The sequence below is a fragment of the Macrosteles quadrilineatus genome, unplaced genomic scaffold (genome assembly GCF_028750875.1).
Source record: "Macrosteles quadrilineatus isolate MER2022 unplaced genomic scaffold, UCM_ALF_1.0 Scaffold_2__2_contigs__length_208266976, whole genome shotgun sequence".
NCBI classification, from domain to species: domain Eukaryota; kingdom Metazoa; phylum Arthropoda; class Insecta; order Hemiptera; family Cicadellidae; genus Macrosteles; species Macrosteles quadrilineatus.
This window is the reverse complement of record NW_026542595.1, coordinates 201,890,711-201,962,799: the sequence shown is the minus strand read 5'-3', so window position 1 is coordinate 201,962,799 and position 72,089 is coordinate 201,890,711. Positions and strand designations below refer to the sequence as shown.

The 72,089-nt window shown below is 32.1% G+C and overlaps 1 protein-coding gene across 4 annotated transcripts; it reads right to left on the bottom strand.

Annotated features, from left to right (window-relative positions):
- Positions 1–15,199: 15,199 nt before the first annotated feature.
- Positions 15,200–53,458, bottom strand: LOC128987630 (kinesin-like protein KIF26B). 4 transcript variants are annotated; one of them, XM_054408581.1, is made up of 18 exons: positions 53,342–53,458; positions 43,956–44,124; positions 34,267–34,476; positions 32,067–32,160; positions 31,198–31,386; positions 30,193–30,384; positions 28,837–28,975; positions 25,588–25,750; positions 24,565–25,459; positions 23,966–24,093; positions 23,195–23,321; positions 22,564–22,674; positions 21,682–21,884; positions 20,988–21,079; positions 20,012–20,197; positions 19,284–19,387; positions 18,191–18,353; positions 15,200–17,382 (listed from the first exon to the last, which is right to left on the bottom strand). In XM_054408581.1, the coding sequence occupies exons 1-18, from the start codon at positions 53,347–53,349 to the stop codon at positions 17,289–17,291; spliced, it is 3,267 nt and encodes a 1,088-aa protein (XP_054264556.1). In that variant the 5' UTR covers positions 53,350–53,458; the 3' UTR covers positions 15,200–17,288. The 4 variants fall into 4 exon arrangements, with proteins under 4 accessions (XP_054264556.1, XP_054264553.1, XP_054264555.1 ...); XM_054408578.1 differs by having other exon boundaries at positions 18,195–18,353; XM_054408580.1 differs by having other exon boundaries at positions 18,195–18,353; positions 20,012–20,188.
- Between the last annotated feature and the right edge of the window lie 18,631 nt (positions 53,459–72,089).

Below are 72,089 nucleotides of genomic sequence, written 5' to 3'. Positions count from 1 at the left end.
AAATCTTATACGAGTGTAGAAGTAAAATGTCGTAGGTAAATTAGTGAACCCAACTCGCGTAAAAAGTGTTACCGGCACTCGTAGAAGTTGTTAAGTACGAGCCTTGGCGAGTGCCTTGTAATTTTCTACTCGTGTCGTTTACATTATCTTTACGCAATCGGTGCGTAAACTACTACAAGAACTGAAATTAAACGGCTACTTAAATAAACGGTCACAGATAAAATAAATTTCCCAGTTTTAAAACAGCTGTTATGTTGGACAGATTAAAGTTATTGAATTGATGTATGGGTTATTTTATTATGTAATTCATTGAGGCTAATCCTCTTAACCTTATGGTTTGATTCAATGACTTGTGAAATATAGTAGTAATATATTTAATTGTGTTTGTCTTTATGTTTCCGTTATCTATCAAATCCTCCTACCAAAACATATCGTTATAGTGTAATATAACAAGCACATGTAAGCAAGTGTGTGTAAATTATTTTTTTCTCAATTCTGATACATTCAGATGCGGTGAAAACTAACAAGTGTATTCCACGTGTACTAAAAATGTATATTATATATATTACTTATATATAGAGGCTAAGCCTAACTCGTACTAACTCGTCATTTATTTAAGTATTTAAAATTTGAAAGCTTTCTAATTCACTACCGAAAATTCTGTTGAACATAAATCAACTAAGGATTTCAATCAGTTATTCATAAATGACCAGTCAATCAAGGAATGCTGCTAATCGCTCAGTAGTGTATGAAGCCGATTACTGTCTCTAATCAGGTAATCTATTAGTTAATGTCTCATTAGCACTGGCTTTCAGAGGCCTCATGTGTATGACGTATTGTGGCGTTGATCGTGTTGCATTGCAACAATTAATTATTGTTTGTAACAAATACTATTTTGTGATGATTATTTAGTTCCTATCAAAATATAGCTTTAAATTAGGTAGGTATATCAAACTAAAGAAAAATATTGTTTTAAAACGATTTTTTGATTACTTTGCAATAAGATACAGTTTGAAAACGATTTTTTTACTGATTTAAACACAGTATTTGTTAAAATTAGAATGTAGTTTTCACAGAAGTACTATACAAACATGTTCCATACATTTTGTAAAAGTACAAATATAGAATACTGAGTAATCCATAAAACACCCTGGATTAAAATCATTGTCAATGAAACATAAAGGAGGTAAGTATATACTTTAACTCTTGTGTACATCTAATTCTACATTATTGCCGTTTGCATTTAGTTTACTTTGGTATTTCGGGAATTCAGCATTAAAAGCTCATTTTCAGTAATAAATTATGTTGTATGAATTAGACGAGACATCAATATGCATATGCACTTATTATTAACAATTATTTTTAAAGATATAAATTAAAACTGAAACTTAACTTTTATTAGACCTATTAAATTTACTTTATGTCATTGAAATGTCTTTGGTAATCTTTAAAACTGACATAGCAAGGCAAAAGCATATTAACAGCTATTGGAGGTCTTAATAGAACCAATCCAATTCTGTCGATGCTGCAAATGATAGGATATTTACATTAAGCAAAAGTACCTTTGACAATACAACTAGACATTTTATCCCCATGTTAGCGTTTTTGCCAGTTTTTTTTAAATCAAAATCGACGTAGTTGATGTGAGCCACCTACAGATTGTGCTGATCTAAATTAATAATTTCTGTAGAATACACGTAAGTCTTTTACAATTCAAGTTAATGGAATGACCTATTGCAGGCTATAGCAACTGTTATGACCCATCAACTTGGTTAGCAACAAAGGTATAAATAAAAAGAATGTTAGACACTAGCGCATTCTGTGACCTACACAATTATGATCAGACAACAAAATAAAGTTAACAGTTTTAAAAGTACCAAAAAGCTTATTTTTAATCCATTTTCCAGATCCAACGGCCACAATTCATCATTCCTTAACCCATTAGATAAAATGAGAAGGTTGAGGCTCAGTCTGTAGTTATAACATTTCACCTGTCTATTTAGCATCCCCTGGAGACGCACCCCTGACACACGTCTTACCTGCCTACTGTCTTACTGAGTGTAGATAAAGTATTTTAGTTTGTTTTTAGTTAAATTCGCAAAACAAAACTTTAAAAACAAAACTTTTCTAAGAGAGTGAGTTGAATTTAAAGCCTGAACAAAACAACTACTTTATAGAGTTAAATACTACTGTATACTTTTTTCAATCATATGTGATTACTCAAATAATAAATCTACAGTTGTATTTCAACATCCTTAACCAGTAAATAATTTAGATAATTCTAAGCATTCTCGTGAAATGCGAGGAAGGCAATAATGGCTCCAGTACCAGAGGCTGAATAGCTGTAATCGCTTACCGATACTGCCTTTCTAGAATCATGACTAGACAATGAAATTAATCATTTTGAAATGGGAATTACATAGGAGATTTTTTCAATGTGTTTAATGAATGTTAATTGATCATGTATTTGCAATAGGTATATGCTAAAGTAGTAAATATTTGAAAACTTATATTGATCATCTTTTGTTTAATCTTTGTATTATAACTAATAGATAACAATATTTCAAACATACAATCTATATATATAAAGCCAAAAGTACCCATGAACTTTTGAGAAAACTACAAGTCACACTCCCATAAACAATATACTTAAAATGTTCGTCATGACGAGAAACCTTGCGCAAAACTATCCATTATTTCATAAATTGCCCTTTAAGGTCGAAATTCCTTTCTAAAGGGAACTTTCCATATACCTGATGTTAAAAATACCTCAGCTGTACTTATTTGTTTGCATAAATGTATTCTGTCTTTTGTTTATTTCAGCTTAACTTAGACAATCAATAATTTTATTAATACTTATGAAGTGAAACGGGGTGAAGCTGGGTAAAAGCTAGTTTATTTAAAAATCAAATATATGTAAAATAACTGTTTTCAAAACATACATCTCAAATACTTATTCACCTTTATCTTGCTCTCAGAAAAAAATTCATAAAATGTTATTGCATGATTAAACACATAATATCTACTATTGAAAATTTAAATTTCACTTTCCACTCTCTCATAACTGTGTCTTTTATTACTGTATTTAATTTATAATAATATAAGCGAGTATTATAATCAAATATCTATACCTTCCCCAGTTATAGCTCTGTTTTGTTCTCAAAAGAACTAATTAAATTATACCTTACAACTGCGAGAAAAAGCTTCTTTTCTGATGGAGTTTTAATGTAATTTGCGAAACTTAGTAATTGTATCTTGACCCAGTTCTTTAGAGAGAGAAACAATTTGTGACGATGCTCACTAACCTTAGGTCTTACTCTAACACTGTACTCAATTATTAAAACTACTTTTTGAAATCTCCTGTAAAATTTCTTTCAGACTATTTTATTAAGTCCGATCTTTCTAATTTTCCCTTAATTTATTAAATGTGATAAAAATAAACATACTTGATAAACTTGTCGTAATGATCAATATTTTATGTAATAATTGCAATATTTTATAATAATATACAATACATTTTGCAACATATAATAAGTTTTTTATATCTTTTGAACTTGCTCAGCAAAATCGAAAATTTTTTCATCTGTATTTTTCAATCCGATTAAATATAGGAATAGACTATAAAATACTAAAACTCATATGGTAAAAAAGGAAGAATATTACTATGCAGCCGTAGGATGATAATTATTTCTTCAATTTTGTTCTTGAATTACAAGTGGTGTCCAATAATGATAGACTATTTTATAGAAAATGATAACAAAACTACTATTGTGAAAGCAAGCACTTTAAATATATTACCTGATTCACATACTAAGCTAAACAAAAAAATTGCTTTCCAATATCATTATATATCGGGATACGCGATAGAGCGGGTTGACTAGCCTTGTTGACTATAATGCCGCCATTATGTAGCCTCTGTCATGTCGCGTTAATCCGAATTAGACCTCATCTGTCCGGATAACCAAGGTATCAACTCGTCAAACAGAATTTGAGTAGGATTATGAGTGATGTTTCCATAAATCCAACTCAATTCTACGATAATTATGATTGCTTTGTAATTCTTTATTATAAATACTTTGACAATGGTTTTATAATGTAATATATAGACAAATCAATATGATTAAGCAGTAGAAAGTTGTTATTAAATATGTAATAACTTAATATACTATTACGTGAATGTATACAATTATAAGCACCTGTATTACACCATACTAGACTCCCTTTTAAGTAGATGTAAATTATTTTTAACAAGTACAGTACATGAGTTCTTCGCTCTTATTTGAATTTTTACAGTTTACAGTTTACAGCTTTCACGCTTTTAAAATAAAACTTTTCAATTTATGTCATTGATTACTCTATGGTAACTACAGTGCATATAGCGTTAAATCATTACACTCAGCTCTCAAAGTATACGCACTTTAGTAAATTTAAATTTTACTGACAATAAACAAATAAATTAGAAATAAAAGTAAAAACGGGTGTAAAATTAAATACGATATTATATATTTGTTAATTAATTTTTTCTGTTATTAGGGAATGATATTTCTTAAATATCAACAGATTATTTTTTTAGACAATCTGTTAAAATGTTAAGACAGAGAGAGATTTTCTAATTTCACGCATTCTAAGCACCGTAAACTATAAAGCACCTAAAGACAAAGCAATCATTCTTTAGTAAAATATACCTCGGAAATACTTTTTAACTTACATTTGTGTAACTTCGTTTATTTTTGTATAGGTTATTACTATCTATATTTTCAAATAATTAACTTAATAGAAATTAATAATTAGGTGTTCAGCACTATTAACCTGTTTGTAATCCTAGATGGGACTATTTACCGGAGTGTTTCATTCCAATGATATTTCGTTGCAAAATATACCGAAACGACGAAAAGAGTGTATTTATGAGTTAGTTTGAGCATAGCTATGTCGTATACTGATAAAACTCAGACAGGTGAGTACAAAAAATAAATGTATATTATTATTTACCTCCAAATTGTATGTTTCTATACCTCAGTTCACCATTCATGGACTTAATTATCAAAGAGGACAAAAACAATACACACTTTCACTTATAAAAGTGTACATGGTATGGATAAATCATATTTTGTTATGTATAAGCCTATTAATATTAGTTGAAAGAATGGGTAGTTTACAAAAATTCAGTCAGCAAAGATAAAAGTTTCTAAAATTAAGTTAAAAAACTTTCAACCAGATGCAGATGTACAGTTTACTTTTGTGATGATTATTATTAGCAGATACCACCCGCGGATGAATTCTAAACCAACACACAAACTGTATTGCCACTGAACAGTGCAAACCATAGTGCACCATAGTGCAAACGGGTTGAATCTATCATTAAATAAACGGTATCAGCATTCTGACACATACTTTCTCCCATAAGTTTGTCAACAACCTTTATCATGTGTAAGCGGTGAGAGTTATTATACGGAAATGGGATTTGTAAAATTTTGTTCAGAATTTAAAGGACTATAAAATATTAAATTTTTATCAAAATCGTTCGGGCCATTTTTGGGAAAACCCGATTTTTCCGTTATTTTATGGGGTTTTTATGGGAAAATAACATAATTAAATTATGTTACAATTTTACAATAACGTTTGAACAGTAATTTTTACAGAAATGGGATGTGTACCATTTTGTTTAGAATATAAAGGACTATAACATACTAAATTTTTATCAAAATCGTTCGGGCCATTTCGGGAAAATCCCATTTTTCCGTTATCTTATGGGGTTTTATGGGAAAATCCCCATTAAAAATAAAAATTTCTAAAAAATGAAAAAAACTATCGAAATTGTAAGGGCCGTAACATATTATGTTAAATCAAAACCGGATTTTTTTCAAAAATCCTATTTTTCGTAGTTTTATGGGGTTTTATGGGGAAAATAACATAATTATTTACGATAACTTTTGAACCGTAATTTTTACAGAAATTACCATTTTGTTCAGAATTTAAAGGGCTACAACATACTACATTTTTATCAAAATCGTTCAGAACATTTTTTTGAAAATCCTATTTTCCGGTTTTTTATGGGTTTTTATGGGAAAATCCCCATAAAAAATAAAAATTTCAAAAAAATGAAAAAATTGCCTGGAGATGCCATGGATTAGAACCTACATACCAAATTTCATCGAAATCGGACCAAAGGTGTAGTCCCTAGCTCTGTACACATCCAGACACACAGACACACACAAACACACAGGGATCACTTCGAAAACCACTTTTTTGGGTCCAGGGGACCCAAAACGAATATATCCACTCAAAACTCAAACTCGAAAATTTTGACGAAAACAATACTTTCTCCATATAGGGGGAGAAAGTAAAAAAAATCATATAAGCACGATTGCAGAACAGGCATTATTGGTAAGCGTTAATAGTTATTAAGCTCTCTGTTGTTGGATCCATTAATGGCTCGCGTTTCCCTCCTTTAAGTCCTGCAGAATGGTTCCGAATAACTTATACAATTTTGATAATCAATTATGTTTAAATAATATCGTCAATTAAAATAAGTAAATGAAAGAGGAAAGTCAAAGTTATAACAAACTTGAGGATAGTTGAAAAGGACAAATAATACTAATAGCTAAAAGTTTAAGGATAATTTTTTTGTGTACCGACAAAGTTTTTTTTATGATCAGTAACATAAATTATTTTATCAATCACACAATTGGTGGATGGGCCCGTAGTAATGATTGATGTAAAAGAGTTTGTTCGTTTGTATTAAAATCGACGCTTGTTTAATTTTATAATCCAATATCAAGAAGGTAGGTAGTATTGTGGCAACAACATTATTTAAATCTCAGAATTATACATTCTTTACTTGGAGCACCTTAATTATCAGGTGATGTTGTGAGCAAACGTAATTAAAAAAGTATATTGACAGAAGAGTAAGTGTTGACTCTTAGCTATTTTACGAGGAGATTGCATGATTTCTTCTGCTAGACTTTAGAACATACTAAAGCCAAATTCCAATAAAAACCTAATCGCTATAAAGTATTGATTAGAAATAATAAAGACAAAACTATTATGAATGTTCAAGTTAACAACCAGGCACAATCAATTATTGTATTGTGTTAGGTTAGAAAACGCATTTACATTAAAAACGCAAATGTCAAACGCATTAAAAAAGTGACATAATGTCGTCACAGTATCTGTAGTACAGATATAATATTTAGTTTCAGTTTCCAGTTTGGGTTGCAGACAAAACACGACCTAAAATAATCGACAAAGTGTATATTACTGTCTGGCAGCAAGTTTGGAGGGAGGACATCACGTGACCGGAAATACAACTACTCTCTTTGGCGGGAAACGTCTTCAGCGTATATCGATTCATTTATAATGTTAAGTACATTGTTTTGCTATTTACCAAGTAATGTAATATAAAGTACTTGGGGACCAAGCTTTGCTCGGGAAAAGCATGAACATACTATTAAAACAGTCCTTTGTCAATAGGTTTCGTCAAAAACAGATTTTGTAGTCTATCTGTCATCTACTAACATGGTATACTGGAGTTGACTTTACTTATGTAGGCAGCAGTTGTGATTGTTATATATTGTATATATTTAGTTGTAATTTTTGTTAACAAACATACATCCACTTAATATCTAATCATAAAAAAAAATAGTTAATAATAATAGTGCTTATTACATACACATGCCGTAAAACTCCTTTAGAAATTATTATTTAGGCTAAGGTTAGAGACTTTTCAAAGGTTTTTTTTAAGGTTAGAGTATTATGATTTTATCGCATACTAAGGTTATTGAAAGCCCTTTATGTCTACAAGTTGTACATTTCAGTGGTGAGTTTGAAGTTAGTAAAGTTTGATAAGTTTACAATGTAGGTTCACAAAATATGGCGAACAGTTCAAGTTGCAGGGGTTTATAGAGTATTTCACTTTGGTTATACAAAGTATTTTTTCCGTGGATCCACCGTAGGTTCCCAAGCACGAGGTCACAATACTATAACTTACTATGCGCATTAGTTATCAATACATGTTTACTGTGAGGGTTTGAACACAACGTTGTTTGAGCCAGAACATAGGTCGCTACAACCACAGCTACAACGGAGGACTGCACCCTATAACTAGACCAGTTGAGTCCCTTGCTGTGTAATGCATAAATTAACTACTTAATATTATTGATTTTATTTGGTTATACTCTAATGTTATATGAATTGCTAAGCACCTTTTGATATAATAAACACTGAAATAAATGTTATCTCATGGTAGGCCTAATTAATATTACTCCGGGTTTACAGGTTATTTTATACTTTAAACTATTCTCTACATCAAGAAAAATGTCAATAACTTGCAATACCAGGGCTGCAAAAGTGATTGTTAGTAACGTAAATTTATTTGCAGCCATTGTGCATCAAATAGCATCAACAGTGAAATCACAACACATGTCTTATAGTCGATTAACCATGAGAATCGATAAACGTTCAGTACTAATAAAAATTTCACGGACTATCTACAGAATAAATTCGCAAATACCTCATTATTGGTTGAAAACAAATAGCACGATATCAATGAGTCTAATTTTATAGTACAGTAATTAAATGAATGTTACGTGCAGACTTCAAAATCTTTTCGTCGAAAACATATAACGTTTTACATTTAATTTTTTTCTTTGTTGTGTGTGGATGTTGGTAGTGCGTGTTAAATGCTAACGAATGTTATTATACACTGACAGCAAGGGTTCGGACCCTAGAAGGGTGTATAAACGCACAACATCATGCATTGTTTGTTTGATTTGTCAAGTTATTAGAAAACACGTAAACAGGTTTTGTAAGTGCCTGAGTTATATGACAAATACTTTGTTTTGTCCATATTTAAAGTATTGCAAAATATTCTTTATAATCTGGGGCATAATAATTTACGACGTAAACTTAAAACTCCTTTGAGCTTAACTGCTTCAACTCATAACACAATTACAAATTTAAAAAGAAAATTTATAATTTCGTATATTTCGTATATTTCAATTGTAATCTTTTTTGTATTCAAAACAAATATTTTGAGATGGTAAATGGCTCTTCAATTACGGTTCGATATCAACCCTAGATATTTAATACAATCACTTTAGTAGGCCAATTCAAAAACATATTTTATATAGTAATGAACTCTTCAGCGGCTGTTTGAAATTAATCTAAGATGGCCACCATCCTCCTAGGGCTCCTATTCATACTATACTATAACAAATACTATACAAATAATGCCATAATCTGGGCCAGGAACACAGCAAGAAGATATTTTCGTCGTGTAACTGCCACGTGGTCAGCCGCCATATTGATTTACGAGTTCCCGCCATTTGACGTGCGACTCACGTTTCTTCCCGCGGTAGCGCGACATGATATCTTCAACCCTCTCCCTTGAACGTCAAGTATTTTTTTAAAGATCTTAAAACCTTGAATAGAGATGTTTGGTATTTTTATAATGCTATTGCGTTCAACAAACAACAAAACTCACTATGACTATTGTGTGATTTAAGCTAATAAATCTTATAATTATAATTTGTATAAGTTTATATAAGTAATTCAATGCATATTTACGTACTATATAGCCTATGGTCACCAATGCAGAACAGTATACAACGAACAACAGGTACGAACAATTATAGGTAAGTGATTCACTGGTTTCTTATACTGCATTACGATTGTGTTAATGTACATTATACTATCGATAAGTAGAACTATTTACAATAAGTCAACAATAAGGTACACTCGATTAATCAATCGATACATAGTTTCGATACTTGCAATTGTTTATAATCAAAATTTACAACTAAATAAACTTTTACTCCATAGGGGCTTAAAACGCTTTTTACTATCTAGACTCTATGGAGTAAAATCCTATTTGTGACCCGCAACGCATGCGTTAAAAACTGCTGTTTTTGCCGCAGTATGACGAAAAGTTACCTTTTTAGACCCAGTGTAAACCGAGACATATGGTAAAAAAACTTTAGTTGTAAAACAATACTTTTGTCAATTCATTAACCAACGTACAAAGACCGTAATCAATAATGTATACATTATAAATAAAACTATAAACAAAACTACTCCAAAAATAGTCATCTAATTATTTTACTTCGCTGATCTCTATGTAGGATTTCAGCCCGACTCCTAATTTGAAGTTAGTCAAGTAAGACCTGGTCATTTAACAGCCCTGTCCGGGTGGTTTCAGCTTCCAGGACTAAATATCACGATATTTGTGTTTTGTACAGAGTTAACTAATCATGACTTAATTAAGAAACGAAATGTTACAAATTGTAATATGCATACATAACATTACACAATGTAATATAGATCCTCAGTTTATACAAATCACTCTCTAAACACTCCAAGCCACAACCAGCGCGTGATGCGTGATGCGATGTTATTGAACTACTTGTCACTCAGGATATGTTGATTATAGGGTAGAAGACGAACTCGTGCTAAACGTGACGCGGTTCAACTGCCGGTCACGTGGTTCCCCCTTGACATCCGGTGCTGAACACTAATGACGTATTGCCTTACGTTAATTCAGTTGAAATTGCTGAGCGAGATACAAAGTAGCTTAAGTGTAACATTTGTAGCATATATTGTAAAATTATATATTTACGAAAAGTTGTCAAGGATTCCGTTTGTTTGCGTTCTTTTAACTACTTTTAATTTAATAGGAAAAATTACAAGTACGTAAAATGCACTAGTGAATAAGTATAGATTTGTAATTACGATTTGAAATTACTTCTTTTTCAAGTTTGAATCGTAATATTTTTCTACTCCTAAAATGGTCATTGCATATGTTCCATCAAGCTGCACTAGTATGGTGTTTCGTAAACAGTGCAACAACACAATACAGTAGTTATTTGTGTAATTAGTGGGCGAAGTGGCGCTTTGCTGCACACGAGAGAAATGTTTACGCACGAGCCGTGTGAAAAGTTTTTCGAGTGCAGCAAAGGCAGTTTGCACTCGCTTTACACATTTCATTTTTCCTACATATTCTATAACACTTATAAATTATTAGTCTTGTAAACAACACGTTTTTAGGTTAGGTTAAAATCCAACATTGAACGATACGGTAAACGCTGCGCACCAGCTGATCGTGGTCCTAATATCTTTAAGTGTTGACAACTTATTTTCATGCGTACACGTATTACGTACCTATTGAAAGAACGTGTTGTCGTGTTTTGTGATGTTTGGTTAAAATACTAGTGTGCGACAAAGTAAAAACTGTACGAAAAAGTAAAAAATGTGCGGCAAATTAAGTAAATGCTGCTATCAGCAGCTTTCTGTACTATAAACAGTGCAAGGAAGCCCACTTTGTCGGGTGACTGTAGGGAAAAAATTAAACTTTTCTTATTTAATTATTGTCAATAAATACTTGAAATATAAAATGTTTATCATAAAATGTTTATCTGTTTAATAACTTAGATGTTCCCAGGGATTTTTCAAGTCTGCCAAACTTTGCCAAACCCCATTTTTGTGTAAGTGAAAACTAATTGAAAAAAATTTAATTAATTAGGTTACAAATAATATTTTTTCCTACAGTCACCCGACAAAGTTGGCTTCCTTGTACTGTTTATAGTACAGAAAGCTGCTAATTGCTGCATATTTATACTTTGCCGTACGGTTTATACTTTGCCGTACGGTTTATACTTTGCCGCACATCAGGATTCCAACGAAACAACACAAAACAGCGTGGTTCCATTATGCACGTAATCCGTGTACTCTTGGAAATAGGTTGGCAACACTTAAAGATAATTATACTATGAGCAGCTGATTGACTATTATAACTACGATTTAACCTGTCATTTCGTGTTAATAGTTTCGGTATTTCTGAACTTTCTGAACTTTTCTTTTAAACGTTTTTAAAACCTTCCTACGATCTTAATAAACAAGTAAATACCTTTTGAGCATTTTTTTAGGCGCGGAAACCACTTCAAATTACAAAAACATACGGAACTATATTCTCAAAACGCGGAGCACATTTCTTGCCGAGGAAAAATAGCGGAGTGATATGGACCGCGGGTACTACTTTCTCTAGGGCACCATTTGTGTTGCCAGCTGAACCTAAAAACGTGTTGCATAGTGTTTGAAAGACTAATTATTTATATGCTTTATAGGGACTGTAGGAAAAATATAATGTGTAACACGAGTGAAAAAGGCCTTTGCTGCACTCGAGATCATTCCACACTCGCCTGCGGCTCGTGCGTAAACATTGCTCTCGTGTGCAGCAAAGTGCCACTTTCACCACTAGTTACACAAATAACTATTCTTACTGCTTAACCTCACATCTGCCAATCATTGTTGTTACGTCTTGATCACGTCGTCATTAGCTTGACGTGGCCACGTGGCCAGAGCCGCCATATTGATTTACGAGCTACCGTCAATTGACGTGCTGATCACGTTCACCCCCACCACAACGTCAAAGAAGTAAAGACGTCTTGAATTCCCTTTATTGATTCGCAATTATTTAAATAATAGATGTTAAGAACATTATTTTCTTATCCTTTCTTAGGCTGGTATAAAACAATATCTTCTGTGTTATTGTTTGTTTCTTAAAAGTAAAAAAAAATAAAGGTAAAATCGGTCAGAATTGAGTTGTTGTACGTTACAGCTGCATCAACAAATGTATCATGAAAATTAGTCTTACTTTTACTGGTCATTATTTACCGAACTATTTATTATTGATGTAGGGAACACAGATATTAAAATCTAAGTTTTTTTCAGGTTTGAAATAGCACTTATATAGGTCTGTACGAGTATTGTAATTGAAACATGATCAAATATAACTACATAGACCTCATCTTACACTATTTCAGACCACTCACTAACTATGTATAAATTAAAGGATTTTACTATATCCAGGAATAACTTCTTGATCAGCATTGCACGTGTTATAAAATTTACGGAAAGTAAATAAAAGACTTATCATACACTTTCATTTTTTTGTCGTCTTGTGAGTAACACTATATGCGTAAATATATGTTTTAAGTGTTATAAGACGTCTCTTTTATTTACTTTCCGTGTATCCAGGAATAACTCGGGGATCCAGCATAAGTAAATGAAATATTAGGCTCAAACATTGGCTGATCATTAGATGTAGAGTCAATTGCTAAACTGAATTTTGTGAGTAGTAAAAACCAAACGGTAAATTGAATTACGATTTAGCTTAGTTAAGAGATCTATTAAAAGCATACGTAATAATCAAGCTCAAAAAGGATTATTATCTTTATTGTAGACTATTGGCAGATCCTTGTGGCAATTAAGAGATTTTTATCAACTAGGGATGAAAATATTTATTTACTTAACCGAGGTTTTTTGACATTATAACCCTTAAATGGTTCCAAGAGAATCCCAGTGTCTTTGAAGTAGCATTTTGAAATTGTAGGATTGATGAAAAGGCTATCCTGCCTGAATTTAATGTAATGAAAACCAGGACAATTATGTTAAAACTAAAAACCTAATAAAGAAACCAACATACTTTTAATGGATATTCGTCTTCAGACAGAAATAAAGTCATTAATAAGCGAATACGGATTTTAAAAGTTATTGTAATACAAATAAAAATATTGTATATTTTTTCATCTAAGAGGATCAGTGTACAACAACTTGTTACAAAACTTTTTGATTTTAGAATATTTGTTTCAATAAATGAATGGGCGCTCAACATGATATTAACTTCAATAGATCATGCAGAATAATCCATTGGCAAACAACTCATCAAAACCAACTGTCAGTGAAAATATTCGTAAGCCTAAACACATCAATCTCAATAAATCACTTGATTATTTGCTTTATAAATCCCTCCATATATCAATCATGATAGAATTACAATGCAAACACATTTAGCATGTATTAGTACTGCCATCATCTTGTCAGTTATTGTTCAATACCCTTTAACGACTTGTTTTATTTATGGTAATCCAGTTTATGTATTGGTGAGGAAACACATTGTAAAGAGAAAATGTTAACATTCATATGATAGGGTTTATTATTCATTGTCCTACAAATACTTTATTTCCAACATATGGGTTGTTATAATAAAAACACTCTAGAATATTTACGCGACAGGTGTTCATTGCACAAATTATACAAATTTACAAAATGAAGAATCTGATATAGAGAAGTATTTCAGTCCATACTCTTTTTCGCATGACACCAAAGTGGAAACGTCTTCCAGGGACACATAAAAAATATACCTAATGCCAAAATGCACATCAAATCTTGGATTTGTCTAAGACTATCTAACATTCGTCTAAATTTGTCTTAGAATAAAACTAAATCTGCTATAAACAGATATTTCAATTTCATTTCTGTGGAAAATTGAAGTATTTTGTCCTTTCTTTATTTACCGAAAATATACATGATATGAAATAATTAATGTTTATCACGAAGAATTTTGAAGGATGTAATAAAACCAAAAAGACAGTATCATAGTTTTTATGATAAACTCAATCCTAATGTTAATAATAAACGAGTTGGTGAAAATACAGTCAAAGAAAGTCAGTCTGGTATCTAAGATCAGTTTAAACCTCAATTAAGAACTTCTTGTGGTTTTGAATGGCTTTGATTGCCCTCCATCCAAACTTTTAGTCTCTAAAATATGCTAAGTTAATCCTGTCATCAGATATCTTTGCAAAGTTTAAGTTGAGTTGACTTCTAATGGACTCCAAACTGGTAATATTTAAAAACTAAAATTAAATAAAGCTGTACAACTACTATCATTAGACATCTGCAAAATAATTCATGAGCAGTTGGAACCAACACTAGCTGCTGAAATTGGGCGTTTTATGATATGTAACTTACTGTGTATTATTGTTTTGTTGATGTTTCAAAACATTTTTTCAAGAAAAAAAAAATATAAATTATAACAAAATTATATACTGTATTTTTTACTTTGAGTTGTCTTCATAAGTATGTAATAAAGTTTTTATCTTTTTATCAAGTCAAAATTAAAATGACATATCATTTAGATTGGTTATTAGTTAGTTTTATACTCTTGGAGTACCAGCATACTTTGACTATGCCTGGTTCAAATGCTATTTAGAAATTCCTGTGTAACGGGTATACAAGCTTCTTACTAGCAATTAAATGTGCTAGGAAATACTTGGTATTTATATATTTATTAATAGAGGGTAGGTTTTGCTGGTAAGGAAAACACCACACCACTAGACAATATACACAAACTTTATTATTACACATTTTGAGATAGCGGGAGACAAAGGCTTGGAAGAACAGTTTAATAGACTTAGTGTAATTGGTCTTGACTTATAAATACTCATTATACAATTCGGATGGTTTTAATTATTTATAAAATTCATTGCTTAGTAAACTTCGGCACTATATTGATTGTAACCGTGAATATGTATAAAATTCAGTTTATAAAATCTCGTTGCATGATTTAAATATATACGAAATACAATTCCTCATTTTGATTAGACATCAGGTAACTTTATTAAAACTTATCTAATAAAAATATTAAATATAAATATCATAATGAAACTTTACTAATTTCTTAATACCTTTTCCATTTATTTTACATTGATGAAGTAATTTAACAGTTATTTTTTACTTTTAAGTAAGTGACTAATATGAAATCCATTATGTAACTCATCTATAGTGTTTAATTCACGAACTTATTTTTTTCCCTGAATTGGGTCAAATATGTGCTAGTAATTTTAATTTGAAAGACACCATTTAACTACTTACATTATAAAATAAAGTATAGAAAAGTAGGCCTATAACTATATACTTTTGAAAACTTTCGTTTTTGTTTCTTTGTTCCAAGTGAAAAAGAACTAGTAGTCTATGGGCATATACAAAGATAAAAGTAATATTCAAAATATAAACAGTACACTCAATATGTTGTAAAATAGTGATTTATCATAAGTTACTACTCGTCTAACATATATTAACAGAATTTTTGGCAATAATAACAAAGCAGAATGTTTTAGGCATTCTGAAACAAACGCTTTAAGCTCAAAATAACAACACTGTATAAAAGCTTATTCTTTACAAGTTTAAACAATAATAAATAGAGTTTTACACCTTAATCTAATTTATATTATATTTATACCTTCTACCAACCCTGTATCATTGTTCTTCGGTTTATTTTATCGTACACTTTCTTTCCTCTATAAAGCATAGTTTAATTTTGATTTAATTTCAAGATGCTGTCAAACTGAAATTGTTTGATCGATTCCTAAACTCAAAGAGAAATTTTCAATGATTGATTAATGCCTCTAAAATGTTTCTGATTACATTTTATTAGATTTAAGATAATTTACAATTATGTCTGTAGTAACTTCTAAATTTTAAAATGTGTAAATAGGTTCTTTTGAAACTGTTGAAATTATATAACTATTATTTATTTACACAGTTAGCAAAATTGAGCTTAGCCATTTATTCATTTTCCCATTTATCACACTTCGACATATCCAAAATTACTTACCTGACAATGGTAAAAAAGCTAAAGAATAACACTGTACAGTAGTAGGTAGTAGACACACAATAATCCAACACTTTCAACAAGACTGGAGGAATTTTGCATTACCCTTAATAAAGGATTGCCAAAAGCAATATTATGATTGACCTATAAGCCATTGAAAGTTAACATAAAACACATTATTTTTTATCTTTTAATTTTATCAAAAGAAACTGTCTTAATCCTGGACTTTTTATACAGTTTATATAGCCTTTTTTAAGTGCATCATTAGTTATCCAATACAGTTTTAATTGGTTGTATTTTTTAGCCTAGTGGGTATCGTCTCGACTTAGGTGCGGGAGGGACGGGTTCAATTCCCTGCTCATCCATAAAACTTTAATGGGTTTAGACCGCTTTCATAAGCACATTTAAGCCACGTTGATGTTAATCAAAATGCTACTGGCATAGACAAAAATGTATTACACAATGAAAGATTGGAAGTTGATGGTTGATCCAGAATTGTCTATGCTTGGAAACTAACCATTCTAATAGCCGTGGAAATAATTCAGTTTGGGCAGAATTTCTCCGAATGCTATGTTTATAGGGTAAACAAAAAAATCTGAAAGTGCACAGGTTACTTATTACTGAGTGTGCCAAACAGTGTTGAATTATCCAGTGCCAACTGGACTACTGTACTAGGATTTCAGGGAGTGTTTGAATGCTTAGTAGAAAACTAGAAAACTAGTTGAGGAAAATTCAAATTTTAACGTCAAAACAAGACCACAGGGTTGATAGAAAGCTTGGTCATGACTGGGCTGGAGGCTTGTGGTCGAAACATGTGACTACCAGAACGTGAGACTTGCAGGCATCAACTCTCTTGCGCAGGATGACAGTTTCTTGATGTAGAGCTTCCAGAAAACTGTGTGGGTCGTCCCAGTTCTGCCAGCTGTCCTCCACGTGCACTACCAACATAAGGAAAATATAATTTACTGAACAATCTGTTACTGTTGTGATTATTGATAAGTATGCAACCCTAGTGTTCACATTCTACCACTTGAGAAAAATATTTAAAACATTCTCGAAGTTACTCATTTGATCTAACCTTCATTATTTCTAATTTTCTTCCTTTATACTTTTCTGCTTAAAATTAATTAAAAGTTAATTAATTTTTTTTAATTTTCTTCTTGTTTTTTGCTTGATAAAGTTCAGAAAAATAATATGTAATATCAGTATATTATAAAAATTGATTTAACTATTAAAAAGATTAACAAGAGATAGAATTCCTAGAATCTTAAAAAACTTTACTCCATTTAAATAAACATTTTAAAACAGCATTTGTAGATAATGAAGTGGCTTCTTAAAATGCTTGTAATAAAACTGTTACAATCGTTTTAGAGCAACAATATTTTTATAAAATATAATAACTCTTTACAACTTTCAAGTCAGTTGTAGTTGTTTCAGCTCATATTTATGTATATTTTTATATATTTACTTAATCACTCTTCATCAGTAAGAGTATTCAAACTTTAAAAGCTCAATAGAGATGAAACAATATTATTTAAGTTTTTTAAATTGTTTTATAGAAATGATTATGGATTTTATTTTGTAGGAAGTTTTGGATAGTATATATATTTTGTAATGCATAAAAACCTATAAAAACATTCTGCAAAAATAAAAATAAATAAATTTAGAATTGCTATGATAAATTGTTATATGCTTAATGAACAAATAAAAATAAACTGAAACAAAAAGAAAGTGATGAGTACGTACTCACGTTCGTAGCTCCATCTGTCTTGAGGCACCAGTAGCCGAGCCTTGGCCGAGGCTAGCTCAGCCTTGAGTATCCTCTGTTCTCGCCTGAGTTCTCTGAGTCTGTTAGCCTCGCTCCAGCCTCTTTCTAGTCTCTCCACATCGGGGTGGCAATACTGGAGACCTTGATAGAAAATATAAACTTTTATACCCAATAGTTTTTTTTTTTTTTAAATTGGTGTTGAAATTTAAAATTTGGATATTAATGTGGTATTTAATTTTTATTGTGTCTATGAATAAATGTTGGTGGGAAAATGTGTATTGAGGAGTGTTGGGATGGTTATTTACATTCAAATCGATTTTAATTATATTATCATTATAAATTGAGATGGGCTCACTACTGGCGTGTATATTAACCAAAATATGAATAAAGAATTGGTTTAGATGGGGTGAGATTCTTTGTGTAGTTTTAAAACCTACGGAAATCTGTTTCATTAGCCAGTACGGAAAGGTTAGTCTAGTTTCGATGTATCAAAAAGTTACTGATTTTTCTTCGGGACTAAATCGGTGACTTTCCGATTTCTAGGTGCTATAACCACTCAGCTCCCCAGTTGAATGAATAAAGCTTGTACGGTTAGAAGTTTGTTAATACCATTCTATAAATTGGAATCAATAAAAGTATATACATTTCGATAATAGCAACAAGTTTTATCCTCCCTGTGATATATTCATTTAAACCAGCACCTAAGTCGAATAGACAACATTTCATAAAGTAAAACAAAGATTCTGAAAATTGAAAGATTCAGAAAATGGATAAAAATTCAGAAGTTATAAGAAAGTTACTTTCTGTAGCCTAACAGGAGATAGGAATTTTTATATTTAATTTAAAAGGAAGTTCAGTTTCTAAAATGTCCATTTGATTATTTAATTAATTCAGATCAACCAATTACGTATATTTTAATAGTAACTCAGCTGGTGATTTAGTATTTTTTTAATTTTTAAATTCTTTTGATTAATAGTTTTGCTAGTAAAAATAGGATGAAAGAAGTCTTATTACATTAAAATCTAATTTAACTTAAATTATCTATGTTTACGGTACTTCATATATACTTACTTGCTCCTCCGGGGTCGTGTATGCTGGACTGGGATTGACTATCTGGTTGTGTGCCACTTACGTACCCACTGCTGTCACCGTTCTTCATTTTACTGCAGACAAACCTATAAACAATTAAGACATCCATAGTTGTCACTGCTCTTGGTTAAAATCCCAACTTAAAAATCATGAAATTACTTCAATTCAATTTGAAAGTTATTTATGCCGAATTACTTTTATGATAGGCTGTAAAGAACATAAATAACTTCATCCTACAGATTACAGTTACCTAGTAAATTGGATCATTTAGTTGTAGACCCTAAAGTTGACATCGTATATATAATTACAAGCAGAGAACCCGTCCTTCGTACGGGGTTGGCATTATACTCAAGCTTTGCGTTTGCAATGGGGGAGGACACAGTTTGATAAAAGTTGCTTCTTTAAATTGACGGTATACTATAGTACTATACATCTACCATAGCCATAATGTTTCACCACTTCACCTAAACAATAGAGAAAAATAAATTATTAAAGTCTCGCAAATAACACAAATTATTCATGAAATTTTGGTGCATATTCGGAAAAAAAACAATCTTATTATGGGTGTATTCTATTAGTGACTCAACTCAACTACGTTAATTCACATATTCATTCAACATGGGAATAACATCTCTACTCTATTAACAGTCAAAGCTGGGTAAAAATAATATATTTAAAACGTATTGTTTAATAAAAATAATGACACTAACCCTTCTCTAGAGAGAGTCAGTAGGGAGCTTTTCAAGGGTGGAGGAACTCTAAGTTCGTCATCCTCCTCCCCTAAGCTCCTCCCTCCACACTCGGCACCGTTCCCAGGGGCTCTCTCGCACCTCTCCTCTTGCAAGTTGGGGTTTGAAGCTCCATCAGGATGTCTTAGGGATGAGATACTGCGAGTCCTAACGAGAATGAAATGGACAAGAAGGAATATTTTAACACCGTAAACATGTACAGTTGAATTTACCAATGGATATCTCTTGGCATTGTAAAAAAATAAGAATATTACATAACCAATTTTAAATGCTAGTGCTATAAAGTTAATACATATAAGAAATGTACACTTACACTTTCAAAATTCTTGTGTTTGTTTTGTAAGTACCTGTTATTTCATTTATGGGTGCCCAGATTGTATGAATATACGTTATTAATTTCTCATTAATGATTTTGCAAAAAAAATAGTAAACTAAACAACACAATGTTTTTAGTTTTTAAATGCTAAAATATTTATAAGTTAAATGTAAAAACACAGAATTGTGTACAATACTTGCTAAAAAATATTGTAAACCATATTGCACACCTAGTAATATGTAAGTATTTTCTTGTAAACGATGGGAAATGTACAATCTCTAAGCTAAAATATATGACCATATAAAAAAACAACCAATCTCAACGGTGAAAATTCACAAGATTACTGAATCATTCAATTACTTATTACAATGTATTTAGGGTCTTAATATGATAAAAGAAAAGACATATCGTATTTTATAGACTACCATATGCAGTGAACACTTGCAAATCTAAAGTATAGATAAACAAACTCAAAGAATTATCATTAACTTCTTTGGAATTTTGACATCAAGCCAATTAAAACTGAATATGAAAATAATAAAATATGTATGCTGCAATTATTTTTCCATTACGTGTTAAAATGTTAAAAGAAATAAAATGTTTGATAAAGTGAAGACTTACAGGTGGCTAAAGTGAGAGGTGTCGTACAGCATGCCGTTTGTCAAACTACCCTTGCAGTTGAAGCACACCTTTCCCGACTTTTTATCGTCCCCCTGAAACAGTTAAGGTGATAAACTCAACTTCTTACGTTTACTTGGGTGTAATAATATTATCTACACATAAAATGTATATTAAGCAGCTAGAATTGAAATGCAAATTTACTATTTGTGTTTAAACTTGTAGAAAAATGTATGATACAATTGGTAATGTTTAAGGAAAATATAAAAATTGTTTTGCAAAACAGATGAGTTGTAGTTAAAATGATTTTGCATAAGAGGATAAATAAAGTCAATTTTTTTCAAAAAAGGATTTTTTTTTTATAAATGGAAAATGGTTATGATAAGTGGAAATATTTCCAGGTAAGACAGATTTTCCATAACAATATTTCAAACCTAATATGGTTTCTTTTCTTGTTGCATACCTGGCTATTGCGCCTAAGCTCGACGGTTTTGACAAGTTCATCTCATATACACACAAAGACACAGATTATTTTCTCAGCATTCACCTTAAAAATAAAACTTAAGGTTGTAACCATTGGACATTGCCAAAACCAGTATTGCCTGTCAACGCTCCAGGAATATGAACATTTCATTTAATAAGAAATGTGGTCCAGAGGCTAAATAATTAAGAAAAAGAGCAAAATCATTAAGATTACCGGACAATAGGCAGGCTCGCTAACGATGCTGCTGGTGTCAAAGTCTCCTCCATTATGGAGATGGTGGTGATCCTGCGCCAACATGTCCGACAGAGATAGTGACTGACAACGAGAGAACAAACGTGTCTCAACATGCTGGGGCATACACAGGTCCTGCTGCTTGCGTGTCAGAACAGGTGTGCGGCAAGGGTCCTGGTCCATGGCTGAGAAAAAGTGTTTTGTTAAAAAACATGTTTAAGTATGGTACAAGAAGTAAAATGTTTAATTGTCTCCTTTTTGTCGTTACAAAACTGCTGTTCAAGTTGTATGGATGATGTTGTATCAAGAATACAATATATTAAAGGTTTTGTGTGCACTTAACTTCATGAATGAACAACAGACTTAAAATTAAGTATTGCACTATTTGGTTTGAAAAATCCAATGACATGAAATGAAATGAAATGAAATGAAATCAAATAATATTTTATTTCCCAACTGCATAATACAATTCGTGGTAATTACATAATAATTATACAATCCTTAACTTTAAAAAATAATTACAAAAGTATACTATATTTAAATGGCACAAAGGGGAAAAAAATACCTTATCAAATTATATGGAAAAGGTCTACATAGGCAGGGGCCTGTGCGTAGACATAAAAGTGTGTGACATTATTTTAAAGTGTTTCCTAATCATTTCAAACAGATTGAACGCCAATTATACATCAAATTGTTATCTCCATGAATAATTTGGCTGATTTCCGGATCTTACATCTGCTAAATTATTAGATAAGATTATTTTGAGGAAAAGGGAATTATCACAATTCAAAACATTCAACTAAGTATTAAGTTTTTAAAAGTTAAAAAACGATAAACTGAACATAACAATTAATATTATGCTACCTTTACCGTTGTGAATTTCCATGGACTGATTTTTCAGCCATGTTGTGTGATGGAAAAATCCTGGACCTCTAGGAAACAACCTTTCAAGGTCATTTGCAATCGAAAGGGAATCTGAAAAAAAGGGACACTAATTACAAAAGTTTCAAACATTTTATTGGCACAAAATGTGTACACATTGGCCTATCGCTGTTGTGCATTACCAACCATCACAAAATAAAATGGTAATCATATCCTGGAAATTTCATAGATGAAATAAAGTTAAGCTCGTATCATTGGGTGTTAATTAGCAGACAATCTTGCATGGATATTCCTTTTTTTTATTAGATAAAAACGGGATGCTTCAAAACTAAAATAATCGAGTATTTGTGCAGTATTTTAAAAACAATAGCCATACATCTTAGGTCAGATGGTAAAAAAATACCTGGATAAAATATTGGAAAATTTTAACTTCTTGTTGATCCACAAGCAGGATAAATTTCATATATTATAAGCCACAAATAAATAACAAATCAAATTATGTTATTAATTGTTATCCCAACAAACTGTCAACCCAAAGCCCACGTGTCACTCAAATGTTTATTGTTTTTATTGATAGTTGAGTTTCAAACTATATGTAGTTTTTTTAGCTTACCTGTGAAAGTTGACACAACTGTTAAATTCTCCTGACTCAAGATCCTCAGAGGATGTTCCTCTTGGTCGACCTCAGGCAGAGGATTCTCAGCCTCTCCCATACACAGTGCAATATCCTCCTCTGTTACCTGATATATACATGTACATTATAAGAATATCATTATAGTAATCTTTTTGAATAACTTAAAACAAACACTAAAAACTTTTTCAACAGGAAATAAATGTTTTATAAAGGGATTTTAATTCAAACTACTAATTTCCATAATGTGGGTTTTCCTAACAAAAACCCATTAAATATTACAATGTTGAAAGTATAAGAAACAGATAATTAAATCTCACAAAGATGTGTACAAAGTACAGAGAATAAAACTTTATTATTTGCTTTATAGTTTAAGTTTGAAAAATAAACTAACATAAAAAAATTAACACAAACACTGATTTATATTTAAACAAAAAATTAAAAAATTACAAATGCTATAATTTGATATTTTTTGCTTAAAAATTTCTGTAAAAAAAAACTGATTGTATTACCATTTAAAAACAACACCATAAATATGCCCAATAGACATGTATTCTCCTTTAAATATTACAAACAGGACGGGGGGGGGGAATCAATTATTATCATAGGTCCTAACTAAAACATATCTATCTCGCATTTTAATATGCAAGGGCATCAAGATACATAGAATTATTGTACTGGCGGACAAGTAAGTTTTTACTTTAGCCACAAAACAATTTTGCTAATAAATTAAGTTACTACATTTCAGTTTACCTGAAGGCATGAATCTTGCATTGCAACTAGTTGAGCTGGCTCCTCCATCTCTATGATTTCAACTTCAATTTGTTCATCCTCTTCCTCCTCCTCATAATTCGTTCCTTGCAGCCTCTCGATTGGAACAACTAAAATATAAATTAAAATTAAAATTAATAAATTAAATTAATGAATTATATTTATTTTTTATTTGCACTATCAATTTATTGGAGAAAAAGATTTAATCATGATAATAAACAGAAAGGTTTACCTACCAGCTTTACCTGCTAACTTGCAGAGAATTTAAAATTTACTTTTTGTTGATTTAATCTATTACTTGGCCTTTTTTATGTCCCACCTTAATCTGCTAGGATGCTAAGCTTATGCCAGGAACACATTTACTTCAAGCTAGATCTAGAGGGTCACGGAATTATCCCATACATAAAGACCATTGGTAGGGTTTGAACCCAGGACCTCAGGGATCAAAGTCCCACATTTTACCACTAGACTAGCTGGCTTCCCATTTGGTCATCAATTCAAAGAAACTAAAAATGGTAATATAGAGCACATAAAGTGTATCTACCGAACGAAAGAAATGTATAACAAACTATCTTAATTACCTCTGCCGATTTCTCCATTCCTTGCAGCAATGGAGGTTTGATGTAAAGCAGGAACAACTTCTTCTTGATCCTCCTCATCTTCTTGTCCACTAGCCTGACCTCTGACTCCACAAGTGCCGTCACTAGAGTCCCTACCTTCATCCGAACAGGTCTTGAAGTTGGCCAGATACCTTCTAGGCGGTGTCTTATCCCTCGCCATTGACTTATGTTTCTGCAACTGCACAGCCTGGTTCTCAACCCACTTTCTGATCATACTTTTCTTGTGATAGTCCATGAAGCCGTAGCTCAAACCGTTTTCTGCATTCAACGGACCATCCACCCACATTTCTTTCTTTGCGAGTTTATGCGGTCCATCTTTTTGCATCATGTGGAGGTTCCTCGCTTCAACTACTTTAGATTTAGCTATTCTGGGACCATCGACCCATCTTTCTTCTGGAGTATGTGTTCCATTCAATTTCGGAGTCTTTACTTCCTTGGCTTTACTAACAGACCGTGAAGGTGATGACTTCGAACTCGCAAGTCCTGATTTTCCCAGTTTTCCCACCCTGTGAGGAGAAGATCTATCTTCGTGAGAGCCGTTCACTTGTGACAGTTCTTGACACATTCGCTGAGGGGATGCTGGAACTGATCTTGATATGTTGGGTCTGATTCCTCTCTCGTGGCCTTTAGGCTCCACACCGCTTCCCCTCAGAGCCTTCCCCATAGCACAGCGGTTGTCTTCGGAGTTGAGGCTTGGCAGGTACACAGGTGGATGTTCTCCGTCGGTTTCATCTGAAGGACCAACATATATCACAGTATCCGCTGACTGTTCGCTGCTTGAAGGATCCACTTCGCTACTTGTAGTACCTCGGTTCACATCCTCGCCAGCAACCATGCCGGAATTTCCTCCGGTGAACTAAAAAAAAGTTATGCATGAATGTTTGTTTCAGTTTAAAATATTACAAACCTATAATATTTATTGGTTTAATATTTATAGGTATATAATATTATCAAAAATGTTTTTGTCGCCATTACGATGCCTACCTTGATTCTTCTCCTTCGTATCCTGTGCACCCTGGAGGCCAGTTGGACAGTTCCCAGGGTGTCAGAGTAGTTCTGGGCGGATGGTGATACGTGAGCTATCATCCCTACGTGACATGTAAGGGATGACAGACACTCCTTCAACACTTGAGTCAGTTTGTGTTCTCTGCAAACAAGGAATAATATTAGCATGAACTATTAACAGAAAATGGCAAATATTTGAATGGCAATTAATCCATATACAAGGTTGCACAAATTCTTGTAACCATGCACACGGGGAATTCAGGAAAATTAAACAAAAAGACAGTAATAACAAGTAAGAACAAGCAAGGTTGTGTCTGTAAGTATACCGGTTTTCATAACAATAGTGGCCACTCTCAAAATAAATTAAAAATATATTTTTTGCGATGTTCCCGAATAATACTGTATGTTTTATAAACTTTTTTGAATATTAAATTCTTACTATAGTAGTCGTGCAGTGGTCAAAAACTCAACCAAACATATGTAATGTACAGGCTTCTCTAAATTTCACTCCAGGCTGTAAATAAAACATGTGATTGTAATTTCTTTCATTTGTTTTGATTTTCTGTTTATATTTTGTTGTTATTTCCTCACTAGCATGGCAACCCACAAGGCCCATGTTATTTTTTTTATTTCAAATTCATTTTTGTGCTTATTTTTTTGCCTATTTGAATTTATAAATTGATTCTGCACATGTACAGAAAAATATCTTTCTAACAGGATGCGTAGATTTTCCTTGCGATTCACACAAGCTGAGAAAAAAGGATTTAAAGAAAAATACTTGCCTAATAATATATAGATTGCAAAAATTAATAAAATATTTACTTAAAAAACTGAGTATTCAGAGGGCAAAAATAACACTTAAACTGTAAAATAAAGAAATTCATTCCATATTCTTAACATGGATAAGGTGCCAATGACTGAACATGCCAAAAAAATTTTAAAAATATATAATGTTCCTTGGAACATACACCACAACGATTCTAACATCTTACATACCATACATAATATCCAAGAATGTAAATAATCTTAATACTTATTGAATTCAGACTTATCATACAACAGTTTTTTTAATGATTTATAATGACTAATAGGCTATATTAAACTACGCAAAAGGTTTTTTTACAAAACGCCAATAGAATAAAATACAAAGATAGGTACTCAACAAGCTATTTACCCAAACTTAATTCAACGCTTAAAACAATATCTGAGGTTACAGAGCATCGCAGATCGAAACAAGAAAGCCTACCACAGAGTAGTTTCAATAGGACATATTGGTTGCTTGATTCCGTGGCTCCCCTTATAGTTTACTGTGTTATAAAAAGCCTTAACAACTTCTGTTGAAAATACGATGGGTGGCGCCACAGTCTCACTCACAGACAAAGATAGACATACACACTCGCACACAAACACACCAATACACGTCATAATGTGGATGGTTAGCCACCGTTACAGGCCTTTGGTCGAAGTTAACCCTAATGGGCTACCGTTAGAGCCACAATGGATCTCATATATTGGGATCTTTCAACCAAACATATTATTTTATATGTGTTGTTCTTCAGATATAAGTCTGTAATTTCTTACGCGATTTTATTTCATTTGTTCAGAAAAATTACATTAGGTAATGCAATTATTTGTTCTTTACACATTGGTTTTTAAATTGTAAGAATTCTTACCTTTGTTACACTTTTAGGTATTTACAGTATATCTAATTTATTATTTTAACAGTAATAAAACTACTGCTTTAAAAATATATTCATCTTTGATTCCATTATTTATACTTGTAATACGTGTATTTGTGAATGGTAATAGTTATATAAGTATATTTTCTTTTATGATTTTTTTTATATTTATGTAACAGTGTAAGATGTTGAAATAAACTCTAATGATGTTTTTGGTGATTTTAATTTTATAAATATCTTTAGGTCGTATTTTGGAACTAAATAATAGCTTTTTTTACCTCAATAGTAGCTTTTTTACAAGAAAACTTTGTTGTATCACAGTGTTTAATTATGCGTGGACTATATTAGATTATAACACTAATTTGAAAGGAAAATATATGATGTTAATATATTAAATTAATGTTTTTAAAACACGTAGATATTTATAAAAATGTTTTACTTCAAATTTGGGGTGTTTCTATTCTTGTCTACAAAAAAGTGTTTTAATAATAATTAAAAATTTATTAATTAAATATGAGCGTCATTGAAGAAGGAGATACCAAGTTCGTCACTAATGTTTTGGGAGTTCAATGGAACTATATTGAGGACGTTCTGTTTTTTAACCTCACGAACTGTATTAAAGATTTGGACGTGTCTCGAATCACAAAGAGAGACATTTTATCCATATCTCACAATATCTTTGATCCAATTGGTATCCTTTGCCCTGTTACTTTGTTTCCTAAACTTCTTCTGCAAAGTATGTGGGACTTGAAAATTGACTGGGACACTGAAGTAAGTTCAGACATCAGTAAACTATTCATACTGTGGTATAATGAGCTAAGCGCTCTTGGAAAAGTGAAAATACCCCGATGGATAGGTAAAATGACTATGGATTCAAATGGTTGTAGTATTCATACATTTTGCGACACAAGTATAAGATGCCTATGCTACAGTTATTTACTTGAGAGTTGAAATTGAAGATGAAGTAAGAGTCCAATTATTGTCGGCAAAATCAAGAGTAGCTCCTCTGAAGAAAACCACGATTCCAAGGTTGGAATTATCAACCGCCACGGTGGGAGCACGTCTCACAAGCTGGACGAAAAATCAAAGTTCCAAAAAGGTTCATGTTTGAGTAGTAATACTACTCGGTGGGAGGATGTTATATCTCCTAGTCTGTATATATGATGAATATTAACTTTGATTTAATTTATTTGTCATATGGTTTGGTTTTGTTTTGTTTTGTCACGGAATTTCTACATATATGAGGGTTGCACCATTTTGTTTAGAATTATAAGGTCTGTAACATTCTAAATTTTGAATAAAAGTCGAGCCGTTTCTTTATCAGATTTATTTTTTTTTAAATATATTATATTTTACCAGCTATCTTGATATATGTCTAGGACTTCTTATTGAATTAAATTTTCTCTAGTTTTTATATTTTTAAAATCATTCAACATACATAATATGTATTAAATATTTTAATTAGCATACATAAAACAGGTGTAATCATTTAACAAATGGTTAAATATACTAACCCCTAAAATATATGCAATTTTACTAAGTAACTAACCTGTGGGGCAGATGTTTCTGGCCATTGAAAATGCCGAGAAGAACATTGCCGATCCCTCCAAGACTGAGCCCACCAGTTAGCTTGCTTCGTTCACAGCTGCCCAGGTCAATCAGGTGTAGCCGGCTGCGGCCACCAGCAACTGAGGACAATGGGAACAATGAAAACACAAGAATAAGAACAATGGGGACAGTGGAAACACAGCAATGGAACCCAACACAAAAATAGAAACAATGGAAACAAAACTACTAAATGTGACAATTACAATGAAAGTAATAAAGAAAACAATAAAATCTAAGTAAGATAAAACTACTATGTTATTACCTAACTTTTGGAACAGAGATAATTGAAATCATTTGGGAAAACAGTAATACAATTATAGTATTAATGGTAATTTTGGAATATAATAATAAATGTATATAGGTATAAATAGTTTTATACCTTAATATCACAAAGTCTAATCTTACTAATATTATAAATCTGAAAGTTTGTGAGTTTGTGTGTATGTTTGTGTGTGTGTTGCTCAATCACGCATAAACTACTGGACGGATTGGGCTGAAATTTGGCATACTGATAGTTCACATTCCCGAATAACATTAAAGCATATTCTTATCTCAAAAACCCTTTCGGGCTCCGCCCCAGTGGCTCTGTAGTTCCCCACGTTAATCTTATGATTTTTCATATTTAAAAGGAATTAATGAATCTTAACAGCTGTCTCAATTAAACAAGTTGGTTCTGTTCTATGATGTTCAACAGCATAAAAGTTACAAGGATTACCAACAGGGTGCAGCACTATTAATTTCTTTTTTTATTTATGACAACAGCTAATTTCCAACCAAAAGGTGAGTGAGCGTAGCGAACGAACTTCAACCTTGAGGCGAGTTAGCGTAGCAAACGAGCTAACCTGAAGGCAAGTGAGCGCAGCGAACGAGCTCCAACCTAAAGGTGAGTGAGCGTAGCGAACGAACTTCAACCAGGACTTGAATGAGCCATGCGAATACTTATGAAGTTAAACAGGGCAAAGCCCGCGGGTACAGCTAGTGAGTTATAAAACATAAATATTTTCTCAAAATATATTTTATTGGGTTAGCAGTGTTGAGGTTACACAGTACTTGATTATAAAGCAATTAAATGCAAAATGAACATTGTTATCAAAAAACATAACAATGGTAAAGTACTGTTCTCCTTCACTAATGCATTATTGGGAATCCAAATGAGTATCCTGGCTAGAAAAAATAAACAGTTGATTTTCTTCATACTACTTATACTCTTAGTTAGGCTACAAATTTGTTGTATATGGTGAACTTAGGTTGTAAGATCACAATAAGCAAGTTCCGAGCCCAACAAATCAGGACGTACCAGCGCCCTTGGTGGCGACGCTGTACTGGTAGATGTGTAGGGTGTACAGGAAGTGTGTCTGGGGCGCCCGGGCGGCCAGGGCGCTGTCCAGGTAGAAGGCGGCCTTCTCTGCAGTGGGCGCCCTCAGCTCGCTGTAGTTCTGCAGCTGCAGAGGATCGTCTCGGAGATACACACCGGGCGACTGCTCACACTCTGTGGGGCATAGCGGGGATGAATGTGTGGTTGGGGTAGTCGCAGTTTAATTTTTTTTAACTCTAAGTTCAAGATATAAACGGTATTAGCAATCAGAACCATGTGTACTTTCTACCATTAGCTTGTCAACAGTCCTAAGCGGTGGGGTGGGAGTTAGTAACTTGATAATTTATGGGGGAAATCAAAAGCTGCAATAACTTATGAACCGGAATTTCTACATATATGAGGGTTGCACCATTTTGTTTAGAATTATAAGGTCTGTAACATTCTAAATTTTGAATAAAAGTCGAGCCGTTTCTTTATCAGATTTATTTTTTTTTAGTTATATACGATAAAAAATGCAATAAATACCTGAAGATACCACAGATTGGTACAAATATACTAAATTTCATAAAATCCGGACCGCAGGTGTGGTATGTAGCTCTGTACACATCCACACACCAGGCAAACATGACTTCAAAACCCACATTTTTGGGTTTAGGGGGACCCAAAAAACAGAAATCCATTCAAAACCCAAACTAGAAAATTTTGAAGAAAACAATACTTTCTTCAAATACTTTAAATATTGGGAATAAGTAAAAATTACATTCAAAATAACAATACTTAAATTACAAAATGTTTTGCTCCTAACTTATAAAATGTAATAACCTAAACTAGGCAACCCATAGATGTGTATTATCAGGTGTTTTAAAATTCGTAACAAAATTATCATTCCTTAGTAAGCTTAGTTAGGTTCAAGCAGTTAAATATCCCAAAATAAAATTATAACTATTACTTATTTAAAACAATTTCTGTTTTAAATTACCAACTCACCATTAGCATGTCCCACCAGCAGGTCTTTCAGCTGTTGGGAGATCTCCACAGCTGATACTCTAACAGAGAACCTGGCACCTGTCTTCTGTTTCTGTTCAGCAATGCCACGGAACAACCACGAGATGGAGCTGGGGATGATCCCTAGACTAGAGGCGGAGTCTGGGGTGCCGAGCATCGTCTGGGTCTTACCTGGAGAAGGGGTGGAGATGAATAAAGAACTGAGCAGAACTGACATTGGAAGGATACAAAGTAGTAAGAATGTTTTGTATCTGGACCTTTTGAAGACAGTTCCTTAAGAATTATTGGCTGGTAAGGTGGTCTCATAGTACTTTTTCATCGTTGAGTTAAATTCCATAGCATGGCACTAATAATTGTATCATTTTGTTGCTGTAGCATCATAAATTTTTGTCTCAATACGAAATGCACTATTCGTTTATATGTTATTATTTTTATTGGGAAAACAACAGATGGTGCTAAAATAGTGAGGGAATCAAACAACATCAAAGAGCATAGTACACAACAGATGGAATAATTATCACACAAAAAAGCAGAATGAACAAGGTTGGCAATTAGCATATTGTATATACATTCGTAACTTCGTATAGGAGTGTATTTAATTTAACTAAATAGACGTACAAAAATTTAAATTTGTATCGAAAGCCTTTACTTGAAACTATAATTAAATTTATGACTATTGGATTTTTCTTATTACCATCAAAGTGTATAAAAGCTATCAATAAAAACTAAAAAAATATAATATTGAAAATATCAAATTTGTTCATAAGTCATTTATTACACTTTCATGAATATCAAAACTCGCAAATAAAGATAGACTTAAGCGGGCTAATTGTAAGAAAAACATTTATTACCAAGTTTAGCGTGTCCAAAACAGAAGAGGCAGCCGTCAGAACCATTTATAACTGCATGAATGATGTCAGTCAGTGCGGATGAGCACACTTCCGCCTGGAAAAGAAAAAGAATTAAGACAAATAATTAATATGATAAGTGTTGATTATAGTTTTTTATGGTTTTAACCTGATAATGGTAATGATATGTTTCATAACTAAGGTCATAAGTTGTTTAAGTTGTCATAAGTTGGGGCGCGCTTCAATTTGATGTGTGAGGTCGTGCGAAACACAGGCATAAAGTTTGGAAATCGCAGTTAATCCGAACACGAGTAAGCTATGGAGCAAGTACCGGAAATAGGGTTTAGTAAAATAAGAACAACCATTCAAATCATGATGCAAAAATTGGGATATATCCATTTATGTCTACTTTAAAACTTTTACGAAAATTTTTATAATTTTAACTAAAAGATACATTAAAATTTTGTAATAGCGCATGAGTGAAATTGGTAAATTAGGCTTGAAAAGGTGATTCGAGCACAAGGACATTAAATCAACTACTATTGGGTGATTGTAGAAAGTAAGCCTATAAAATGGAAGTTATTGAAGGTTGAGAGAAATCGTCTTATTACTTTAATTTGTAAAGAGGCGAAATTGTTTTCGACAAAATATTTTTTTCCGTTGAAGTGCTGTTTTACAATGTTCACAATGGAACAGTGAAAGGCTTTCGTCAAACTAAATATTTACTAAACAAAAATAGGTAAATAGGTCACTGACAACTAAAGCCTAAGTCAAGAATGGAAGCAAAAGCCTACTTGTGTTGGGGGGTTGGGTGGTGAGATGTTCTGACCCCATCTAATAAATACTGGAGTCGACATTACCGGGCTATTTACCCACCCTGAGGCCACCAACAGTAAATCAACTCTCCAGAAACAATGGCAACTTTCTTTGACTACGGAGCTTAAGTTGTTAATTTACTGCCGTCTTTATCTTACAGCGATGTAATAGTTGGAGCATTCCGTAGTTAGGAGAATAAAACTTGCGTTTGTAGCAAGGGTTACTTGTGTAATTTACCATTCTACTTTCTGGTAGTGTTTTATGTAGTGGCAAACAATCAATTAAATTTGTTACATATGAGATAATAAAATCTAAATACGATATTTTACTTAAAATGTACATTTTGTATTAATATGAGGGTAAAAATATGTGTGTAGCTTGTTTCTTGCATATAAAAAATCAATAACAAAGTCATATTTGATTTTGTTTACCTTACGCTTTAATTTATCTTGGATGCAATACACAGAAATGTCGGTTTTGTAATATATATTTTTGAGTAAAAAATAAAATGCTGATCACAACCGATTTGAGTCAAGCAATGGTATATTTAGACATAATCCGTAGCTATCTTACTTTGTTTTCGACTAAATTAAAATAAAATAATAACATTAATTATTAAATAAGACAATATTAAAAATCCTTGTATACGTAGACAGGTTTTTTTTCAAAGATGAGCAACAAATTCAGTCACTAAACCATTTCCTTAGTTACTCTACATAACTGTACACAAAAGTAAATTAACAAACCAAACTATAATAATAATTTATTAATTGAAAAAAACTAATCATTACTAATTTACATAAGAGAACACAAAGACAAAGAATAGTTATACAATTCTTAATTCTAAAACAAGAAAATATCATTTGTGATCGCAAGGAAATTAATATTTTAAATACTTTTAACTGAAATGGTGACCATACTTAGGTAGAAATTTTAAACCAAGTATAGTCTTGTTACTGACTAAATCCAACATGGTCCTTAGACAGGACTGTTAATAGCCCATACAGTCAAAGGCAACTAAGGGACCTACAGTTTATAGTGGAATCCGAACAAAATTATTTCCTTGTAATTTATGAATTGGTAAAATTATCAGGATAGTATTGCGGATAGTCGTAGTACTCACTCGTGCGGACGTTCGTCCACACCAAGGGTTAGGCCCTATCGCATCCACTGATCATGTCTATAAATATACACAATCCTATAAATATCCACAATCCTATAAATATCCTAATTAACTTAATTTAAAAAAGGAAAAAATACCACAATGCCTTTGGATACAAAAATACAATTCACAAAAACTTTAGAACCATTCTTATAGTGAGACATTCTCCTGATTTCGAATAATTTGAAATAAGGCCCCAGTAGCCCCAAACTCATCAATAATCACCTGCGAATCTTCATGAGTGAAGATGGAGTCGAAGGCGAACATTTTGGGCGCCGCAACGCCGACCCTGCGGTCTTCTGGCGCAGAAGGACCTCCACACAGCGCAGGGTCAAACAGTGTGATCTGCTTGCGACGCTTGTCCACGCTGAAGAAGGAGGAAGAGTCTTCGACGGAGCTCTGGGCGTCACCAGCCACCCGCAGCATCACCTTCACCTGCACACAGAGTTGCCTTAGTTCTTGCTGTCAAGATCCCATAGAAAGAGTATTTAACAATTGAGTTGGATCACAATCTAAGAAATATGAATGTACATGAAAAAGAAAGCCCTACGTAGCTGTTGGAATTGTACGGTCAAAGTTAATAGAGTGGGTGCAAAAATCTGTGAAGCCGTTGGACAAGAAAGGACAGGATAGACGTTGAGAGAAGTGGAGAAAATATCCACAACCACCAACGTTGAAGGGGAATCGCCATATGCTCTTAGATTTGAAAACATTATACATACGATGTCAACTAGGAATTGTAATATTGTTTTATATTTTATCAAATTACTCTATAGACTGAAATGTATTTATATAAACAAAATTTTATTTCTGAACAACAAAAGATATTTCAGTTAGAAAATTGACAATTTCATCCTTAAACCATAAACACTTTTAGTACAACGAAGCATTGATATTTCTCAAAGTACCTGCACAAACTAATTAATTGACCTAACAATATGGTCAGATATGTTTTTTTATTACGAAAAACTCTTTTTGTGTTTTAGTTTCATTTTTTTCTGCTTTGTGGTTTTCTACACTAATAATAATGTTCACGGTTTTTAGGGAACAGTACTAATCCTGGTGTTCTTACTGTGTAACGTTGACCTTTTGGTAGCATAATTAGTTTATAGCCCTATGCCATTTAGGTTCAGAGTTGATGTAATTAAACCAGCGACCTCCAAATGTAAATCTTTTACATCATAAATTAAGCAAGAGTAACTACTTCACGGTTTGTCGTGTCCAGGATTAGTGAGTTATGGCGAGCGCCTGAAGGTTCACTGGATAGGCAATATGAGTACTGTAGTAAGGTTGCCTATCAGCGCCTAGTGTTCGCTTTAAAATATATTATAATAGGGTCTAATAATACACAAAAACAAAATCGCCGATTTAAGTTTTATGTTTAGAGTGGTTAATAGCCTGCGGTATCAAGATATCTGAGTAGGTTTATGGTAAGTTAACAATATTAACTTCAATTGGTTAAGTTAAAAAAAAAACATAGCCTACTCGTGTAAAAAATTTAAATACAAATACTGTAGAATAAATTGGAGATCTTGCTATTTGGTAAATTTATTTATTTGAATAAATTGGTGTATAGAGTATTTCCAGTTTTTAAATTATAAATAAATCATTCACATTAAGAAGAGCTACATTTAATAGAAAGATATTAAAATTACTATTAGTGTAATACAGTATGTTTAATACTATTAGATTTAATAAATATCTGCAACGAAGTAGTAACCTTAAAAGAAATCATGTATATTCTGCTATTCTAATATTCTTGGAAAAATTGAAATGTATATGTTGCTAATGCCCGTTGCGTATGACCGTAAATATTTTTCCCAGAAATTAAAAACACTATTAACAGATTCTGCGAACCCAGAGATAAAAACATGCCATATCTAGCATACTTTAACATATGTATGCAATAACAATTCGGTATTAAAAACAATAGGGGTTTTTAAGCAGAACTGCATAGGGAAAAAGCTTACTCAAATAAGACCTCTTGGTTGTTTCAATGCTTCATGACCTTATTATCACTTATTTATTTTTACGATAAATTTGGCTTGACGAAACCTAAAGACTTTTTAGCAAGTAGTGAGAAATATAATTAAAATAATACTGCAAATTGTCATAAAACTCTAACTCTACCAATTAGAATCCAATTTTCTACCAAAACGTTTAATTTAATGGTATAAAGAAGACTATAATATTCTTCATAAAAATGTAAAGGAAGATAGTGACATTACTTCGGTCAATTTTGCAAATATATAAAATATATCTTAAACACTTATACGGTTTAAATAAATTGTGTGAAATCGGTTGCAATAACAGATACACTATGCAAATACAAGAGCAAAGTTTTATGTTAAATCAGGTATAGAATCAACTCCATAAATTACCAAGCTATTTTTAAAACATCTATCCAAGCGAGCAAGCAATAGAGAAACTCTATGTATACTAATTGAAAACAGTTCCGAAATAATAGGAAAACAACATCCGAAGGAATAAAAAAAATTTGTGGACATCAACTATCGATATTACTATACTTCGTTCACAAGAACGGGTTTAAGGGAAGAATCTATCTCCTCCACTTGACCCTTTACTTTAAAAATGTTAGTTCCACATTTGATTAAGAAAAGTAATACAAAATACGAAAAAATGGCAAGGGAACTTCCCCTCAAACCGCCTAAACATTGTGAACAGAGTATAGTTGTACATAATAGTAAAATATTTCACAAGTAGCTTTTAATGTTTTTTTTTTTTTATTCTATGAAATCGGTAACAATACAATAAATGTTTTATTTGATTCTCCCAGGTAAATAAAGAGTCGTTACCCGCCACCGACACTGGAGCAGATCGATTCGCAGCCTCTCACTACAAATCTATTATTCAGCGAGAAAACACTCGTAATAATTGAAAAGGAACCTGCAAGTGATCCGCCAAGCTACTTCCAGCTGTTGGATTACAGCACAATGGCGCGAACTAACGGGGGAGCCAAGTGATTATTTGTGTCTTTGTAACAGATTTACAATGCACTTGGACGACTTTGTTCAATATCTTGACAGAAATTAGTTAGATTTAACAAATATCATTTAGGAGAAAATGTAATTTAGCTATTTTTCCTACTGAATATGCTTACACGAGTCAATATGTAATTTTGTGTTAGGTTTGAGTCATGTAGATGTTTAGCATAGCCTAATAATACCTTAGGTTATGATACCAGAAGATTAGAAATTGTTTTTGCAAACACTATTTATCTGTAGGTAAAACTACAAGTAATATTAGTACAGGTAAAATAAGGTTTTATAAACAACAAAATTTGTACATTCGTGAAATTTCACCTGTGAGATATTAATAATATGAGGGACGAAGATCCGATGAGCCCCCAAAAATTTGGGCGTCAAAAGCCCGTTTTAGGGCCCTTATTTCTTCGGGAGGGGGGCAATTCCTAAATAATTTTGTTTTTACGTTTGAGGTCAAGTGAGGTGTGGTTTCGATGGTTTTAATTATTTTAAAACGATTGGGGCTAATTTTAGGTGTATTAAACCACTCCACACAGGGTGTTCAACAACTATTATTACTTTTTTAAGATCTCTAAACATTTATTCATAAAATAATAAAATTAGGTACCTTAACGATCTCCTTAAATATCTAGGTGCTTATACCAGTCAGAATCAATACATAAACTGTTTTTGGGTTAACCAATAATATGATCAATATATTAAAAGATAAGTTTAAAAGGTATTACCTTAGACTTTTGATACTAAAATACACACCTAACCTACAATGACTAACTGATTACTGTTTTTTTTTTCAAAGACATCAAAGTCGAAGCTATAGTTGATAAAGTTTACCATATTTTAGTACAAAATGTCTTCTCCTTTATGTTTTTCATTCTATCTACAAATAAATAGTTATGTCAAATTATAATCCAATAGTATATATTCTAGCCTATACCCCATTCTAAATGAAGATCGAAAATATTTCCATACATCTCAATTGATCAAATAACTAAGAAACAGTATTTTTTCTGCAATCGAAAATTATTTCATTATCAATGCATATGCACACAAACTTGGTGATTGTACCAGTATGTTATTGTTCGATGTATGACGAAGCCTCCCCAGTGGTATTGTGGGCTTCAACCCCATAACTCTACGCCAATGGATTAAGTCTTCCGCGAAATATTCGGTTGTTATTGAAAATCAAGACAGCAGAAGCAATAATAATAATACGGCCCTGGGCAATCCCCCCTCTCAAACTCCCAACCCTACACATTGAGGCTACCGTAACCTGATTGTGGACCTAACTCTGAAGTAGTTATCACTCAATCTTTTGTAGGAAAAGGTTATCCTTCCATTCCCACTCCTGTACTTCATGTGCTTGTTTTTTACATTATTTAAAGGGACATGGATTGACGTCAATTTGATAGTGACATTAAGGGACTTGAAGAGTTTTCTTAGAAAGGAGTTGATGGTATATACAAGTATAAGAATGTAGTTTTTGAATTATTTCATGTTTTTTGTTGGATTAAGAATCCGACTTCTTAAGGTGGTATCTTATTTGGAAGCAGTATCATCATGTTATTCATCGGTAGATGAAAGTAGTTTAAGAGAAACCTAAGACAAAGACTCTTAACTTCTTAAGAAGAAAAGACACAGTAGACTATAAAGAGACTGTGATAGTGTTAAACCTAATCAATTTCTCCATAAGATTGCTTAGATATTAACAAAACCATACAGAAACAAGTTAGTGCACTTGTGTATCGTATAACTAGGGCTCTGCCCCAGGCTTTCAAAATTTGTTCGACTTTTAGAAAGAAATACTATGCATTGAAGAACAGAAAATTTAAAATTTGCGTTGTCGATGTTTGTCAAAATGGTGAATAGAGTACATTCATTTATCTCTCGAAGATGTCATTGTGAAAGGTTCAATATTGTACCTAGTCAACATATATATAAAGCTTCTAGTTACACTACAAACAATGGATGATACGTTCAAACGTACAATACCCCTCTGCAGGTAAAACCAAGTAATAAAAAAATAAGGAAAGAACAAATAATCTTTTTTTGTATTGTTTATGAATTTAAATATTTTATGTTCGGTTGTTTCATTCAACTGTGATAATACTGATGCAAAATCTTCTGACAACAATGTAAATAAGCAAAACACCGTCATACAATTTTATCCACAGAGACAGTTAATTGTCCATAATATTACATAATATTAGACAAAGCATGTGTATATGTAGCATAAGGTTGTCTACAAATTCATTTTCCTGGAAACATAAAACAATAAGAGAAAATAGCATACACTCAAAGCGCTTCTACTTAGCCAGTGACAATAATTGTGACAAACATGCAAATAACAACGCACGACAACTGTATTAATATCTTTAGACCGAGTTATATTCCAATATTACACCGGACAAAGCAGGTTTATCAAAGCAAACGGTTTGCTGTAAATTCTCTTTCCTGGAAACGCCTTACACTAAGAGGAATAAAATGAAATAACGTGAGTGTTCCACTGTGATAATAATTATGACAAAACAGCAATGCGAATACCCCACAAAGGTCCATTTTAATCCCGAGAGTTATATTTGATCATAACGCTAGACCAAGCAGGTGCATACGGTTTGCTGCGAGTTCACTTTGATCTTGAAATATCCCAGTAAACAGTGCACAGTTGACACTGTAATTTACACTCCACGCTTTGTACACGTAACAGATGGCGCTGAGTGTGTGTGTGTGTGTGTGTGTGTGTGTGTGTACCATATCTCACCGTGAGTCTTGCTTGGTTTGTTTTGTATTTTTGTAATAAAAACTTATAACTACCGTTTTTGTTTTTTTAAAGCTATAAGGGAAGTAGTTAAATTTTTTAAATAAGTTTGACAAGATGAATTGGGCATTTAAGAGTAAAACGACTGAACTGTATATTTTTCCAAGTTACCAAATCTATGACTCGATTATTTTAGATTATGTTTGTTTTGTTATTCAAATTTGGGTTTTAATTTGTCTGGTTGAATACGAAATTACAGTTATGTATATGGCTCCCTTAAATATTTATGAGGTATAAGATTGACATTTAAGATTAGTTTTAGTAAAACTCGTATGTGACTTTAAAACATATCCATACTTTACAGAGGATACATAATAACGAGGTAATTACGATCAGGTTCAATGAGGTTCAAGGATTGAGAGAGAAGTAAAATTGTAATGATTCTAACTTCAATTAATCTGCTGTTCAGGCCAATTTAATTGTTGAGTGGTGCAATTAGTTTGGTACAATGTTTCGTTGCATCGATCACTGTCAGTGGCAATAAGAGGTTATAAACTAAAAGATAACCTCTCTTAGAAGTTATGAGTACTGTAGTGACTTTTAGTAATTAAAAATGGTCGTAGATAAAGTAGGGAACACAACTCCCGTAAATATTTTTAACTACACTCGTAGACGTTTTTTAGGCACTCGCGATGGCTCGTACCTTAAATTTTCAACTCGTGTCGTTAACACCTTTTTATATACAGCTAATTTGTATTCGCTTTCCCATTACGAATAAACAAATTACTCTTTTGGTGGTTTTATATTAACTACTCTTCAACAGTATCGCTGTTCACAAGTAGATTTAAACTCGCCAGTTTTAAAATAGAAGCCACTTTATCCTGTGTAGTTGACGGGGTAGTAGTAATTAGTCTCGGTAACGAGGAGGAGGGGGAATTAGTGGGGGGGGGGAGACTAAACACATGACAAGTCTCATAGACTAAACTAGGATTGGGTATTCTTCATCATATGAGTAAGGTATTCTTGATTTATAAACATTTTCTTAGTCCCTAAGTCTCTTTTTCTATGTAATATACAGCTGGGATCTGCTTAAAAACATAGTTCTACGCTGTTATCCAACGTACTTTCTTTAGAAAACAATACTACTTTTTTTTAATTTTCCCTTTTTAAATTTATATGTTGTGTTCCACGATATTTCTTCAAGTTCCCAGTTATCTTACAGGTTAGATCCTACTTTAAGACAGGATTAAGTTCCGGAATCCCAAACATCATCGCACTTGTGTTTCAATAATCATCAGAGATGATAAAGTCCCCAGTGACTCTATCTAAAGTTCCACTAAACCAAAAACTGTTTAAACGCCAAAATGACCGGTATAAAACAGCGATTGGGAAGATTTCATCCCTCCTGCAGAACGATCATTGCCCGACAGTGAATTCTTATTTCTTCCAAACAGCCATTCGATCAGGCTTTTGTATTCGGCAGAGGGTTCCCCCAAATCACACCCGTCAAGAGATACTTTAAATCCCGGCATCATTCTCCCCTCCCCCCCACCACCACTACGGGCAAATAAACCCACATCCGATTAGGATATGTGATGGCCCAACTGTTTTGGATTAACCGGGAAAAGGTTTTCTACAAACAATCTAGGGACACTTGAAGAGTTTCAACCAAACTTGGTAGTGTGTTTATAAAAAAATTTGTTGGAATTAATCCGAAGTAGTATCAGTACTTGCAGAGGATGTGGAATATTTACGGTCACATTAGCAAACCATTAGGTCTTTACATAAGTCCAAATTTAAGTAGAATGTTTGATGTTAAACAGTTAGTGGCTAGCTGTTACTGAAATATTTTACAAGTTAAACATTTAGTTATTAGTCGATAATATATAATATTTTTAGGATATTAGTTAAGTGTATCGCTTATTGTACCATCGACTTGATATACTATACTCATAATAAGCTGTCAACTACATTCGTGGATTCATAATCAATACTTACAGTGCGAATATGACTGTGTAATTGTGTGAGCTTAACAAATCATGTTCATAAACACTTTTAACCTAATTTTAATACAATTGACGAAGTTAAACGAACATGAAAGGCCAAAAGGTGGATACATCACCTTTACGTCCTAAACGTCCTCGTACTAAGAAATTGACAGTTTAAGTTTATAGTAGGTAGTACATCCAATAATATCTTCCTTTTATCTGCTTCACATAACATAATATTGCATTGTAAATCAATCAATGGTTTCTACTGTTAATTCATTTACTCCACACTACACTATTTTGACGAACTTCCCACACAAGGATTTAGTCCAGAAAACAGTTGTTTGCCGTCAGCTTAATCAAATGGGGTTTCATTGCGTACTACTGTACTGTAATGAGTTTTACCGGACACCAATCAGCTGATTATACTGTATTTGGATGGCATTGAGTGGTTATAAACAAAAACATAACCTCTCTTAGAGGTTATGACTAGCGATTTTTAGTCCTTTAGTTGGTGGTAATATATAAGGATTTGTACAGATTTAGTAGTATGGCGTAAACTAACGTACGTAGCTCGTCCAAAATGTGTGTACCGGACTCGTATGGTAATCCTGTACTCGACTTCGTCTCGCACGGGAACGACCACACTCGTCCGGTAAACACTTACTTTCAGGACTAGTAACGTAATATACTATTTTATCTTAGAATAAATTTCCCGTAAGGAGATTGGTATGTATTTCTTGTACTCACAAATATCTTTAGTATTCAAGAACACCACAGGATTGAAGATTTTAACAAGGATAAAATGATAGACAAAAAGCACGTTTGTGCTTATTTATTAGTTTCAGGTGTTCTCTGATTTCCATCAGATACAGTTTCTTGGCATTGACTAAGACAGAGAATCGTCAGCCTTGACAGCACCTGCGTTTCCCCCAACCTCCAGCTATAACTCGATTGCCGACCCTTATTTCTTCCCAACTGCAATTCAATCATCCTTTGTGTTCAGCGAAAGTCTTTCTCTAAATCACACTCTTCAAAGAAAATGTGTACAACTTTCTGCATCTCGTGACGATAGAGGCTATTCTTGTGTCGGACTACTACCCGAATCTTTATAGTAAATTTAAGTAAAACTCATTGAATAAAAAACAACAGAAATATGATCAATTTCACTGGATGTTGAAAGCAACATTTGCAAGTAATATCAGATCATTGAAAGATTCCTAATCTTTGGTCGATTCCGTAATTGTCAAATTGAGGTTTTAATCAACGTTTTTGCTCGAGCTGAAATCGGTATTCCTATTCACCTTATAGTTACACTTTTAGTTTTGAAGCAACATAGCCTAGAATTTATTTGTCCTTTAATTCAATAAGTAAACATAAGCGAGCGTTTTATTGATACATTACTGTCACTCAAAATTCGCTCTAACATTTGAAAGCCACTCAAAGTATTATTCCTAAGACCCTCCGTTAAACAGTTTAGAGCAATCACCTACAACCGTAATAGTAGTTTTTACTATTCAAGTATGACAAAAGATCCAAGTTCCAAATCACGTTTAATTTAGTACTTGTTCTGTCCCAAGATGTTTTACATCTTGGTTCTGCCCGTGCTTCGCAACGGCGAGAATACTTAAGAGAATAATGCGAGTCTCTAAATCTATTGTAAACAAAAGTTACACACTTACCATGCTAATTATATAGGCAATTCTCAATCGTACTTATTGATAAAAAAAATTAAAACCTCTTGTGTTTGTGTATTAAAATGTGTGGCAGAATAAAATTATTAACTCAGTTAAGAAATACTATAAGTTAAAACAAAAATGTAACAGGTAATGCATCTTCATATATTATTTTACTTGCATATGTTTGACTAGTAAACAAATTTAACTAAAATTCTGTCGAAACCCCTGACATGGAGGACCATTTTAAGAGGGTCTCGGGGCCCTGAAAGTGATTACGAAATTGATGGTGTATGTTCTCCATGAATTCTACATGTATGTACCAAGAGGACAAGGTCCAGCGGTGTTTGAGTTTATCACTGCCAAACAAATGTACAAACAAACCAACATTTATACTTATAGATTCACTACACTTGAAGCGACAGGGATTTCACTGCTTAATTGGGTAAGGTAAAACATTTTCACAAAAAAGATTCGATGATTCCCTTACCTTCCCGACCCCAGTGACCTCCTTGACCCCTATTCTCCTGAGCAGCGCTGGGGGTGGCGGGGGAGGAGATCGGTGCAGAACTCCGCAGAACCCTGAGGAAGGCACAACCTCGTCCTCCGTCCTCTTGCGGCGGTGAGGCGAAGCCGACAGGTTCAACTTCTGGGCAGCTCTGGAAATAACACAAAGAGTGAGGGTACAAGAATTAACACTGGCTTAAGTAAACTATTTTTTATATGTCCTCCCTTCACATACTTTCTAGGCCGGATCTATTTTACACATTGTATAAGGCTAGTCTTAAAGTGTCGTGGCATTATCACATAGATAAAATCCACTGATTGGTGAGCTGGTAACGTGGTAGAGCGCAGGGCTTCGGTGCCCGAGATCCCGGGTTCAAATCCGTCCATTCACCAATGGGTTTTATCCATGTGAGATGGTCACAACTCTTCCTAGGATGTGAAGGTGGGACTTAAAAAATAATAAAAAAGAATTTGTGATTGGCAGGATTCTATCAAAAGACCTTGTTATTCCTAAGCCCCGAGCTCTACCACTAGACCAACTCGATCTCTAATATGTGGAACTAAAAAAATAACCTCAGTGCAGTATTTCCTAAACATTAAGGATTTTCTTTTAGAGGAAATGATTAACTTACAATTACAACATTTAAAAACCAGTAGAGTTTTCTTAGGGTCTCAATATAAGATATTTTATGCATTTGTTGATTTGTAGAAACTGAAATGAAAGGTAAAACTCACACCAGAGTTAAACATAGATACTTTATTAGCCAATATCCAAAAGTAAATCCTCAAGCTAAAAACAACAATACATTCAAAACAAACATCAAAATATGCAACCTATGAAAACAATTATAAAAATACCAAACAGCACAGAAACTCTATAAACTTGATTTTAGATCCTAGTATAGGATCTGGTGTAAATTATATTAATATAGTTGTTAGGCTATTAAGATGATTATGTTTCTAAACCATGGTATAGAAAGGAAGACCTTTGCTACAGACAAGTATCAACATAGTAATACACAACAATAAAATATTAGAATATAAAAGATAGGGACCTAGCTAATTAACAGTTTTTTTCCATTACTAGGGAAGTGTTTTTAATTACACTTAGTATTCAGTTTTACTATTGAAGTAATTCCCGTTTAATCGCATTTTTCAATCTAAAGCTGTGAGTTTAAAATAAAGCTGAAAATATTTAGCCTACATGAGTTAATAACGTTGGATATTGATGTATGAAATAAAGCAAATAATCAACATGGGAGATCAACATAGATAATATTCAATATTGTATTTTAATTAGTAATACGATCGTATGTATTCTGATTAATTCCTTTGGTACCAAAGTCATAAAGTTTAAATAAGGATTAACCATTGAAGATTTTAAACTCTAATTAATTCGTTTCACTTTATCACTTACGTCTTTTATAATTTTACCTCAAAGAGGCTTCGTTTAGCATTACCATATTACCATATTACATTACCACATTACCATAATAACATTATGTAACATTATGTATAACATATTGACAGTAACATTATGTAACAGTATGTAATAACATTATGGTAATGTATATAACATTACCATATTAATGAAACGTTTGTTGTTGTAAATAGCAATTAATATTTTACATGATTTCTTTTAAAACTATCTACCTCAGTTGCACTTCAAGTCCTTCAATGTATATATTTCTCTTTTTATAAGTAAAATTGTGAAGATTTGTATCTACTTGAAAAAATATACAGATCACTAATTTAGTTGGATACAAAGAGTTGCAAAAGTGGGTATTCAAAATAACAACTGAACGATGTTATAATTTATTTAAAATATTTATCTATACTGTATAATAAAACACACTCAGAGAACATTCACGAATTATTCTCGTCGTCAAAGCTGTTAACTTCAAAAGGAGCAATAATAAATAACAAATTGGGGGCGGAGCTGAGAATTTGATTAAAGATTCCATTAGCACGTCCCTCAACACTGTATTATTTGTCACCGAATATTTGTCACTGCCAGGCTGTGACTTGGCTTCATATCTGTGTATGTGGTGAATTTCAGGGATCACATTGTACTGTACCGTCTTTTATTCGCTACCTGAAAATATTAGTAATGAAATTAAAAACCCACGTTGCAATTAAATTATTTTGTAGTTAATTGCCTTAAGAGCTTATGCATTATAGAGTAATATACATCAAAAACCTAAATAGTTCGTAATTTAACAATCATGATAATGCACTTCTAGTTTAATTAGGAGTGAAAACTGAGTTTTCTTTATGTATTTAGGTTATTTTTAAATACCTTTTTTAGTAGTCTACCTCAACTGTTGGTCCCTCCGTACATCTAGTTAAACATTTCGATCGGTGATAGAATACTTACTCACACTCAATTTCAAACAACCTTTGAAATTTAATTTAATTTTATCACAGTAATAAAAAAATTCTGCTGTGCTTTGCTTTATGCGGACAGCCATATCAGTAACAGTTTGTAAAATGTACGCAGGTTTAAAATGCAACACAGTAAATTAGGCAGTTTCTGTAGCGGTTTACAGTATTTAAGTAATTGCTTTATTTTGCTCCAAGTGTACTATTAAAGCTTTCTAGCTACTTCCTGTAAACGGCGTTTCATCATAAAAAAGGGGTTGCCCAAAAGAACCCGAAATTCCAATTTTTTTTAAGTAGATTTTTCTTGTAAAGCAGACTTTTACTTATCAAAAGAACTTGGACTTGGATCACCAGTTAATGAACATTTATGAGGGTTAACTGTACTGCGTTTAGTATCATATAATATTTACATATCAAAAATAAATAATACAATCACAAATAACTGTCTGACATGATGTTATGTATAAAGGAAGTTGAAAGGCAATTAGTTTTTTTTTCAACTTATTACTGTGATAATATCACATGTTGTGATGTAATGTACTTAATTAATTTACAACAAGTTATCAAAACTAGTTTTTTTTTACCAAAGAAGAAATTAACTAGATTTTAAAATGACCAACGTAGGACTGACTGTACGTTTTTTTATTTGTTATTTAATATTTTAATAATCAAAATTGACATATAGAGATCGGGTTTTATAATGACTATATAATGGTCATAAAAAGCACCAGCTTTAATAACACTGATTAAATACAAACCATAAATGATGTCTTAGAGGACCTAATTAGCTGTTATTTTAGGTCTTTCCACAGGAAGCTTATAAATGAAAACACATTCTCCATTTAGCGTAAAATGCTGTTTTGATACATAATATGCACCAACATTTATGAATCGCTATGTAGTAATTAAAGGAAATACGTATCAATATGTTTTACAATATTACAATATGTGTATGAGTACTTTAAAAACATGAGAAACATGAGAAATCTTACAACAGTTTAGATCCAACAATCAAAATAAATACGGGGATAAAAAAAATTAAATCTGTTAACACTGAAATAAAAATTACACAATAAAATAATTTAACACACTTAAAGATTATACAAAAAATAATAATGTTACATTGATATTATTTTGAACAGTGACACTGCACTGGGCATCTTCAAACCATTTTTAGACTTAAAAATAATACATTAAATACAAATTCTTATTGTTACTCGTAAAAATACAGTATTTAAAAGTTAATGTGAAAAGGACATTATTATTCATTATGTTCATGTTTGAGCTGAAACCTAAAAGTTAGATTTATCTTTTGTTTTTGAGAGCTCAGCGATCATCTAAAAATAGCAATTGTCCACCTTAGCAGTAAAAGAATTCAAGCAAAAATTTACTATCCATCGCTATTAACCGTTTATCTTTAAATTGTTCATTTCATCCCAACTAATTAATCAGTAAATAAACATAAGTATCATTCTTAGCGAAATCGTTGTAATACTTAATGTATCATTTCAACAACTTCATCAGAGGGTAAAAAAAATCCATTTTATAAATTGGAAAACGTAAAAAGGATGACCATTCAATAACTTTGATGATACTGTACAAATTATTACTAAACGCAGACCCACTGGTTTTCCAATTCATCACTTTCAGCTTTAACCGACATGTTAACAGGGAAAAGTGAATTTGTTGAATTGCAGACGAATATTTCCATTTCGCAAATCAATGTAACATTTATTTTTGTTCATGATTAAATTACTAATACAAGTAAAGGCAATTAGCAGCGTTAATCTAATTATTTTAGGTAATTGCTTCTACTATATTTTATATTTATAAAAACCAAATGTTAACAAACAAGTTTTTTAATGGTTTTAAATATTGTGATGCCATATACATATTGTACTTAGTTTACCTTCAAGAGTCTTAGTAGACAAGAAAAGTTAATTTCTAGAGCCAATCTATTTTGTTGTTTTATACCTTTATTTACCTATACAATAGAACTTAATCAAACAAAATGCAATAAAGAAAACATTAATTCATTAAGTTAATTAATTAAAACAGTTTTTAATGTAAAACTAAAATTACCTTAAAATTGTTTACTGTGCACGAGGATGATGATTTAATATTACAATGTATGGATGACATTCTAAAGGACCAAGAGCATCACAAAACACATTATTAAAATTATTTAATGGACGCCAAATTAGTGTTGAGGTATTAATTTTTACGTATTGTCATGGTAGTTAAATACACCAGTTAAGTTCGGTACCAATAATAAAATAATAAGTTTTAATAAAGAAATGGATTTGCCTAATATTTTTATTATTGAGTTAAATCTACACAATAAAATAAGCACCTTTTTAGGTAATATATCATCGTGATCTGTACAAATGATTAGTACAAATGTTTTTACGCTACAAGGCAGTTTATATAAATTTTTTAATCGACAAAACCTTTCCGACCAAAAAACCTTAATCGACGAAACTTTTTCGTTTCGAAGTCTCCAGAGGCTTCTCGAAATACTATTCCTCCAAATTCAAATAGTCTATGATTCTTTTTTCATATAAATGCCACCAAATGCTATTAGCATTCCATAAATCTACACCTTATTACCGTCCCTGTAGCAGAAAACCTAAGTACCAGTGTAAGCTAATTTTATTTAAATCTGACAAATTCATTTAAGGAAATATTTGAGGAAAATCCAGTTAGGAAATTTGCTTCGTCTGTAGGTTTGCGTTGGCGGGGTATCTTCAAATCTGTTAACATTAATTATTGCCTCACTTTCGTTCTAACTAGAATAAATGTAACAACACGTATATACAAATGCACTATAGTCTACAATGAATATAATGATGCAACTTTACAAAAACATTCTTCAAAGTCGTGGAAACGTTTTTGCAAGAAAAGTTCATTCTACAGACGTGTTGGATTTAAAAACAATCAGAAATACATAATTGCGAAGTAAGACCATGATAACCATAACCCAAAGACCAAGGACCATAAAGAACCACAAAGCTTCTTGATGACGATCTTGACAAAATCATCTTCTACTAAATGTATTTGCAGCAACGTATGTAATAAATATGCTAAAACACGACGGGGAAGTTTTAATTGACAGTAACATGAATAGGCAAAGAACCATTTGCACAAACAATAGTGTAATGTGAATCATGGTTGGCTTTAACATGAAGCCTTTCCAGTAGAAGCAGACATCAAAGACATGTTTGGCCGCCAATTAGGGAGGATTGTGGTCTTTGAGAAGATCATCCCTCCATAACTCCCTCATTAATACCACTTGTGATAGCAGACGACAGAAATGTAAATAAAACTGTTTGAAGTAGGAAAAGGGGGATGGGGAGTCATAGATGTAAACAAGTGCATCAAGAGAATAAATAAAACAATCAGTGTAAAGGGCTTAAAAGAAGAGTTTGACAGTTTTCATTATCACTAAAGAACCATAGCTTTTACTTTCAGTACAAATAATGTGGGTTTTATAGAATTTATTCTTGGCTGAAGTTATTTACTATTATAATTAAAGAAACCTGTCAAACATTTACATAAAACCCTTTGCAATCCATGAATGTATGCTGAGAGCGGCTTATAATTTAAGCGCTTCTATGACATTCACGTTTTAATAATTTGTAAGAATAATAAAATGTATAGTGGATTTTAATTGTATTATAGCTACATCTATTCTATTAGACATAATAGTGTAATTTAATAATTCTATTATGATCAACTAATAAGTCAGGACAGGTCTTATGGACTAAAGTACAATATTTACTTCTCCCATTTATTCATAAAATATACAAAGAGTTCAATATTTTGCGGATAACAGATTAAATAGGTCGGAAAACAAAGGGATAAAAAGTTGATAAAAGCTAGCAAATTTAAAACCCAACGTGAGTCATAACAACGGACATTAACTGCACAATAACGTCAATCCATGAAAAACATAACTAGTAGTAATAGTTTTAGCAGGACTTAAAATGTTTCGCCAGTGGCCTCAGATAGTAAAAAGCATACAGACAGTTTCCATTTTGTAGCGTTGCTGCAATCATTGGAATGAAACAAGAAAATGTGATGTCCATTTCGTAACTCACAGGGGCTGTTATTGCAGTATGAGTAGAGTTGTTTTTCCATTTCACCCATTTAAACGCTATTCACTGGTTTTGAATGGTTGTTAGTGAATAGCATAATGGAAAATGTTCACCTGTTTGAAAACAAAACTTTGCCTAGCAATGCTTATTGTCTATGTAATTCTGCGTTACTGTCGAAAATGTTAACTTGTGGTTGGAAGCTAACACAAATTATATGAACAACAAATTTGTTTAAGAAATACATTATGTTTATGTAAATATCTATATATAGCTGAGTACCCGTCCTTCGTACGGGGTTGGTATACAATGCTTATTGTAGTTAAATACTCGTGCTTTGCATTTGCAATGAGAGAGGACACGTTTTGAGAAAATTTGGTTTACTATAATCTACGGTATACTATAGTATATAGAACATCTACCATTGCCATAATGTTCTACAACTTCACCTAAACAATAGAAAGAAGTAAAGTTCTCACACTCAGGTTTTTGTTGCTGCTTGGTTCAAATTAGCTGATGTCATAAATGTATAAAGAACTAATGGTGCTGCACCCTGTTGGTAAACCGTATTAACTTTTAATGCTATTGAATATCATAGAAACAAATTGTGTAGTTTGAAACAACTGGCAAAATGATTTAATTCCTTTTAAATATGAAAACTCATAAGGTTAACATGGGGAACTCTAGAGCCGCTGGGGCGGAGCCCGAAAGGATTTTTGAGGTAAGAATATGTCTATATGTTACTCGGGAATGTGAGCTATCATCATACCAAATTTCAACACAATCCGACCAGTAGTTAATGCGTGATTGAACTTCAAACAAACAAACACACAAACTTTCACATAATACTATATGATATATAAAGGCAAAGCCCTCACTGACTGACTCACTCACTCATCACTAATTCTCACACTTCCCATTTACATAGGAAGCTGAAATTCGGTACACCGATTCTTTGGTCATTAAATAGGAAAACTAAGTAGTTTTTATTTTGATCGGCTCCGCCCCAGTGGCTCTGGAGTTTCCCATATTAACCTTATGATTTTTCATATTTAAAGTAATTAATGAATCTTAACAGCTGTTTCAATAAAACAAGTTGGTTCTGTTCTATGATGTTCAATAGCATTAAAGTTACAATGATTACCAAGAGAGTGCAGCACTATTATTTTTTTTTAACTTACGACAACAGCTAATTTGCAACCAAAAGGTGAGTGAGCGTAGCGAACGAACTTCAACCTGGAGGCAAGTTAGCGTAGCGAACGAGATAATCTAAAGGCAAGTGAGCGCAGCGAACAAGCTCCAACCTAAAGGTGAGTGAGCGTAGCGAACGAACTACAACCAGAACGTGATTGAGCCATGCGAATACTTATGAAGTTAAACGGGGCAAAGCCCGCAGGTACAGCTAGTATACTTATATAACAGTCTAGATGCCGTTTTCCAAAGCCATTAATATTTCCAAACTGTAACTGTGAGTCAAAATAGAGCCATATTTACTAAAAAAAATTAATATATATATATACACTATATAGTCAATGGTATATAGTCAGTGGACTAGTGTATATGTAGGCAATGCTTAAACTTAGATGCGAAATTTTAAGTGTTTTTAAGATGTGAGTAAACTAGAATAAGACTATGTGTGTGGCTGTTTAACTAAGCATCATGTATAGTTATATCTTCACCTACCCTACTGATAACGTAATTTGATGACCAAACTTTGGAGGTCTATGTTCTATACGTATACACAGGCAATTCTAGGATGAAATTCCCTATGTATTATGGTAAAACAATGAATAAATATTTCATGATTTAGTATTTCTAAAACAGATTAATCAAAAGAATTCATAGATTTTTGATAATGAAAACAGTATTTGCTTAAATAAACCAATAATCAGCTCAAATATGTGCCGTTTAGTAAATATATTTTACGCCACACTACATCATTTTGACGAACTTCCCACGCAAGTATTTAGTCCAGAAAACAGCTGTTTGCCGCCAGCTTAATCAAATGGGGTTTTATTGCGTACTATTGTACTGTAATGAGTTTTACCGGACACCAATCAGCTGATTATACTGTATTTGCGTGGCAATTGGTGGTTATAAACAAAAACATAACATCTCTCAGAGGTTATGATTAGTGATTTTTAGTCCTTTAGATGGTAAGGATTTGTACGGATTAAGTTGTATGGCGTAAACTATCGTACGTAACTCGTCCAAAATGTGTGTACCGGACTCGTATGGTAATCCCGTACTCGACTTCGTCTCGCACGGGAACGACCACACTCATCCGGTAAATACTTATTTTCAGGACTAGTAACGTAATATACTATTTCCTACCACTGCATGGTAATCATCATATTGCCATACGGGTAAACAATACGCAAAATAGCACATGCCGCTCTAGAGCGGGAATGGATCTTTCCCGCTAACCTATTTAGCTGATTTCCGTGTTGTGTTTCTAGACCAAACACACCCACGAACCCGGTACGACAGTTAACAACAGGTAAGAAACAAATAACCTTTAAAAAATGAAAACATAACCTAAATGACATTTTATATACAGCTAAAAAATTAATCTGTTTTTTTATTATAAGTTAATTGTGTTGATAGGAAAGATCTTTTATGCGTTACGAGCACTACATTCATTGCAGCTCTCGAAATGTATGACCACACTCAATTAAAGCTCCATGATACAGTTCTTGAATGGCAATGACGTAGCCTACTTCGCACTCTTGATACGCAAATAGATATTCAGGATTCATTCTTAAACTATAGTAATTAGTTCTCCATGATATCCTTCTGTGTTGAAGATTAGTTGAGAATAGTAGTAGTTGAGAGAATAGTTTATGCATATCTTATTACAATACATAAAGAAACAAACTACTGCATCACTTACCCTTCCATCTTTTTTGTGTGGTTGACAGCTAAGTTATCATGACTCTCGCACGCACATCACTGCCACATACGCACCCGCGCACATGTTATGATCCAGTTCAAACTACGTTCTGAACATTAGAAAGTGATGGGGTTACGTGAGATTAGGAACGATGATCTGTAATAGGATAGTTTTTAGATTTTATATATAAAAAAATTGACGAGTTTAAAATAAAATTACAGTAAATATAATAAAGATAAAAGAATGTTATTTAAATATTAGTTTCTACCAATTCGATTTGCACAAAGTTGGAATTTATTTCTTAAATCAAAATGGCAAATGATATTAGGCCTACATAAAATGTGTATTTTAATCTGGTGTTAAAATTGTGTTTTAGATTTTAATATTTATTATTCTAGCATGTAAGTTACTACAATTATCTGAAGAATTATAAAAATTTATTATAATTTATTAATTTTTTTTCAATTATAAAAGTTTAAATCCCTTTTTTTTACTGAAACTCATTAAAAATTCTAAGTTAAAAATTAGAAACCTCAGAAACTTGAGGCAATTTGCAAAATATGGTTGATTATATCGGTTATTAGATGACGTGTAAGTCTAAAAAAAGAAGATAATTTAACAACATATTGTGTTATGTAAAAGGTGATTAAAAACATTTGACAAATAACAACAATTAATTTTATTTTATATAAAAAAATTCTAAATAAATTAATTAAATCCCTATGCTAACTTAAAAAAATTCAAATTTGCATACCTAAATGTATTTAAAAGTGCACCTTACCTAATCATTATAAATGTATAAAAATATAATCACGTGAACATTAGGAACGAAACGCGTAGGAACTAGCGCCGCGATGCCATGACCAGACTACGCGCCGGGCCGGGGCGAACTAACACTAGCTCGTGCGTCGCGGCGCTATCCTCCCCCGCCCCCACCAGTGCTACCAACCCCCAAAACAGCCTACGGCGTAGATAAGAGCAGTCTGGCGTTAATTGCCGAGAGATTTGTCTTGGATCTGATTTGTCTGTGATCTAACTTCACTCGAGCTAGGACTCCTTTTAGTTTGGGCTTTAGCCGAGTCTGGCTACTGCTTTATTTTATGTCCGTTTTACAGCAGAGTTTTGGGTTTTATGTAAAACGTTCACGACAATGACGGTGCTTTTGTGTACTTGTCTTAGTGACAAAGGAGTAAATAATTTATGGCGTAACTAAATTATTTTGCTATAATGTTTAATTGTAAACAAATGGCGTATAAGGACGATTTAAATCTATCTAAATATGTTTTTTTGTAACTAGAGGCTTATAAAATAACTGATACTTTTTATTTAATACTAAGTATAAAACGTAATAGATTTTATTGGTTTTTCGATGGTTTATGTTTTATGCATATGCACTAAACATACCCTACATAAGATGGAACAGCCTATCGAACATAGTAATGTATCACTTTCTAAAACAATTAATTTAATATCTATTCCTTTATTTGTTCTTAAAATAAACCTTTCCACTTTTCATTACAATATCGTCTGCAAAATTTATATTTTGAAATTACGTTCTAGTTCTATTGATAGCTACGAGTTCTGATTAATCAAATGCAAAGGAAAAGTTAATTGGTGGTAAACATAAGCTAATTTAATACTGCACAGTTTTTATTCATAATTTAAATAGTTATTCTTCGCTGTACACTTTTTATTTTATTTTAAGTTTTTATATCATAAAATTGGTGCTGCCATGGTTTATTTACTACATTTTACGTCTAAAAATGATTTGATTTCTTTACGTAGATTCATTATTCTGTTGATTGATGATGTATACTTTGCCCTATATTAATATATCATTCACATGTATAATATTCTTCCCTTTGTTTCCTTACGATTTTATACATAGAATAGCTAAGTCATCACAAAATACATACCATACTTTTCCAGGATTAGTTAAACTTTCATTACAAATTAAGTGAATACAGATGTTGTGTTTTAAAGGTAAATTGTTTATTCAACCTAAGTATTACGCAAATACAAGTAAGGCGATGAAACTTGGCCTTTATGGCCGAAAGCGCATTCACTTAAACGTTTACTACCCAGGTTTAATAATGAAATTGCCTTTGTTATAGTCAGTATATTCCTGAATCATGTTTGGAATTTAAAGCTTATCCTGGCACATAAAGTTCTCCATAAACCTCATATTGCAATGCTTCAGTACAAAGTTTAATTGTACAGTTGTATATTCATCATATTGTTTATGTCTATGAGAAAGTTGATAGACAATACGGTTTTTATGATGTTAACTAAATATAATTTCCCAACATTTTCTTGATGTACTAAACCAAATTAGTACATCTTTTTAAATCTGTAAGTTTAACCTATAGTAAAACATGAGGTCGCTTGCTACATATGTTTTCGAATGGGTATATGTTTTCGAATGGGTATAATATAGAATAGACGAATGGGCATCGAATGGGCATTCATAGACGGTTACTAAAGTTTAACGTACACAATAGTTATATGATAACGCAAGTTTTCAGTAAAATATTTAAAATACTCCCTTATTCCTAATTTATGTAATTTTTTTTGTTTAAAAATTTCATTCTATCAGTTTACCTTAATATGTTTCCTTTTTTAATCATAGGATTCACTTATCAATGAGCAGAGCCCATTTTTAGCGAATTTCCCGTATAGGGAATAAGCTATTACCGTAGTACTCATGGTAAGACCTGGACCCGGGACCGATTTTTTTTTTCGTTTTGAGGTCCCTAGAGGCCAAAAACACCATCCGTTCAAATTCATATATATATATCCGTTAGCGCGATAACTCGAGCAAAAATGATCCGATTTTGATGAAATTTGGTACAAATGTGTAAACCTACGTTTATTCGAACGAGTTCGCGAACCAGCATGATCGGACCATGGGAATGGAGGCTTATGGGGGCTTTTATGGGGTAAAAATGGGGTTTTCCCATTTTTGACCCAAAAAACATAAAATTTTGCAATTTCTTTCTAAACTATTTTATAGAGCTTAAAAAAACAAATAATTTAGTATATTGAAGCGTTGTAATGCGCCTAATGGTTGCGGAGAAAATTTCAAAAAATTGTTAATTTAAAATTTCCATGTTATTCTTATGGAGAATAAGTAAACTGCTTGCTTGTTTATTAACATATTTTACCCAAATTTGGAAAATGTTTTTATTTCTTACCAACTATTAACATTTTACATAAAACACACTTTTACCCTCCCTGTTGCAGCAAACCTAAGTATGTTTTAAACTGATTCTATTTAAATAGGGAATAAGTGTGATATTTTTAAGGAGACATTTTAGTGTAAATCCATTCAGGGAAATGGAAATTCGCTTAGTCTGCAGGTTTGCTGCGGCAGGGGTATTTTTTTATAAATCGTCAACTGTAATAAGGCTGGTAAATTAAAAAAATATGTCTAGGCCTAAATAAATTGCACCCTAGTATTCAATCAATATACATTAATTAATACAAATTGCTTGGAAAATGTGATTTTTAATAGTATCGTCACATAATGTAAAGACAGAGACTTAATTTGTTTGTTTGCATTTCTTTTTCGATATATTGTTCTTCAATTTATAATATTACATTTCTAACTATTTACATTTCGAAATTATTCAAATTTATCGTAACTGGACCTATTTTAACAACAATTAGCTTTTATTATAAACTTTACAACCGAACGATAAATGAAAGCTGGAGCATTAAAGACGTCAACTACCACTTATTAAAGTCATCTCTGGTTTTATTAGCAATATCTAGTTATTCTGACATAGAAGCTCACATTTTATGGCATCCGTGGTTTAATAGCGCCATAAAGATAAAAGCTCCACCTTTTGGCGCCTTTGACTTAATGGCGCAAGATATGGATTGATATTGCTGCGCTTTGTTCAAAGTTATAAAGGAAAATCTTAGTTTTTAAAGAGTCTTAGATAAAAAATTATTAACAACATAAGTGCCTATCTATATAAGAAAGACTAATTACAACAGTTAAAAATATTTACAATTGTTAATAGTTTCATTATTATTAACAAGACGAATAATATTTAAAGATAAAATGAGCAAAGTATTTATGTAAAAGTTATAGTCAATATTAATTTCCTTGAAAACGACAAGGCTAGATTTATTTCTCATACTACAAACAGTACAAGCAACATAGATTTACAAGCAACACATACTAAATTAGCATACATAACTACTTATCACGTAATTCAGATCGAATCTTAAACTAAAGGTCCACCATATCAAACCATTTAGAAAACAAAGGAACATGTTTATTAGACAAAGACAACTTTCTGTATTGGGGAACTCCCTTCAGCAGAAGCCACTTAACCATTGTTTATGATTCAATATTAGAATAACTAACTGTTACTCAAGAGCTTCACCCTGCTTGACTCCATCAGAATTAATAAAAACTATTGATTGGTTAAATTAAGCTGAAACGAACAAAACAGAATTCAGTAATGCAAACATATAATCACACCTGATTTTAAAAAGGTATTAAATTGAAAGAATAACAAATAAATATGTACAGTTGAGGTATTTTTAACACCAGGTATATGGGACGTTCCCTTTAGAAAGCAATTACGACCATAAAGGGCAATTTATGAAATAATGGATAATTTTACGCTAGGTTTCTTGTCATGACGATTATTTTAAGTATATTGTTTATGGGGGTGTGACTTGTAGTTTTCTCAAAAGTTCTTGGGTAATTTGGGATTTATATATGGAAAATAATGATCAGACGATAATAACAGAACGAAAAAATAATCAAATCCAGAATATAATATAAAGTAAATGAAGAAGAAGAATTATACGAGAATATCACAGGAATCTCATTAAGATGTCTACAAGGATCACATCTGGCGTGTTCAATTTGTCTGCAAGAAAAGTGATGTTGCAAATGATGAAGACGGTAGTTGAGTTTGTACAACCCAAGATTGGGAAATCTTTATTGTTCAAAGGAGAAATGTGCGGTTTATTTGAGAAATATGATTTTACAAATTTCTGTTTAAGGTAGAATGTATTATTTCAATGGATAAAATATAAAATCTTACTGGAAGAACTTAAATAAAATGACACAAAATGCTTTTTACAAAGTTTAAAGATTTTAACTAATAACTGTTCAAAGTACCACTGCATATGGTTGATTTTTTTTAAGTATAAGGCTAGTCTGGTGAAAAATGGGGCTTCTTTTTCATAGGCCTGGGTTTAAAAACCACTCACTAATGGATTTTCAACCACGTGATAATGTCGTTACGTTGTAGTTCGGAATACCCAAAGCAAGTGCAACTATTTACAAAACAACAGTGTAATGGCTTTTGCGTCGCTTTCCGCTACACAAAAAGAGATTCCGGGAAATTGGGCTTACTGTTTTAAAATTCAGGGACAAATTCATAGATATATTTCTGACTTACTACCGTGAAATGGAGAGTTGCCTTCATAATAATTAATAATAATTTTAACCTTTACATTTGCATTTGGTTCTTAAAACGGAAACTATAACAGAATTCGTAAGATTACAAAACAAATCTTCAATTTTTAGAAAATATGTGCAATGTTTGGCTGTGTGATTTCAGCTCTGATTCGTCGTTCTCCGGGCTCAGGCCAAACCGGGTGCACGTTTCCATTTGTTAATATGTTGTGTTATTGATTTTATCATTATTTTACAATTGTATTTCATTGACACATCAGAAGCAACTAATATACGACTCCAATGGAAGGAAAACCAAGATATAAAACAAGAAACACTGTTAATTTTTAAGTAACATAAAATTGATAATTTTAAAAACATATTTCGAATACCTATTTGTCTTTTTATATACGGTGTTTTTATTGTAGTCTAAATAAACGTCGTAGGGGCTATGGCCCCTACAGGCCACTAGTTATTCTTAAAAGAATTTCATATTGGCAATCGTAATGAAACGATTAATTTTATTTATTGAGTAAATTTCAATTTATGCTGTAAAACATTAAAGTATAGTCATAGATAAAACATACTCCTGTATAGTTTAGATAACACCAATTTGTCTCTATGATAAAAATGCTTCAATGTAACTGTTAGTGTGCATTTAGTAGTAGACATTATGTTAGCAGTATATATTAATTATTAAGTCATTACTAATTGTATACGGATAAAAAAACATTAATCAAAATACTGTATAGCATGGATTTGGAAAGGCTTAGGGATTGGCAAATTTTGAAACATCATTGCCTGTAAAGTTGATTAAAAAGGTTTGCTGGTTTAGGTGGTTAGGAAAGTTACAAGTAGATAACAATATATTTACATATATTGTAAATATTAACATTTTCACAGACAAAATGAACAGTGATTGTAGCATTTATATGCTAACACCCTTTCCTCTAAATAAATCAAGTCAACGTCAGATGTTACGTATGGTAATGTAACTTCTGACACCCTGTTAACGCCGGTTCTTGCTGAATGACGCACAAACAAAAGCTGTATATATCCACTGTATATATTTCAATTATCCGCATATACTCATATTCCAAAGGACAAAAATTAAAGGACTATGGATGAACATAATTTTTACAAACATTTCTAAACATTAACTATTTTTTCACTCTAAATTTGAAGTTTGCTTAACTGTACGTCTATTTATATTATTGTTTATTCAATGATTATTAATACCGATTTAACAACTTTAAATTATTGTGTATTTTTTAATATTACCTTTTTTAACTTAATAAATATGGTAAAAGACTTTTATTTTGTTTCACACAAAACTGTATTTTTGGAAATATTTACGTGACAAAACCATCCAAATGGCTTCTTGAAAAGTTGCTAGTGCATAGTAGATATTCATTTATGAGTAAATGCTTAATCCAAACCGTTTGCTAAATATAATTTATCTTAGGGGTTTGCTATTGGTATTTTTTTTTTATAAAAATTACCTAAAATTGTTTAAGCTTGTACTTTTTTAGTTTCGTTAAATTATATGAAGCGGTTACTGATTTAATTACTTCATAAAAGTTGTGTTGAGTTAAGTTATTAATTTAACAATACATTGTTTAAGTTTATAGTTCACGACATAATGATGGTAAATTGATTAATAAACTGTTTCAATTCCACTACATGATATGTATATCAATAAGTATACGAAACAGGGGCAAACCTTAAAGGGGGTTCAAACATAACAATGCGAGAGGATTTTCATTTTGAGTTGAAATGAGAATTCTAAAGTGAAGTTAACAAACGACGCTGACTGGAGACATTCTGAGGAGGTGTAGGAATTTGAGAAATGGAGGAAAAGAATGAAGACGAACAAGGAGGTTCAAGAAGCTGACAGAATAACGTGGAACAACCCGTTTCTTCTCACACATGGGATAAAAATTAACCATGACAGACATAAATAATCTTTAGAAAATTTTATGTTTAGTGGGAATCACATTTTTGATTATTGCCATTCATCGAAAGGTTAGGTGAAACCCAAAAAAAATTTCACGCTTGTTATACGTTTCAGTTTTGAAAATAGGTTTATGCTAGGCGTGCTTGATGGTGGTTTTTTATTTTGTTGGAATATTAGTTTCCCGGCTCTGTCCGGATCGTGCGCTTATCTTGTTAATGTTAGGTTTCCTCTCGCCTAAGGACGGTTTAAAACTGTTAATACCGAAACGTCGGAAATTTCGCGTTTTTATCAGGAAAAACATTTCGATTAACTCATACTGTATAAACCACGTTATTGTGAATTGTATGTTGATCGTTGATATGTATTTTTTACATAATTCAAAAATATGTGATGCATCCATTACAATGATAAAACTGCTAGTACTAGTGCGTTAGTAGTAGTGCTATAGTCTGAGAGTATATCTCGAATTTCACATTCCGTATCCTTATTTTTCTTATCATCCTAACCACAAATTCTCCTTCCTATGTATCATGTGGGCTGCGTAAACTATAGGATTTATTAACATTTATTGGTCCAAAAGGGTAACTAAGTGGAATGGCAAAGATAGATTTAATATTGTATAATTATTATTATCATACAACTGGTAAATTTTAAATAGAAACACTATAAAAACACATAGCCAAAACTAGAATAAGTAGGAAATGGGTAAAATATAGTAGGCACAATATATTTTTTATTTCAATAATATGACAGAAAATTAATTTCTTTTTCATACGGATTGTATTACACGTTTACCAGGGAAAATGACTTCATAGAATGCTATATAGCATTTCTAAACTAACATTTCAGATAAATTAATTTATCATACTTCACTCGATTCTTAAACAACTTAGTCACAACCAACTTATTCCTACTTGTATGTAATCGTTATATTTCAGGCGGGAGTTCCAAACAGCTGATGAAGCCGTGAAAGGTAGTAAACATTGGAGAATTTCAACTCAGGGTTTAATCAGCAGGCTATGTTCGCATGTTGACCGAAGCCCCTCTCAAATGTTTTGTTTGAGTTATCGACCTTTGATCCCGAGTTTTCCCTACTGAGACTTCTTTGTCTGACCAGAGCAGAGTTGGATGTGGTCTCTGCCGACGAAGCTTACGAAAGGGCAATGCTAGTTGAAAATGCATTTTAAGTTCTTTTTCTTTGAAATTATTTTGATTGTTTGTTTGTTTTCGTGATTTTTACTCTTTATCACCTACTAGTAAGGAACTTTATAAACTATATCCGGTAACGGAAAATGAGACAGACAACATATTTTAATTCAGAAATTGGGTATCGATGGGGTAGCAAAAGCTTTGTGGTTGTAAGGCTTTATTTACTACATTATTAGTACAGCTGGGGCGGGTAATGTGGTTGAGTAAATAAGACAGAACAATTGTAAGTGTTTCATAAATAATCGAAATTGATTAGTGGTGTTTTGAATTAAAATCGTATTCTCCCATGCTTTACTTGTTGGTTTAAAAAATCAGAAGGCATGTGATAGTGCAGTTTATGATTTATCGTTTTAAGGTGAATGGTTTTGAAACTGATTGAATACAAGAAAATACTAGTAAGAACAAAAATAGCGTCATAATAAACCCAACAAAAGAATGCATTAAACTTTCTTTCAAAAAAGAGGAAGGTAAATATAAATGTTAGTGTGGTTCACCAATGGTGTATTAAGGTCCAAACCATAGCTAGATAGTGAAAGAAAATAATAGTATTATTTTAAAAATTTCTTATATGAATTTCAGTAGTAGTGCTAGATTGTGCTTACGTATTCATAATGAGTGTTAAATGAGAACGTTAAAGAATGTGGCAAAAAAACACAGCACCTTTTTTATATCTTATTATTTACATCTACTCTTCAAGTTACCTAGTTCCGATCAAAAAAGTTTTTAATTTTTTGTACTTTTTAAATGGTCCAGAAAAATGGTGTGTTCCTAAATAGGTAATTTTCACTTATACAAGAAAAAATACAAAAATAGCAATTCTTTAATTTGTTAAACTTTTTTAAACTTTTTTAATTTGTGAAAACAAAAATACCAGCGAGAAATTTCTCTCATTCAAATCACTTAACACTGTAAATCATATCATATTTAATCTTTTTAAGCGGATGAGTGAGGAGGTTAAAACAAGATAAAGCTGCGAATGTTTTCCAGCAATATGTTTTCAGAGCTTCGCCGGACAGCCGTAAGCTACTTAACATCGCTCGCAGGGGATTTACATTTTGTACTTCACATAGCTTCTTACATCGACTGAAATAAGATAAATCTACTAAATATTGAAATATCACAAAATAGCTACGAACTAAAATAACTAATAACTTTACGTTATCGTGGACTTGAAGAAGCGCTGTGTCATGGTAAACTACGAATTCGATATTAAGACTAAAGATATTAAAAATACCATTGTACCCACTAGTTAAGTTTGATTTAGGTCGATAGTAATAAGCTTTTTCTTATTATGATTAATAACAAAAAACTGTTAGTAAATGGGTGACCTTTTGGTTGGACATGTATATTGAAAGTGTAGGTATATGTTTCTTGTAGAACTTTGTAAAAATTAAATGTTTTTAATCGTAACATTTTTTGATTAAATTTGTATCTCTATTCCCTTGACTTGTCTAATAGTATAGCTTATTTTCTATGGATATGCATTTTTGTCTTGACTTCGCCAAATTTGAACTTTTTAGTGGTCGTAATCATTATTTAAATTATTTTTTCACAAAATTATTATTTCAATATTTTTTTATAATTTATATACTTGTCACAATTGATATTTATATTTACAACAACACATTCTTAGTATTATTAAAAACAACGTTTTATAGTTTGCAATATTTACTATAACATTTATAACAAAGCCCTGTTTCAGTTCATGCTAGAGCTAAATTCACTTTGTGACATGTTTTTAACGAAGAGTTGCTTGTTACCTTGTCATGTGTAAATTAAAAAATATTTTATTTTATAATTTCATACGTATTTTAAAAATTTATATGTAAAAAATGCGACAAGACTAAATACTAACAGTTTTAAAATTAAATAAAGCAAAAACTTGTTTATAATTTTAATCTTACTAATATTATAAATCTGAAAGTTTGTGAGTTTGTGTGTATGTTTGTGTGTGTGTTTGTGTGTGTGTTTGTGTGTGTGTTTGTTGCTCAATCACGCATAAACTACTGGACGGATTGGGCTGAAATTTGGCATGATGATAGCTCACATTCCCGATTAACATTAAAGCATATTCTTATCTCAAAAACCCTTTCGGGCTCCGCCCCAGTGGCTCTGTAGTTCCCCATGTTAATCTTATGATTTTTCATATTTAAAAGGAATTAATGAATCTTAACAGCTGTTTCAATTAAACAAGTTGGTTCTGTTCTATGATGTTCAATAGCATAAAAGTTACAAGGATTACCAACAGGGTGCAGCACTATTATTTTTTTTTTTTAATTTATGACAACAGCTAATTTGCAACCAAAAGGTGAGTGAGCGTAGCGAACGAGCTAACCTGAAGGCAAGTGAGCGCAGCGAACGAGCTCCAACCTAAAGGTGAGTGAGCGTAGCGAACGAACTTCAACCAGGACGTGAATGAGCCATGCGAATACTTATGAAGTTAAACGGGGCGAAGCCCGCGGGTACAGCTAGTTAGTTATAATTTTAACTGTGTTGATAGTTTTACTTGTTTTCAAAACGTTTTAACTAAATTTGACAGAAGGTATTTTAAAAGTACAAGGAAGATTTCTACGCTCCTTTCAGACGGTGACAAATACTTGAGAGACTTTATTTGCGGCTGGTTGGAATTCTTTCTTGTCGGTTTCTTCTCATTTATCATCATCTTGGTCGTCTCACTTAAGATACCTGAAATATATATTTTTTTCTAGGCACCATATTTTATTAGATATTAGATATTTATATATAAACTGTAAATTATACATCAAAGTGTGCACTATAATATCTACATTATACTATTGCACAAATTGAAGCCGGGTTGGCTTTTTTTATAGTTAGTTCTTTAGAGCACTCATGTCAGCTTATCATTTCTAAACTTTTCAGTGTAGTTTAAAGTGTAAATACGCTTTACAACATCGGGGGGAAATCAGGACCTAATTAACAAAATAACGTTTAATTCAGTGATGCTTTAAAATGGAGTAAAGAAACCAGAGCGCAATATAATTCTGGAACGAGATAACATGTTACCGTAAATAAACCAATAACATGTTTTCATATTGAAAAATAATAGATTTGTGAGAGAAATTGATGATTCGTGTAGCAGTCAATGATAAGGGACATTTTGTTTGTATACCAAATAAACAAACATTTATATCGTTTGTAAAATCTTATTTTTTCCTTAATTTACGTACAGCAGAATTTATCTTAATACTACAAAATGTTATGTACCGGTGTTGTTATTTAGTAAGTATAGAAAGCAATCGAGCAGTCAACGTGTATATGCTAAATTGTGTAAACCTACTTAGAGAGTTAAGCCGTAATTTGTGGCCTATTAGGGGCAATCAGCCCTACCTAAACATTTAGGCTCTTAAAACAAGAACACTGCATTGGACAGAGGCATGGACAAATAATGGTCTATTGTCTGTGACAGAGGGCAATACACAAAGAAAAATAGTTCTCGAAACGCTTTTTGCAACAGAATATACGCAAAAACTGCAACCAAAACTATCAATTTTTCAAAACCAAGTAGACATATAATTTACGGAAATGTAGCTTACCAAGTTATATAGCTCTGTAAAATATCCGTGTTAATCTACTTCACAAACTCACATTACTGTTACATTACCAATTAAGCTGGACACGCCACATAAGTGCGTATTTTAACCCACATATGAGTTTAGAGTTTAGAATGGAGTGAGATGCTTTGTGTAGCTTTGGTACTAAGATCAGCTGTTTCATTAGCCAGAACCAAGCCAATGATCAAGGATAGCAGGGTACAGTTTGCAACCATCAAAATGCTACTAAGCTTTTTCAGGGTCGAACCTGTGACAATACTTGGCGATGCTGTTATTTGAATATTTATTTACTCTGGACCATGATTGATGAAAGTGCAGGCAATAATACACCTATTATATATAATGTAAAATGGCGAAGCGCAAATAAGGCCATTTTACCTTTTAATACAACTTCAGTAACTTTAACAACTTGACAACCTGTCTGTGTTAAAATAAAACCTGGTTTGTTAAATTCAACGAGCTTTAACATTAAATAGCAAATCACTACGTTGTTTCAGTAGCCAGAAATATTTATTGACTGTAAAGTCTGAGATAATTACCACAGAAACAATTACAATATACACAATTGCAGCATACAGTTACAATATATCATGAATTTATTGTAAAATGGTATAACCATTAAGAGGGAATAAATAAATAATTAAATTTAGGCTTGAAACAGGCTGAACATATCATGGGGATCACATAAGGGATGAATAATGGGGTGAATGAAAGGGGGGTCTCATAAATTCGCAACTGTCGGAAGTAGCACCATGGACTATCAACCATAGGACTAAAGAGTTTACAGTCAATGGTATGGTAGCACATTGAATTAAGTTACAATGAATTTTGATGGTAGGCCTATTACACAGTGCGTATAATACAGTCGATGATGAAAAGCCAGTGGTACCAGTGCTATAGATAGTAATATATAGTGCCACTAAAGCACTGTACAAAAATAATTTAGCATTGGTATGAAGTTGATTTAATAAATATAAATAAAATGTATAGTATTTTGTTTAAGTTTAACAATTATTAATATAAACAATAAATTTTAATATCAATACGAATACGATACATTCAACACGTTACAATGTTACACAACACACAATGTTACAATGTTATTACAAACATTAAACATTAATATTTAAGCTGGCAAGGACAAAAACATGGTTTGAATTAGTGTTGGCGCTATCAACCGAATGTTAGCAAATCTGCCTTCAAAAAATTTGCTATTTATTTGGATTTATACAAAAAATATTTATTGGCATTGTTAAATTTGTAAAACGATTGAGAATCTCCCTAACATACGTCTATAAACAAGTAATTTTTAAGAATAAAAATCAATTGGTTGCCATTTTCTTTAACAACTGTACAGAAAATAAAGACTGTAAAAATCATTTAAAATATCAGAAGTCTACAACTAATACTTATTGTTTCGAACTCTGTTTTAACAGATAAATGTACAAATACACAAATATAAGATCCTAGCAATATGTACAGACATAAGAAGCTTACTCCTTGCCCAATAGAGATTTGTTTCCGAATGTTTTGCAAAGCTTATTCTGATAAATGGTTGTGCATATAGAAAATTATGTTATTTTTATACATGAGGATATATGATTTCAATTTGATGATAATTAATGACCATCAATAATAATACATAATATCATGATATAAATATTTTAAAACTCTCTTTGCACAAGCAAGTATTACAAACTTATTTGTGAATGATGCCTAGGTAAATAAAAAAAAAATTGTTCATTAGCTGGGGGATATGCCTCCATCTATAGGCCTTTTTCTCAAATATTTAGACATTGTTCAAAAGTGACAATTTTTTATTCCTTGTTTATTACTGAACATGTATGCAAAGTTTAGTTTGATTTGGAAAAATCTTTTAGTGATTTCTTTAATACAATTGAAAACATTGCGCTTAGCAATAATAAGTGAAATGAAAACTTTAAACGGCGTTTTCTCAAAACTACGTTTTTCATCAACTGCATTTACATAAGTTTGAATAACTTTAAAACTACTTATTATTTTTAAATTAAATTTTAACCAGATGTTCTTGGTTGTATTTAGAAAGTTTGTGTGTATACAGAACATTGGGTAATTATTTATTCTTATAAATTTTAATGTTTTACATTTAAAATCGGTTTTTTGTGTGACATTTTTCATAATATTGTAAAAAAGTGTACTAAATTCGTATTTGTTGAGTAACCATAGTTCCAATTCACTGAAATGTTCATTGTTATGAGAAAGTAAAATATATCTACTTTTTTACATTATGTTGATCAACAAAAAAGTTTTAAAAAATTTAAATTTTTAAAATTTATCCCAAAGTGACCCAAAATTGACTTGGATTAATTTTTTTTAAATTTAAATCCTCTAATATGGTCAAGTAGAAACACAATAAACCAACAATAGCCATTTAAAATAAAAAAATATAAAAGTCTTATAAGGAGGCATATCCCCTTATACGACTATTTGACAAATCATTTTTAAACCAACTCAAGATGAAAGGGTGGTGCGGTTGGTTTATACAGCACAAATACTCAGTGACATTATTTGTGGAGTGTTTGGAATTCTTTCTTGTCAGCTCAGTTCTTCACCTGCCATTGTTGACTTAAGCGCGTCTAGCGTTCACATTATTTATACAACCTTTCCACGAGAATTTTTAAATTATATTACAGGTTTTCGCCCAAGTTTACCAGCACAATGCAATTTCTTCTATAATAAGGGAATTTAAATAGTTAAATAAGTTTGGATTGTTAGAAGTTTAAATACCCCCGCCGCAGCAAACCTGCAGACTAAGCGAATTTCAACTCGTCAAATTACATTTTTACTAAAATATTTCCATAAATAAGACATATCATTCCCTATTTAAATAACATTAGATTTAACGAGTGCTTAGGTTTGCTGCTACGGGGAAGGTAAAAAGTGTTTTTTGACCATACGTCAATAGTATAGGATAAAATAAATAAATTTGCCAAATTTTATCAATATATACCCATAAACAAGTAAACTACAACAATTTTCATTTTCTCCATAAGAATAACATGGGAATTTTTAATTACACTATTTTTGAATTTTCTCCGTGACCGTTAGGCATACAACAGCGCTTCAATATACTAAATTATTTCTTGTTTTAAGCTCTACAAAACGGTTTAGAAAGAAATCGCAAAATTTTTTGTTTTTAGGTTGAAAAATGGGAAAAACCCATTTTTACCCCATAAAACCCCCCATAAACCCCCGTTCCCATGGTCCGATTATGCTGGATCGCGAACTCGTTCGAATAAACGTAGGTTTACACGTTTGTACCAAATTTCATCAAAATCGGATCATTTTTGCTCGAGTTATCGCGCTAACGGACACACACATATATATATATATATATATAAATATATATATAAATATATATATATATATATATATGAATTTGAACGGATGGTGTTTTTGGCCTCTAGGGACCTCAAAATGAAAAATTAGATCGGTCTCGGGTCCAGGTCTTACCATGAGTACTACGGTAATAGCTTATTCCCTATATGGGAAATTCGCTAAAAATGAATTTTAAATATGATGTCACGTAATCGTATCAAATTATTAATTAAATTTAACATACTGTATTACTTTCCAACTTGATCATGCTGTCAAGAGGTTAAAGTAATCAATTTAAAAATGCTCACTTCATTCAAACGTTTACAGATGATTTTTACGTTTTATATAACAACTTTTCTAGGTAGGTTATGAAACGTCCGGTGATAATTTTTATTCAGCAACTAAGTAATTAAAATTTAGGCGTGAACACTTTCTAGTTGTGAGATGTTTACTTATTGAATTTAACAATAATATTTGAAACAAAATTATACTAACTATCTATCATTAATAAATGAAATCCCATGCTATTATTAATGTTAGTCTCTAATAAATAAAAGTGAGAACATCAATTAAAATAAATTAATTAGGCTAATTAGTACGAGTAATGAGTTGGTATAAACGAAATAAACACATTTATGAGCAATAATTCGTGTTGTACGATAATTATACCTTAACTTATCAAGGTTATATGGATTAATAAAGTCATAAAATACGTAGAATTACCTTTAGTTATTTTAAGAACTTATTAATTGAGTTACTTTGTTATAATTCTTAGTTATTGTAGCCTTATTGTTTTTAATGACCCTTTTCAGTTTCTATTTTTATCTTAGGATGCTAGACACGAGCCTGGGATAGTTTTTCACATTACTTCAGGCTAGACCTAGTAGTTGCGGCATTAAATCCAGTGATTTGGCGGTATTTGAATCTGGGGCCTCTTGTACCGAAGTCCCGCGCTCTAACCACTAGACCATAAATAAAGTAGGCCTGCACAGTTTGTTTAAATTTCCACTGTGCCTATGGTCTTAGACGCTATAAATCAAAATCAACTTACAAATTCCTTTTCGCCATATTCGTCCATTTACCTGCAACAAGGAAACTCAATGTAAGTGATGTTATAAATTAACAGTAATGTCCTGTATAATAAATCTAAAATGTTATTATTTTATTTGTTTACAGCATTTAAATCGTAGAAATAAACTGAAATCTTGTATTATTAGATCAGCAGTGTGATGAGGACACATTTCTCTGCAATTTAATATTTTAAGACAGGAAGACACAAAAAGGTACCCAATAAACTGAAAATACCTTTGACCATATACATTTTGGCTCCCTATTGAACATTTGATCATATCTAAACCAATAAGATCACCAAGCATTGCAAATATTCACTAATTATGACCTATATGGTGGTACGAGCCGGGGATCCATATCGCACGCCTATTAATTCAAAACCGTCTGGAGGCAGTCTCTTATCTTTACGATGCTATTAGGCCAGCGATTTTACAACCTGAGCACTTCTGTGGCCACAACTAGATATTGCTAATAAACAGTAGGAAAAGTCCTTTACGAATATTCATAAATTTATAGTCAGTAAACAGTCTAGTAAAAGCTGGTGAAAGCTAAATCCAATAATTCTTCCGGAGTGTACGGTGATTTATAGAACATTGTTGCTAGTGCATCTCTTTTCGTAGATGGTATCCTAACGTTTTTTTTCCGTGGGATTTTTTTTGGAAGGGATAAAATGCACCAGGTAGGCCAATGTCATGTTTGTAGGACAATAATGTTACAAGACATTACAGCCATCAAAGCCCCCCATAGAAGATAGTTTTAATATATTAAAATACATTTTAAAAGTTGGGAAAGTAATGGTTTGCTTTTGCTTCTATTTCTTTTGCCCATCAACAATTGGTTTACATGTTCATCAAATTTACCAACAGGGAATTAAATATAACTGCAAACGTAGTTGTGGACTTATATAGTCTTACATAGATAAAAAATGTCTTTGAGTAACCAGTATCAAAAAACAACTTGTATACCAACCTTTTTGTTTATATTAAATTAGTAACAAAACCTTTCTGCAAGGCTAGAAGCAATTATAAAATGTACAATTTTATTATTTACCCACCCCTGTTTTACAAAAGTATTAAAATACAAAGTTCTTTGTTAAAGTTTGTACACATTCTAGCCCACAGCACTTTTCTGTTCAGCCTTTGTGGCACTGAAAGCAAAGTTTTCTTGCTAGAATGCTTCGCGAGACTATAACTGCTATGGACTTATTTGGCATATTTATATAATTTATTACAACTCTTTTAAAAGTAGTAGCTTTATTGAAATTCAGTTCACTCTTGATGATAAGACTAAATTGTAGTGTGTTAGATAAAAAAAAGACAGAAAAATACCCCTTACGGTTTCCAAATTGGAGATGAGAAAATAGTTGCAAGATTATATACAATCTGTTTTTCAATATGCATATTTAACATTCATTGTCTTATATGTTATCGGCAAAGTATGTAATCAGGCATTCTATGGAATGACTTAGTGTTCTATACAATGCCAAAAATGAATCAGGCAAAGCATGAAACAATAGCTATTACTTTTTTTTACTGCTCGTAATAAACTCTTTGGTCATGTTTGCTTTTTTAAGGTTATGCTATTTGCTTACTGGTTGTTAACCAACGTACCGAATCCGTGGCTGTGGTTGGTAAACGCCAGCTTTGAAATCAGCTTATTAGCAAGTGGGAATGATCCATTCCCGCTCGAGAGCGTAAATGAGCTATTTTGCGTACTGTTTATACAGGCATGGCAATATGATAATTTCCATGCAGTGGTAGGAAAAACTTATTATATTATTTGCCCAATCATTCCATAGAATGCTAAGTGGCACTCCAGGAAAAGGATAAAATACGCTGTTTTCATACTTTTTCCATGTTTATAATGAACTAAAACGAGCTGTTACCCACGGGATTCACCCCGTTTGACTTTATAAGTATTAATAAAACTATTAATTGGTTAAGTTAAGCTGAAATGAACAAAACAAAACACAGTAATACAAACAAATAATAACACCTTTGAAGGAATAACAAACAATTAGGTACAGCTGTGGTATTTTTAACATTAGGTATATGGAAAGTTTCCCTTAGAAAGAGTTTACAACCAAAGGGTAAGCTATGAAACAATGGATAGTTTTGTGCGAGGTTTCTCGTCATGACAAACATTTTAAGTATATGG

Excerpts from the sequence above, each read along its gene's own strand:
- LOC128987630 (XM_054408578.1), bottom strand. Across the intron at positions 20,198-20,987 it reads ACCTCTCACTTTAGCCACCT|GACTCGCAGTATCTCATCCC; the intron begins GTAAGTCTTCAC and ends CATTCTCGTTAG. Across the intron at positions 17,383-18,194 it reads AGACAGATGGAGCTACGAAC|TGCACGTGGAGGACAGCTGG; the intron begins GTGAGTACGTAC and ends TTATGTTGGTAG.